This window comes from Cheilinus undulatus, linkage group 16 (genome assembly GCF_018320785.1).
Source record: "Cheilinus undulatus linkage group 16, ASM1832078v1, whole genome shotgun sequence".
Classification (NCBI taxonomy): Eukaryota; Metazoa; Chordata; class Actinopteri; order Labriformes; family Labridae; genus Cheilinus; species Cheilinus undulatus.
Window position 1 is genome coordinate 7,648,864 of NC_054880.1, and position 72,089 is coordinate 7,720,952.

General features: G+C 39.0%; 4 protein-coding genes and 1 pseudogene across 5 annotated transcripts in view; 4 read left to right on the forward strand and 1 right to left on the reverse strand.

Annotated features, from left to right (window-relative positions):
- Positions 1–3,757, forward strand: part of LOC121523274 (guanine nucleotide-binding protein G(I)/G(S)/G(T) subunit beta-3-like) — a 9,740-nt gene extending 5,983 nt beyond the window's left edge. For both annotated transcript variants that reach the window (XM_041808081.1, XM_041808082.1), the window contains exons 5-7: positions 750–951; positions 1,044–1,260; positions 2,693–3,757. In XM_041808081.1, the coding sequence (XP_041664015.1) occupies positions 750–951; positions 1,044–1,260; positions 2,693–2,799 (526 nt within the window). In that variant the 3' untranslated portion in view covers positions 2,800–3,757. The remainder of the gene's footprint in view (positions 1–749; positions 952–1,043; positions 1,261–2,692) is intronic.
- A 2,480-nt stretch (positions 3,758–6,237) lies between these two features.
- On the forward strand, positions 6,238–13,261 carry tpi1a (triosephosphate isomerase 1a). The gene is made up of 7 exons (XM_041808037.1): positions 6,238–6,475; positions 7,089–7,212; positions 7,440–7,539; positions 10,244–10,361; positions 11,610–11,695; positions 11,792–11,879; positions 12,221–13,261. The coding sequence occupies exons 1-7, from the start codon at positions 6,364–6,366 to the stop codon at positions 12,337–12,339; spliced, it is 747 nt and encodes a 248-aa protein (XP_041663971.1). The 5' UTR covers positions 6,238–6,363; the 3' UTR covers positions 12,340–13,261.
- A 240-nt stretch (positions 13,262–13,501) lies between these two features.
- On the reverse strand, positions 13,502–55,566 carry eno2 (enolase 2). The gene is made up of 13 exons (XM_041809047.1): positions 55,458–55,566; positions 29,860–29,945; positions 27,885–27,980; positions 27,230–27,288; positions 25,133–25,202; positions 24,217–24,350; positions 23,390–23,481; positions 22,926–23,056; positions 22,552–22,749; positions 22,267–22,468; positions 19,683–19,791; positions 18,669–18,727; positions 13,502–14,462 (listed from the first exon to the last, which is right to left on the reverse strand). The coding sequence occupies exons 2-13, from the start codon at positions 29,942–29,944 to the stop codon at positions 14,393–14,395; spliced, it is 1,305 nt and encodes a 434-aa protein (XP_041664981.1). The 5' UTR covers position 29,945; positions 55,458–55,566; the 3' UTR covers positions 13,502–14,392.
- LOC121523426 lies at positions 17,232–17,894 on the forward strand (annotated as a pseudogene).
- An 8,832-nt stretch (positions 55,567–64,398) lies between the features above and the next one.
- The window catches only part of LOC121523732 (cell division control protein 42 homolog), a 20,688-nt gene continuing 12,997 nt past the window's right edge, over positions 64,399–72,089 (forward strand). The window contains exons 1-2 of the mRNA XM_041808744.1: positions 64,399–64,485; positions 69,827–69,931. Coding sequence (XP_041664678.1) covers positions 69,827–69,931 — 105 coding nt within the window. The 5' untranslated portion in view covers positions 64,399–64,485. The remainder of the gene's footprint in view (positions 64,486–69,826; positions 69,932–72,089) is intronic.

Sequence of the window (72,089 nt, forward strand, 5' to 3'; positions counted from 1 at the left end):
ATGTGATAGCTTGCAGAAAAACAGGATGTTTCATGGCATGAATAAGAAAGTGCAACCTAAATTAAACTTTTTATCATTTTTGATCCATAAAGATAAATTAATTCAGCCTCATAATGCATTAGGATTAAGCTAACAGGCTAAGATAACATCCTGTTCCATCAGTTAGAAATATTTATTGGTAAATGCCTGAATTTGATTTAATTTGAATGGCTTTCAAGTGATAATTCCAGGTGAAATGTACTTCAAGGGGGAGGACAAAGGAACCTCTGTGTCCTAAATCCACAATGCTCCTTTAAAATTTGGACCAGATCTGAAACAAAGATGTGGCACTTTGGATAAATCCAATTTAAATCAGACGTTTAATGGTTAACTGTATATAAAAGTCTGTAGTCGTGTTTTTGAATCAGGGTGAGAGTGGCAGTGTTTTGGTACCAAGATGACTGTAGAAAATATGCTGGAAAATATTTTCTTTTTTTTTTTTTTTCTTTTTTGTAAGGATGAGAAATTACCCATTACTGGGTGCTTAGGACTTCTATTTTTGCTGCCATGATATAAAAACATCTATCAATATCATCTGAAGGTGTCACTTTTCAGTATTTTGACAACCTTAATCTGAAATAAGGTCCTGAGAATTAATTCAGGCTTTGAGAACACAATTCCTGATCTAAGTGGCCTGATTCATACTGAATAGGACTCCAAATTGTGGTCCGTCTCTTCATGATGTATTTCACCTTTCTCTTCCTCTACAGCTGCCTGTGGGATCTGGAGACTGGAAAGCAGAAGATCGTCTTCACCAACCACATTGGAGACTGCATGTCTCTGGCTCTCTCCCCCGACATGAACACCTTCATCTCTGGAGCCTGTGATTCTCTGGCCAAGCTGTGGGACCTGAGGGAAGGGGTCTGCAAGCAGACCTTCTCTGGACACACCAGCGACATCAACGCCATCGCTGTGAGCATCACAAACTCAGACACAGTTTTATTCGCTGCCTGAAACTGTGTTTGACTTTATCTAACTTCCTCCTGGTCTTCTCCCTTCTTCAGTTCTTCCCCAGTGGAAACGCCGTCATCACAGGCTCTGACGACTGCAGCTGCAAGATGTACGACCTGCGTTCTGACCAGGAGGTGATCGGCTACCAGGACAGCAGCCTGAATGCCGGTGTCACGTCTTTGGCTCTCTCCAACTCAGGCCGACTCATCTTTGCAGGATATGACGACTTCAACTGCCACATCTGGGACTCACTGAAGGGAGAGAAAGTTGGTGAGTAAAAGACAACGAGGCAGACTGTATTGGTTTTTATTGAGAGTTAGGGCAAAAATATACTGTAAATGAAAAAATGTTAGAGTAGTAATGACAGGTAGAGGTTCCGGATAGAGGTCAGTATTGACTTTAAAAAACGGGGTGAAAAACTTCTAAAGAAGCTTCCATGCAACAGACACAAGACTGAAATAAATGTCTCTTGATTTCACTCCCAAATCTAAACAGCTTATATAGATGTAACTCTTTATGTTTTTATTGCATGATTTAAGAGAAATAATGATCTGTGTAATTATTGGCAAAAAAGGCAACACGAAAGTTAATTTTATTAATGCAATAATGATCGAGTGCTACCTCTATGATGGCAGGAAGAATAGACTGATCTCTCTGGCTGCTTTAATTTGCTTCTCTGTCTGTAGAAGGTTATTTTTTCCATGTTCCATGTAATGCCATCTCTTTTCTTCTTTATGGAACTGACACCACAAACTGACACCACAAAAATGAAATGCACCCAAAAATGCACCCAAAAAAACAGTCAAATTCAGATTCCTTGATAGTCGGCACCAGAATTGCAAGTCAGTTTAACAAATTCTTAATATTTTAACACCATTTCAGGCCCAACTTCCTGTCGAATGCTTTTTCTAAACTGAAACTCTGCCACTAGAAGCTGCTTTAGTTGCTCTTAATCAATCAGCCGATCTTTGCTTGTATAGTGCCAACTCGTAACCAAAGTTATCTCTTTACAAAGAGGGCTGGTCTAGACTGTACATTCTTTAGCCTATTATCATAAAGACCAGCGTTAACCACCATGAGCACAGCACTAACAGCATTTAGCACAGTTCCAATGGCCTTCCCTCTAACATGCAGGAATGTTGAACAGCACCAGACTCATGTTGACAGCCCTCTGCTGGAGCAGTGCTGGGGTTTGAAAGGGCTAATGACTCCTGCTGTAATCTGATACACATAGTGAACAGATAGCATCGATAGCAACTTGTAGGAACAGCATGATTTTGCACTGTTATGATCAAGAAAATAGGGATGAAGTTGTCAAGATGCTTTGTCAGGTTATACTCACAAATAACGAAAGCATTGGTTGACAATATTCAGCGCAGAAATGTGGACATTTACTGGCAAAGAGGATTGAAGGTCAGTGGTGCTAGCACTGCTAACATTAGCCACATCCTGCAACCCAACTGTGCACAATTGTGAAACAGAAAACAGAAAATGTTTACTTGTCTTTGGACTAGTCAGCTAAACCAATCATAATTTACAGTAACCTGATGTGAAATTATTCACCCTGAACCTCCCTATGTTTTGAGCTTTTGGCCACACGACTCACCACTGCCCCCATGATTCCTGGTGGTCTTGCAACATCCGTCCTCTTCTCTTCTTGCCTCCTTTTCCTCACCCTGTCTCCTCTTCCTCTCATCCTCAGGTGTGCTGTCCGGCCACGACAACAGGGTGAGCTGCACCGGCGTCCCCGAGGACGGCATGGGCGTCTGCACAGGATCGTGGGACAGCTTCCTGAAACTGTGGAACTGAGGCGTCCCTGCGGAGAAAAACACCCGGAGGAGAGAGAGGAGGAGGAGAAGGAGGAGAGGATGATGAAAAGGGTGAAGATAGGAAGGAGAGGTTGACTGGGAAATAAACTAGGAGACGAGCAAGGATGAAGGATAACTGGTGTGTAAATTTGAGCTTCCTCTTTTCCTCTCCCTCTTCTCTTCTTCCTCATTCATGTATGCAAATAACGAGAGGCTGTGAGTGAGTCACGTTGTATAAATGGCATCAGGTAAACAGTGCACGATGCATCCCGCTGTATGTGCAAGGAGAGTTTTATTGTTGTTGAGACGATTTTAACCGCTGAAAAAATAAAAAATAGCGCATTACTCAAAATGATTACAGAGCAGAAAAGAAGCTCTTATTGAGAATGTCACTTCTAGATTTTCAACAATAAAAAAGAGAAAGAGCACGTGAATATTGAAAATAAGACTTTAGGTTTACAGATTTATTTTTATTGTCTTTAAGATCTTTGACCTGTAAAAGAGCCCGGCACTTATTTAGATAAAGGTTGATATGTAAATTTATTTGTATTTTATAGTTTAACACGTTAGCATGGACAGTTCATGTACAGTGTCTTTATTTTTTCTTTTTTTTTCTTTTTTTTTTTTTGGGCTGCACATATCCAGAGTGTATGTGTATTTATGTCAGCGCTTCCATTTTGGTTCCCCTGCTAACAACCAGCAGACTTTGATCCAAGATGGCTGCCGCTTTTTCCCCTGGCTGACCATGAAAATCCAATGATGTACCAAGACTAGAGAAGGTTACGAGGTAAAGTCGGGCCGACTGCCAGTTACAAACTCTCTGTAAAGACCTGTCAACTGTATTTTACTCCCCTGGGCTCAGCTGCATTTTGTAGGACTTTTACACTTGTGCAGTTCCTCTGTAAAAAGACCAAATGTTTGTTGAAAATCTTTCTAATAAACATAGAATTATGCATTAACACCATGTCAGAGCCTGTGTGTTTTTTGTGCATTCATACAAAGTCGTACTATATAACAACACATACAAGGCTTTTCTAGTCATACATTCTCTTTCATTTACATGGGGACAAACAACCAGGCACACTCACACCTATGAGCAGTTTAGCATCTCCAACCAACCCGGCAAGCATGTTTTTGGTCTACAGGAGGAAGCTGGAGTACCTTTTTGCTGTGAGGACACAGCTCTAGAATGAGGTTTTGACAAACCAAATTCCATTTTTCAACCCATATTAAATTGGATACAGTTATAAGGCAGTGTAATTAATATTTAAACTGATAAAACTCTCCATCTTTTAAAAATATATACACATTCAGATTTTTATAGTGCAACATGTCCCTTTAAAGTTGGGACAGGATCAAGACAAGACTGGGAAAGTTGTAGAATGCTCAAAAACACATTGTACAGGGTGAAGATGGCCCAATGGTTGTACCCAGTGTATGTTGGTGGCCCGGATTCAAAACCAGCCTGCTGCTACTTTCCTGCTCTCTCATCCCCATTTATGAGTCTATCCACTTTCCTCTAAATGAAAGCATTAGAAGCCCAAAAGTATATCCTTAATAAATAAAGATACATTAAAAAAATGGAACATGCCTCTTGTAATTAAGTTAAGTTGGTAACAGGTGATACCATCATGACTGGGTGAAACCCTGAAAGACTCACTCATTGGTGTGATTCTCCTCTTTATTAAAGACTGCATGGGCAAATAGTCTAACATTTTGTGAACAATATTCCTCACAGTGCAAATGGAAGGGATTTAGATATTTCACCATCTATAATTCATAATATCAAACAATTCCAAGAATCTGGAAAAATCTCTGTAAGTAAGGGGCAAGGCTGAAAATCAACACTGAATGACCTTCAACCCCTCAGGCAACACCGCATTACAAACTGTCATGATTCTGTGATGATATTACAAGAAAACTGTAGTCAGTTAACACAGTTCGTCACTGCATCTACAGTTTTAAGTTAAGGCTACCATGCAGAGTGAAACAACGTCCAGAAGTGCTGCTGTTCTGGGCCTGAGTTCACCTGAGATGGACTGACTAAAAGTGGAAAAGTGTGCTGTGGACTGACAAGTCCATGCGTCTTACTGTTTTTGGAAGTTATGGTTGTGGGGTCTGGGCTAAAATGGAAAAAGAACCATCCATTTTTATCAACCAAAATTTCAAAAGCCAGCATCTGTGATGGTGTGGGGGTGTGTTAGTGTCCATGGCATGGGTAACTTGCACATCTGTAAAGACACCATTAATTCTGAGAGGTACATGTATTTTTCAAGTGTGTCCTTGCTTATCTCTGCAAGACAGTGCCAACCCACATTCTGCATAAGTTACGACAGCATGGCTTCACAGTAAACCAGACTGACCTGTATGCAGTCCAGACCATCATATTGCAAATGTAAAGAGCATTGCAAAGCGTAGAACACAACAATGAAAATCCTGCAATGTTGAGCATCTTCAGATGAACATTAAGCAAGAATTGTAAAGAATTCCACTTTTGTAACCTCAGCAGTTGTTGCCTTCAGTCTTTGGACGCTAAAAGAGTATTATTAGAAGAAAAGGTGACGTAACACAGTGGTACTTCTGTCCCAACTTTTTTGGAACATGTAAAAAAAAAATCACATTCAAAATAAAAAAAATTATAGATTTGATCAGTCTTTTACTGTATTCAATAGAATATAGGTTGAGAAGGATTTGCAAGTCCTTGTCCTGTGTTTTTGTTCACCTTTTTTACAATGTCACAACTTTTTGAAATAGGGTTTGTTATAAACAAGCACAAACAACAGAAAACTCAAATATAGGCAAGTGCATCAGTCCAGTTTATAGTCTAAAATTTTTCACAACACTTATAGCCAGATTCACTCAACAAGTGCAGGTAAAAAGAATAAAAAAATACGGCCTGAATTGGGTAAAACCATTCCCTGTATATCAAGATAAAGAGAGAAACTTCTGCTTTGAAGAAAACCTGGTCCAGGTAGAGCTTGCCCTGCAGACTGGTCGGTAGCATTGCTACTACTTACCATAAAAGTTGCACCTGCACCTTGTGGGAGGTAAAGATGCTTCTAATAATTGTTGGAGCTTTCCACATATTGAGAAAAATATATTCTTAGAGGTTCTTTTTTTAATTTCACCCAAGTGCAGTTTAAGAGAAGAGGACAGCAAGGAAGAAGTTACTCTAACAGGAAAAAGTGAGTGCAATCAGAGAGAGGTGGAAAGAATGATGCAATAATTTGACATAACTACCAGAGTGCATTACACAACAATTCTTTCTTAATTTAAAGTTTTTCTATGTACAACATACCAAAGACACCACTGTTAATTCAGCAAGGTCAGTAGTTCTGAAAATGCAGGGTTCTCTTTAATATTTTTTCACCAGTAGGTGGCGGTAATGCTCCATTAAAGCTGTTGTAACTTTCCATAAACACAAAGACGAAGAAGAGCGTTTGCCGGTGTTGAGTTGTGATATTTCCCACTGCACCTGACGTACACACCTTCAGCCGGATCCCTCGACCATCCTCCGGACCTCTATCCGCCTCTCCTCCCCGAGTCTCTGCTCCTTCAGTCGGTCATGGCGCTCCGGAGGTTCTTCGTGGGAGGAAACTGGAAGATGAATGGGAACAAGGAGAGTCTGGGAGAGCTTATAAACACCCTGAACACCGCCAGTCTGGACGAAAACACCGGTAACTTGTTTCATTTATTACCTTTATGTTCAAACTACACAATAAAAGTCACTTCGTGTACGATAAAAATCAATAAAAGTGATCGATAAGGCGGAAATAGTTCAGAGATGCTGCAGCTCAGATGACACGGTGACATTGGAGATGACGTCATCAGGATGAGTTGCGTAAATGTCTCTGACGCAGCAGGTTTATTCTCAGGTAGCCTACATAATATTTAAGTCCATTTGCATAAACTCTGCTCTAGTATGACAACACTGCACCTAAGATATCCAAAAAAGTATGTAAAATTACAGAACATTTTAAAATGCACGGAATTACTAAAATATTAGTTTATTTTAGTGCTGTCTGAAATTACTATTCTTATTAATTAATCAGAAAAAAAGGAAAAAGTGTGGCCTTCTGATACCCTCACACAGCTGTCTAAAGAAACTTTGTAATTTTGATTGAAACACTTGCCAAAAATTGTCTTTGCTTTTAATTTTAAATTTTTTTTCACTCCAAAGATAAACACCATATTAGACTGATACACAACCTGCCCTTAGTCTCATCTTCCAGTAGCCTTCAGTCTCCAGAGGTAAATGCTTGCAAGTGTAATCAAATGTAAATATTGCAGAGGTGGTGTGCGGGGCTCCCTACATCTACCTGGACTTTGCTCGGTCCAGCCTGGATCCACGGATCGGGGTCTCTGCTCAGAACTGTTACAAGGTCGCCAAGGGAGCATTCACAGGAGAGATCAGGTATCTCATCACTGCTGGAACACACTAATGAATTATTTCTAATGAATTGTAATTTATTTATAAGGCTGATGAAGGATTAAATAACATTCTCCCATCAGTCATAATGGAAATAATTTAATGTTAGGGGCTTTAAACCAGTGCACCAAAAAAATGAAAAAGGCTAAGGGTAAACATGTCATATAAACAGGTTATTTCTAGTGCCATTTATATGTTTCTTCTCTTTCCAGTCCCGCCATGATAAAGGACTGTGGGGTCGACTGGGTGATCCTAGGACACTCTGAGCGCCGTCATGTGTTTGGAGAAAGCGACGAGCTGATTGGTCAGAAGGTTGGACGCTCCTGCTAATGATTTTTATCCACTCTGACAGACTCGTGTGCTGTCTCCATAGTCTGTATAACAAGTTAACAACATAACAGCACCCTTAAAGTGAAGCTGAAGCTCCCCCTGCTGGCTGGCTGCAGTGTGGAGGTTATAAGTTCCACCTCCTCCATGTTTACAGATGGGACATGAGTCGCACTTTAGGACTAAAATAGATGTTAAATACATTTTACTTAAACATGGTTTCTTTCACTTTAGGCAGTGATTTCCATTCTTTTTTTGTCAAATTGTTCATTTTTTGAGAGAAGTTGAGGTTTATTGGGTTATTTAGATTACATTAGACAGATACTTTACTGATCCTAAAGGAAATTTGCTGTTAGCAACAACAGCAAAAAACAAGTTATATCTAAGAAACATAAAACAACAAGCAAAAAGTATAAAAGTTAGAAAATACAAAGGATATAAACGTATGTGTAATGTGTAAAGGGCATATGAATATTAACAGGGTAGGTAGGATAACTTGTGCAGAAAGAGGTGAAGAGAGTGAAATGGCAGAAACTATTTAATGTCATTTATAAGGAGAGTGACAGCTCTGATGACAAATAAGGCTCCTTGCAGGAGGCCCAACGACATTATCAGAAGAAGCTGAAGGAAAACATAAGTCACTGAACTTTCCATAACCACCAGCGTCTGCTTCAGACAGACACAAGAATCAGTCCTGCTGTGGACTGTACCCACCTGTGACCTTTTATCAGAAAGTTTAATGTGCATTCTGGTGAGAGGGAGAGGCGGGATGACTACAGTATACTGGGGTTTCTACGCTGCAGACTAGCTTCAAATTACATCACTAGATCAAGATGGCAGCAATATTGTGGATACACATTTCTGTAGCAAAAAGGAGGTGGAGGTGCGTTTTCCATGCATTCTTATACAGCCAGAAGTTGGCTCATTGATTGTTCAGGTTTCATGACTGTAATCAGGCAGCTCCATCTTGCAAAGGTTCAAGCTTTTGCACTTGTCCCTGGTCAGAGAATGACTAGACTAATCTTTATCACAGGAAGTGAAAGGGGTGGCAGCTACAGACGGAGTTTAGTTGAACTGCAAGCCAGTAAACAATGGTAGCTGATGAAGAATGGATGCACTTATAGTGTCAGTATAGTCAGAACTGGACAACATTTCTTTCTTAAAGCAAAGGACCACACTGAAAGCTCTTCCTAGAACAAAAGATGCTGCAGTTCTCTCGACCAGCTTCAGCAAGAGTTTAATTTATCTACTGGCTCCTCTGATAGTGAAGAATCATGTATCTCTCTGATTGGCCTGAAACCTCCTAAGACCGTGTGTGCACATATGAGGACTTTACAGTCTGGCTTTCTCACAACATAGCATAATAATACTTTTTACAATTAGAATTTTAGAGAAAATTGTCTGGACTGTCCATTGAAGTATTAGTAATTCACTTGAAATACTGGGAGAATTTGCAATGAAAATTTCAGGGATTTTCATGGATAATTTTGGAATTATTTTTTTAGAAATTTCCATGAAACTCTGTGTATTTTTTGACGGTCTCATTGTAAGTTTTATTGCAGTGAAATTTTTGAGTGATTTCTTTGAATTTTTTATGTTGGGGAGGGGCATTTTTGTTTTGATTTGGGGAAATGTATTTGTATTTTGGGGGAATTTTATCTGAATTTTTTGGGAATGAATTGCTTTGAAATCTTAAGATGCGGAAACTTGGGAAACTTATTTTCTAGTCTTGGTAATTGGGAGGCAAGGTATCCTTTGATATTTCTAGAATGCAGTGGGATCTTCAGAAGAATTTTTTGGCACGTTTGGGGGAATTTTCCGTTTCTCACAGAACTTTGGGTGTAGATTTGTTTTGGAGAATTTGCTTTGGAATTTTGGGATCCTTTAGAAAATTTTTCAGAAATTTAAATTGAATTTTTATTTAAAATTTAGTCTTTATAATAAATTTTAGTTGAAACATTTGACAAATACTTGAAAAAAATTGAGGTACTTTTTATGGGACATTTTAAAAATATGATTAAGAGTTTTTCACAGAAATTATGGTAGCTTCTTTGAAATTTTGGGAATTTATGTTGACATTAGACATCAATTTTTGTCAAAATTAATTCCTGTTAAAGTCATGGTGGGACACAAATGGTCGAGTGGTTTAAGGTGTGCACCATGTACGCGGGTGGCTCAGGTTCGAATGCGGCCTGTGGCCCTTTACGGCATGTCTCTCCCCACTCTCTTCTCTGTTTCTGAGTCTATCCACTGTCCTCCTCTATCTAATAAAGGCAAGAAAAGGCCTAAAATAAATTTTAAAAAAAGACAAGGCTGAGATTTTCAAACTTATTAGGTCCTAATTATACCAGGTAAGTGGAAGAAAATATAAATGCAGTTCAAACAAAAGCTCAGATCTCAGGAGGTTAAATAATGTGGCATACAGAGCAAATTTGGTTTTGAAAGTTTCTGCTTTTTCCAAACGTCTTCCATGGGATGTTGACTAAATGCATGTAAAATACAATATATCCAATTCACTGAAGATGAGAAACAGTCTATGTGGCATGTTGGGTCAGAAAACATGCATTCAAGAGAGTTTAGAATTATTTCCCATCAATGTAACATAAATATTATATTTGAAAAAAAAGGTTTTTTTATCTGACCAGGTTTTTTTTGTTGTTGTTGTTTTTTTTTTTGTTTTTTTTTTAAGGTGGCTCATGCTCTGGAGAGTGACCTGGGTGTGATCGCCTGCATCGGTGAGAAGCTGGAGGAGCGGGAGGCTGGGACCACAGAAGAAATTGTCTACAATCAGACACAGGTCATCGCAGGTAAACAAAAACAAAATCTACATTTATCTTTGATCCTGCTTCTCTACTTCTTCTCTTTAATACTGTCTTGATACTACTTTTCTGATGTATGAATCCATCTTGAAGTCTTTTGTTGGGTTTGAGCGTTCTTCAAGAAGTCAGCTTGTTTTATTCACACATTAATGAAGGTTTCATATCTCAGTTCATCGGCTTTAGGCTTTTCTATTGTTGGAATGGAAAAGTTTGTTTATTTATTTCCAAAAATACTTGGAGAAACACACACAGAAATAAAGACTTAATCAGCGCTCTAGTTTTTAAGCCAAATCTTTCTTATTCTGTTTATATAATGGGTTCATTTTCTCTGATTTAAAAGATGTCTTCCCTCTCCACTCAGTCTGATATGAAAGGGCATTATTGATCATCCTCTCCTGCATACGTCTCTGCTTCTTCCAGCCTACTTCTGCACTCAAAGTAGGCCTCACTCTGATTTAAAATGCAAGTAGGTCAGCAGACTGTGCTGATGGAGACATTTATTCACACACAGTCATCTTATTTCTCTCTTCATGCAGGGTTTTCTCCTCTGAGGAGCTCTCAAATCAAGTCCCAGCATTCACTCTGCTTTAACCTGTTAAAATCTGACAATTGAATTAGCTTTGCTTCCCTTTGAAACTGTTATGGTTCTTTCAGATTTAACATGAAGTGCATTTTTATCTCACATTATTGCAGTTAGGGCTGTTACCATAACTGATTTCTTAACTTTGATATTCTATTGAAATCAAACCATATCTATACCCGTGTGGATAACATGGCAATAAAAAAGAAGTCTTAGACTCCCAGTGTTGGGTAATGCCAAGTTAACCTGCTATGTTATAAGAGAAAAAGAATCCTGAGTTCGATGTTAGCTTTGAGCCCCACAATTTGTATCTAATACAATCTGAGCCCCACCAGAACTAAGAGAGACACTGCAGTCAAAACCAACATTAATTTTAAATCCTTTTTTTTTCTTAATCCAAGAAAAATAACCCTAAACATAAATGTTCTTACCCAAAGACCTCTGTATGAACCATTTATTGTTATAGCTTGATTTTAGTTAGTATGTGCAAATACAATGTTCACAACTGCAGAGTAGACAGAGCTCCAAGCCCGCTCCTGGAAATCCCTTGTATCCCTCTAGGGGGGTCCTGGACCCCAGTTTTGGAACCAAGGTTCTAGGGTAATCATCTGTCTTGTTGTTTTTCATGTGACAGAGGGATGTTGTTTGTGTTTCAGAGAATGTAAAAGACTGGGGGAAGGTGGTGCTGGCATATGAACCTGTTTGGGCCATCGGGACTGGAAAGACAGCCACACCTGAACAGGTAATACTGACTGCTTCCTCTGTTCTCTGCAGGGAGTTCAGTCAGAAGCTGCTCTTTGCGTATATGGACTTAGACAGTGTTTATATTCATTTCCAGGCTCAGGAGGTCCATGAGAAGTTAAGGGCGTGGCTCCGGGCCAACGTGTCGGATGAGGTAGCTGACTCTGTTCGTATCATCTACGGAGGTCAGTATTTTTTTTTGTTTCCACGTACAAAAAATATTTCTGTCCCATGCTTGAGGAGATTTTAAAACTTGGTAACATAGAGGAGTTGTATCATTTTTTTCTTCAGCTTTATGCTCAGGGCCACCTATAAGGGGAGGCAAAGGGGGGAACTTTCTGAGGCCCAGCTGCATAGAGAGGCCCAAAGATGTTAGCAAAGAAAAACTCCATCCTATATTTAATTTTACATCTAAATATTCACATGAAGCATTTTTTTCTAATTTCACAAATTAACATTAAAAACAAAAACGTATAACCAAATTCAGTAAAAACTAATAGAAGTTCTCCTCTTTTCTGACTTCTAGGTTCGGTGACAGCAGCAAACTGCAGAGAGCTGGCGGAACAGGAAGACGTGGATGGCTTCCTGGTGGGCGGAGCTTCTCTTAAACCAGAGTTTGTCGACATCATCAATGCGCGAGCATAAAAGACGCTGGAAACGGCTCCATGGGGACCAATTTACAAACAGCCTGTCCTTTAGATTGTCACTGTGTTTCTGCAGAGCGGGCTGACTGATCTCAGACAGATGATCGTCGGAGTAGGGAGAGTTTTATTTGGAATATTGTACAGTTTGTCTAAGAGGTGAACACAGGGTGGGAGAATTAAGACAAAGAGAGTATTCATACTTATTTTGTGCGTTCTGTGGTGAAAATTCACCACTTTTATTGTGTTTATATCAGGATATGTTAAACTATCAGACGTGTTTCATGTTTTTTGTCTGTCAAAGGACTAAAAAGGCAAAAAAAAATCCAGTTTATCTTCAAAATGGAAAATTATACAATCTGCTAATCTGATTTTCTTATCTGATTAAACATAAAATAATACAGATTGAATTATTCTAAGTCCAGATGAGAATGGATTGTGAGTGCAGTCTATAATTCAGGTACTTTTCTTGTCATATTTTCTGTGTTTTAGAAGGGAAATGTGAACAAACAGGGCCATTTAGAGTAGATACTGAAGTCATAAGAAGCGCATAAACTCACTGCTGATGATCAGAAGTATAAATTATATATAGATTTTGTTGTAATCAGCTGACTGTAAGCATGTTGTTTCTCTTAGCAGACGAAGGTTAAATGAGGATCAGTCAGCCCCAGATGTCCTGTATGTTTGTCACGCTGTGTTAAATTTGCACAACCAGCTGCACTAACCGCTGCTTCAGGGCCCTTCACAATAAAAGCTCCGGTGAGAATGTACCTAAGATAAATTACAGATGAAATATCTTTGAGGAGTCAGGGGCTTTTATTGTGGCATAAACACTCATAGAATAAACATATATCTTAGGTAACACTGCACTTTGATGTTGTTTGTGTAACTCTGGATGGAGAAGGACAATAATGAATAAAAAATTAATGGATAAAGAAATAAAATGTGTTTTATTTTCAGACTATATCTCAATGTGGTCAATATGAGGCCTTTGCCCCACTTTTCTGTTAGGTAGGTTTTGCAGTGACAGCTCTATAATCCAAAGAAGTCTTGGAAGCTTTCCCAACATATTCCACAAATTCAGGAAATCACTGATGTAGAACAATTTTTAAAAAATGTGAAGACACAAGAACCAAGCATAAAAAAAGACCATGACACACGAGCTGTGATTGAAATTGTAAATTAACATGTTTTATTTCACATATTTTCACATTATTTTCAATGACAAGCGTTCTGTTTTTTATTCTCTTTCTTCTTTTTTTCGACAGCTAATCTATGGACATTCAGCAGGAACAGAAGGAACGAAGGGAATTCAGTATTTTTTTTCTTTCTTTCTTCTTACAGACAGTTGTCAAGCATAAATGACAAATAATCAGAATCACATCAGGGTGGGGGGAAAAGAGCATTAGAAACTGAGAAATGGACACGACAAGAAGAAGAAAAAGGAGACAAAAGAGGAGAGAAGGGGGGAGGACGGGAGTGAGAGTGCAGGTTTGTCAGTGTGACACAGCCGAGTGTGGTTCAGGTGTGTGTGTTGTTATTTTTTACTCAGTCCCTGAAACAGCTGTTTGTGTTTCTACAAATACATCGTCTTCTTTTGGTGTGAAAAGTTAAATTTTTTTTTTATCTCTTTCAGTTGCGTGCGTCAGTCTACATTAATCTATTATATCTCTACGTATTAATCTCTGTTTTTTACAACAATAATCTTTATTTTTGTCCTCTGGCTGTACATGAACTATTCCTTTAAAACTACAGTAACAGTGCATGTCTGGCTTGTTAATTTGACATTTTTAGAGTTCTCCCCTGCATGTGCGTGAGCGAGTGTTGCATCTAATGTGTCTGTGTGCATACAGCATCACCTCCCTACCTACAAGTCCAGTGCATAATTTATTTTTATTTAATCTTCTTTTATTTTTTGCTTGGCTCTTCAGCTCCTGTGTTTCTTCATGAATCTGTGGCATCATTCACTGTACATGGCTCTTACATGTGTGTCGTGTCTGTCAGTTAACATGTTTGTGTTTGTGTGTTCGTGTGAGTCATTCATGTGTCTGAAAGCTTCACAGAGCGCTCGGGTTCCTGAAGTTGTGGCCTGCAAAGCGTGCCTGGTCGCCTAGCTCCTCCTCGATCCTGCAGAGAAGAGACAAAGGAAAAAAGAGAGAGAGTAGAGTTTGATATCTTGGCTTCACAGAGACATGGTAAATTGTGGTGTGTTTTTCAAACCAAGCTGCAATATCCAGCTCTGAAATATTCAGTCAAAGCAGAAGTTAGAAAAGCTGCAGTTCTTCAACTGACCACTCGAGACTTGTTCCAAAGATGAGTCATCCCCATAAGGCCATATGTTAGAGTACCAGCTCTAACACAGATGTTAAACATGTCTACAGCCTAGTGAAAAAAAAGCATTTTTGGTTTCTATTCATTTTTCTTCCATGAAAACAATACTCTCCACATTATGGCAGAAGTAGCACAAATGGTTTCTGATACAGGCTCTACAGCTAAAGAGAGAGGGAAAGTCTGCTGTTTCATGCCTCCTGTGATACATTCTTTGAAGTCAGACATCTCACGTTAGATTTATAATAAAGATTAAAATTGTCTGACCTCGACAAGATTCAAGCAGGACAGGGTTCAAGCTTCCCCTCCTTGTTATGAGGCCACTCATTATTAAGAGAACTTGTCTTTAGAAATAGACTAAATTTTTGTCCTAACCCAATCATTGATCCATATCAAGATAGCAGAGATGAAAAAAATTATGTAAATTCTCCTCTGGGGTTATTGGGCAATATAGTTTAAACTACATACTTACTAGAAACAGAAACCAGAGCACTTCCTGGCAAGAAATCCAGACCCCGGTGAACAGGTTTTACATTTTTGTGTAAAATCTAAATAAAGATTTCAACAAAGCTCAAATCAGACATGTGAGTGACAGATGGGGGATAAGGCTTACTGCAAGGCCTCACCTCAGTTAAACTATTCACTTAACTTTTTGTCTGGAAACATTTTGGTGATATTTTAATGCACAAATTGGATGAATTATTTTAGTTATTGTGAGCTCTCTTGTACTAACAGACTGTCAAAAGCTACTAAATTCAAGTTTTCCTCAGCTCTAGTATCATTTTAATGATGACTCAGTGGTGGTTTGCAGGTTCCCTGTGTACTTAGCTTGTCAGCTTACTCAGTATTAGTCATACTCCAGTTTATTTGCAGCACTAAAGACAGGCTCTACTTGTCAACAGGCAATGAAGGCAATTGCCTTGGACCTAGTAGGGGGGCCCTGAGGGCCAGTGAACTTTAAACCACAGCAGTGGCTCAAAATGTGCAAATTTTGCAATGACAGTAGGAAACCCCATAAAGGGGCCCCATCTGACAGCACTCACTCTGTGTGCTGCCAAGTTTTTGCTGTTCCCATTTTTATCGTACCATATATTTTGAAATTAAACTACTGCCATATTTGGAAGTATAAATAATATTTGCATTTCACTCTATTTTATTTGTGCGTATCATATTATTGAAACATAATGGTGATGAATGTTGGTAAGGGTCCGTCTCAGAACTTTTGCCTAGGCATAGACTCCAGGATCCACAGCTGCAGAGGAGTCAGAATTGTTTTAGAAAGTTTTTACAGACATTTTGAAAATAAAACAATATAATCAAATGAGCATTAGTCAGCAGCAGTATATTCAAACTATTAAAGTAATAAGGCACAGAAGCAGGCACACATGTATTTTCTCTTGCTGGTCCCTGATATGTATTGAAATTAAACTTTTAATCTTTAAAAAAAGCCTAAAATAAAAATGTCTTCTCAGCTGCCAGTGTATGACAACCTGCTACAGTTTAACCTTCTCTGTGTGTTTATGCTTTTGCTTGACTGCACTAATTAGTGCTGATCGCTGGTTAAAGCTCCTGTTAAGTCTCTTCCCCCTCCACTCCTCCTCCTGCGTCTCCTCAGCAGTGCAATGGGATTACAATGCTGAGCTGATCCCTCCTCCTTCCTCCTTCTTCTCCTCCCCCTCCTGCTGCTGACTGGCCTCGGACTCATGGGGTGACACTGGCTTTGCTGTCGCCCATCATGTAAATTAGCCCTGTGATACCTGAGCGCTAAGACTGAGCAGGTACTTGACGAGGCAGTGCTGCTGCTGAATATGAGGAACCAATGATGCAAAAACTGGCAGAACAAAAAGTAAATGAACAGAAAATTAAACTGTGCATGCTGAGGTTTGAACAACTTTTAGCAATTTCTACAAGGGATGAAAAATTAGACCGCATCGACAGTGCAAAGGCATGCAGTCTCTTTAGTGTCCACTGGGGGCTGGCTTCAAAAGTGAGGACAATCCTAATGAGGCCCCATATTGCAATATCCTTGTTTACAGCAGAATTAAACACATTTACAGTTTTGTTTGGAAAAGTAATTGGTTTCTACAGCTTTCTAAAATCATGTCAACCTTGGTGAATCTTTATGCAACTCACTATATTTTTTAACAAGGCTAAATGTTACTGATAATTACAGGCGTGGAGGGCAGCTGTGGGACAAAAAGCTCAAAAAAGAGGTTTATGGAAGTTTATGTTGGATCTGACCCACACTCAGGAAGAAAAGATCCTCAACTCTTCAGACTTCTTTAAAAAGAAGATTAAGGTAAATGAAAAGTTGGAAAACATGGGTGACACCAACCAGGTCTGCCACATAAAGTACAAGATCAACTTAGCTATTTTTAGTACTAATATGAGGCTCTACAAAATGTGCAAATTTTGCAATGACAATATGAACCCCACTCCCAAAGGGACCCCATCTAGCACCGCTTACTCTGTGTGCTGCTAAGTTTTTGTTGTCTACATAACCATACTAGGCTTTTTTTTACTTCTCTCAACGTGGTGCTGACATGGTGCTGAGGTTTATGGAAGTTTATGTCAGATCTGACCCACATTTGGGAAGACAGGATCCTGGACTCTTCAAACTTCCTCAAACAGAAGATAAAGGTCAATGGAAAGAACACCAGGCAGCTCAGCCGCATAAAGAGCGAGATCAACCCCAGGCCAGCCAGTAAGGGGGCCTGAGAGCTGGCAAACGTTAAACCACAACAGTGACTCAAAATGTGAAAATTTTGCAATGACAATAGGAAACCTCCCAAAGGGGCCCCATCTCACAGCACTCGCTCTGTGTGCTGCTAAGCTTTTGTTGTCTACATCACCATACCAGGCTTTCTAACCTCTCTAAAAACAGTAGAGACCAAATGGAGGAAGGCAGCTGCAAGAAAAAGCGAAAAGCAGGGTTTGTGGAAGTTTATGTTGGATCTGACCCACACTGAGGAAGATGAGATCCTGGACACTTCAAACTTCCTCAAAGAGAAGAGAAAGGTCAATGGAAATACCTGGGTAACACCAGTCAAGATCAACTCACAGTCTGAGATGTAGATCTCTCAGAAGTATCTGAAGTACCTGACAAAGAAGTACCCGAGGAAGATAAACCAATGAGAGTGTCTCTCAGCAGTGGCAACCGATAAAGAGACGTATAAGCTGAGATACTTCCAGATCAGTCAGAATGACAAGGAGTCAGAGGTGAACGACTGAACAGCAGCTGTAGACTGACGGCTCTGTGTGTGTTTGTGTCTGGAGAATAAATGTGGAGAAAGATTTTTTGTCTTTTAGTGGGAGGCGACATCAGAATTGATGCCATCACTTTGCATGCCTCTTCAGGGTCTTCTGAACATCTCATGGGACATATAAGTTGAAAAATAAGAATGCCTGCACTGTGACTCAGTGGTAGAGTCAGTTGTCTCTCATCCAGAAGGTCATAGGTTTAATCCCCGGCTCCTGCAGTTGCACATTGATGTGTTCTTCGGCAAGACACTTAGCCTAGATTTCCTCCCACTGCTTTGTCAGTGGGTTGTGAATGTGTATGAGTGAATTCATCTGCTTTGCGTAGCAGTCTTCACCATCAGAATTTAAATGTTGAGTTAGTGGGTCTGAATGGTTCACCTACAGTGTTAAAATGTGCTTTGCGCGATTAGACGACTAGAGAAGAGCGACACAAATTACAGTCTATTTAAGTGTTATTTTGTTAATTGATTTATTTCTGTCAGTTACTGCATGGAAACTGGATTTTTTAGCGTGAGAGTTTTTGTCACTGCAAGATGAGAATTTATTAAAATTTGGTTCCAGAGGTAGTGATGAATGTTCGAGTACAAGGGTCAAATTTCACATGTAATGTGTTGTGAGCCCACAGTGTACATGCATACTGTATGCAATGCATGTAATCTGCAAGTGCAGCAGCAGTATGTATAACAGTGAAATGAAGATAAACTATACAGTTTATATTGCAGTCTTGTTGTGCAGCACACTCACCTCATGAGTTGGTTGTACTTGGCGAGTCTCTCAGATCTGCAGGGGGCGCCAGTCTTAATCTACACACAAAGACAAGGAATATTAGACTGCAAATGAGGGAGACAACAGCAACAACTCTCTGTGCTGTTTCCTTTTCTGCTTCCTATGCCTGTCTTATAGCTGCATGTAACTTTGTATACGGAATGAAAAAACAACAGTGACAGTAAGTGACTTGAAATTGCTTTGATGCTCAGGTCAGAAAAGCTTAAAAATACATAAACGAGAGGATCCAGCCTCTGTTGTCACCCATGGGTGTTTAAATGGAAGACCAGGAGAACTTAGGCCTATATATGCCACGAGCTTGAGACTAAAGATATCCCAGGTTTTGTCAGCCTCTCTACCATTAGAGTTGTTATTCCATGTATAGGAATTGTTGTTTAGAGGCTGATTGTTTGTTGAAACACATATTATGCTTTATGCTCTAGACTACTTGTTGGTAACTTAAACTAGGTAGCAGTCAAAACTACTTGCTAGCCTGATAGGCTGCAACTACTCAGTTTGCACAGCTGAACTAGAGAAATTTAAAATATGTTTACATGCAAGATAAAACTGATCAAGCTGATAAAGCTAAAACTGATACTTTCTTGTATTCTCCATAGAGATGCATGATGTTAACGGCATATCAGTATCAGCAGATATGACCATTTCTGAAGATATATACAATGGATATTTTGGCTATAATAATCAATATCTATATATCTATATAATCTATTTAAGCTGTAGATATTGGTTGAACAACAAAAAACTTTGTCGTAGAGTTGTAGGCTGGACTAGCAGACCTCCCTCAGCTCAAGTCATTTTCTGTTTTATTTATTATCATTCCTCAAACTTTAAAGTGTGTTTTTTTAGGGACTGAAGTTTTAGGTCCGAACTGTATTTTAACATTACTATTGGCTAAAATTACCTCATAAATACCAGCAAATCAGATATCAGCAAAAATCCAACATTGTGCATCCCTAATTTTCTGTGTTCTACCTGTCCAGTGCACAGTCCAACCACCAGGTCAGCGATGAAGGTGTCCTCTGTCTCTCCTGAACGATGGCTGACCATCACACCCCAACCATTCGCCTGAGCCAGTTTACACCTGAAACACAAAATGAACAGAAACAGACTGTTTAAAGAATGCAGCATCTTCATATTTTTATGTTGTTCACTAAACAAACAGAAGCAGCTGAACAACATGAAGTAACAACAAAAATCTGTTTTGTGTTCCTGGATGAATTTCACATAAAGAGGGAGAAAAGCTGTTAAAAGTGACCTTCGTGGTTAAGAGCCTGTGTCCAGAGCTGGCTTTTTAGCACTGGCAGCATTTATTTTCAGTGTTAAACCAGTGTAGTCTAGCGTTCTGAGAACTCAGCGCCCTGGGCAGAAACAAACACCCTCAGCGCCAGCTGCTTTTGAAAGCGCACTCAGTTAAAAACAATTCAACTTTTTTTCATTTATTACGTTGCCATTTTTTTAGTTAGTAATTGTAAAGTAAGATATTCCCAGAAGTTTTGTGCACCAGTATAACAGTAAAACATACACCACATCACATCTTTTTTTTTGTATCCTGTAACCCTGACATTCTTATGTTGACAATAAACTTGCTCTGGTCAGAGAGGTTGTTGTTGTGAACATCTTCCTCCACTAAACAAAGAACAGACCTTAAAAAGTGTTTTTATCCCTTCTTCAGCAGCCAGTGAGCTTTAAGCTGAACAGACAGGCAGCTATGTCAGGCACCGGTTGCATAACTCGCTGTTTTAGATCAGAAAAATAATAAAGAGATGCTTTTGTTTTATCCGAATGATCCTGATCTCTTAAGAAGGTCAATACGTTTTACTAATTGTACATTGTTCTATATTTGAAAGAATAAGCAGCATGCGTAGAGATTTTTAGGCTATAAATAGAAGAGAACAAGGTGTCTTTAGCTCCATTAAATGAGACCAAGGATAATATTTGTGCTGCTGGGAATTAAGGTCAAGGAAAGAGAAATAAGGACATCGAAGAACATTTTGGTTTCTTTATATAATCACTGTCAGACTTCATCTGATCGTGGTTTATTTCTAACTGCAGCTCTTCTGACGCATTAACCTGCTAAATGATGGAAAATTAAAGCCGCGTAGACGCCTGGGGGAATGAAGAATTGAACAATTACTCGCTCCGTTTTCCTCATCATCACTCAGCTGAACTTTTAGGAGAATATTTCAGATTAACGACAAAGCTTTTAATGTGACAGGCGCGATACATCACCTTTACTGTCGTCAGCTCAGTGTGTATCGTTCAATCCACTCTGACACTCTCCTGCTATAATCCGGCCACAGTGTCACGACTGATCGCTTCATAACTGAGTGACGTTTTTGTGAAGGCTGAGATCGATGGCACAAACATTTAAGACTCAGGACGCTAAAATGAGATAAATGCTGCGGCATATCTCTGTCAGCTGCACCGCTATGTTTGATTGACAGCTAATCTTCATGCTAAAAACCTGCCGTCACTCCATGTCCTTTATTTATCATCTGTTAACTCAGAAACAAGGTCAGCGAGGCTGACAGGTAACGAGGGATGTGACTGACACCATGCTGCCTCTCTCTGTGGTTGTGGGCATGTGTGACTGATGTCACAGCTGCTGGCTCTCTCTCTGCTTCCCCGCAGGCTTCCACATCTTCTCAGCCAAGATGGACGACCTTCATCTCCTTCTACCGAGGTCAGATTAAGTTCATCGGCCTGCTGGAGGCAGCCATGTTTTCTTTTTCTGAGTAAGTGTGTTAGATGTACTCACTGGACTGACAGAGATTACTCATAGTGATGAAATTATTCTTTTTACCTCTTAGGTCTGTCGTAGACTCTGCAAATTCAGGTTGTTTTTGGCACAGTTTTTGAGTTGAACAATAAAATTTGAAGCTGAGATTTTCCGCTTAATATTTGTTCTGATTTAGCTTGTGTTTGTCAGATGATACTGAGTGTATATGTGAGAGAAAGAGAACTTTTCTCATGAATGCAATCAATGCAAATGAGAAAACAAAAATACACATCCAAGTGTACATAAAACAATAGTATTTTTAAAAAAGTTCCTTTTCCCCAAAATTTAATTAAAAAAAGTTAAACGTTTAGGTTTTAATCTTGATGATTACACCTCAAGAAAAGAAGTGGAAGTTTTCAAAGGAAACTTTGATTGCTTTTGTTAACACCCCATTAAGTTTTTAATTATCCAGTTTGAGTGCATGATTCATGAGCTTTGGTTTGTTGAGCTTGAGTTGTAAACAACCAAGCTAATCCAAGCTGTCAAGAGGGCAAGAGGCAGGTCACACCAATCATATGGCTGATATGTATATATATATTGAGAAACAAGCCTTCACACCCACACTAACACCTACAGGCAGCTCGGATTTTAAAATTAACTCAATAAGAATGTCCTTGGATTGTGAGAGGACGCTGATGAAGCCAGGGGGAGAACATGCTACATGAACGGCACACAGAAGGGCCAAACCAGGAACGTTTTAAAATCAAATAGAAATGAAAATCACTGCTGTGCTTCCATGTTCAGATCATGTGATTGGTTAAATAAAAGCCTACGTACGCCTGTATGGCCTCAGTGACAGAGCCGATCTGGTTGACTTTGAGCAGCAGACAGTTGCAGGCTCGCTCCTCTGCAGCCTTCTCTATCCTCTTTGGGTTGGTCACCGTCAGGTCATCGCCAACAACCTGGATCCCGACCTGAGCTGTAAGACGGGACCAGGCCTCCCAGTCGTCCTGGTCGAATGGGTCCTCAATGGACACCACTGGGAGAGAAATACATGGCAATTTATTAATAAAAGATTTTCTCTGAGGCTTTAAAGCAACAAGAAGAAAAAATCAATCCCACCTGGGTAGTTGTTGACAAAGCCCTGGTAGATGTCGGCCAGCTCCTCTCCAGAGATGTGTCTCGATGGATCAGGTGGAGATTTGAAGTCCAGGTCGTATTTACCGTCACGGTAAAACTCTGAGGCGGCTACATCCATCCCGACCACCACCTTCTCTGTGAAGCCGGCCTTCTCGATGGCCGTCTGGAGCAGGTCCAGAGCTGGGGATGGAGGGAGGACAGGTTCACAATTTGACTGAGGAGAACAGTGAGTCTGTAGTTTGAATTTTACAGTGATTTGCAAATATGCACTTTATACTTTCTTTTCTGAACATGGGTGGTATCCTACAGTGTCTAGAGAACCTGAGTTCAAAGATTCATTATAAAAACACACTCACCTTCACTGTTCTCCAGGATGTTGGGAGCGAATCCTCCCTCGTCTCCCACGTTGATGGCGTCCTGCCCATATTTCTCCTGGATCACGCCCTTCAGTGTGTGATAAAGCTCCGATCCTATCCTCAGTGCCTCCCTAAACCCCAAGCAGAGGAGGAGACAAAGGATGAAGGCAAAGTAGTTTAACATTAGAGAGGGTTTTGGAAACTTAGCAACCTTTTTCAGCAGGAGAGACGGAATTGAACAGAAATAAATAATAGACAACAAAACAGAAAAAGTGGGGAGGGGGAAAGGTCATAGACTGCCCCAACAGCACCAATAAGACTCATTACAGTGAAATTTAGAGTGCAAGTATGACAGCTCCATGAATTTAAAGTGTTATTGTTGTCATTTTAGAAACTGACTGAGAAGAACTCAAAGGGTAAAATATTATTCCGTCATGTTAAAGTTTGTAAAAGTGAATTCTTACTTAAAAGATTCAGCTCCAACAGGGAGAACCATGAACTCCTGCATGGCCAGTTTATTACCAGCGTGGGAACCTCCATTAATCACATTAAACGCCTGGAGACAGAGGAGAGCAGAGGAGAGGAGTTATTTATCTTCTAATACACCCCTTCAGTGGAAAAGCATTAGTAAAACTTGCTCTCCTGTAAGCTGGAAAGTGAGGTAGATAAAATGAGCCTAAAACAAACAGGGGTGCTGCTTTGGAAGCAGCCCCAGAATGTAAATATGTGCTGGAAGTGGCGTTAGAGCACACGTGCATCTAGGAACCTTTTTCAGAGCGAACGCTGAAGTGTGTTTTTTCAGTGCATTAGTCCCACATTAAGGGAAATTTATGAATAAAAACAAAACATTGTTTTTCTCTTTAGTAAACACGAATTATGATGTGCTATTTTTATTGAACAGAGTCCTCAATTCAAAACAAGTAGTAGTCGGGTGGATTGAGCTGAGCAGTGCTGGTCTTTACTTGTTGGAACTGCAGAGTGTGGGGGGTTTCTGTGTTACAGAGGTGAATTTTGAGGATGGCAGCATCCAGAAAAAAAGACAAGTCCCTTTTCGGTTATATGAATTAAAAATTTCTCTGTCTTTTAAAACTTTAGGAAATGTTTAGGATCCTGTAAGACCTCGATTTAGAAAAAAATATATAACATATTATATTACAATATAAGATATAAATTACGACTTCCAAGTCATGAAATGTAATCAAAGCTATGTCTGGTGTTGTGATATTTTTCATTCACTATTTCTCCATCTATTGTTGTGACTGATGTAAGGTGCAGTGAGTTTGTGTCTTACAGGAACAGGCAACACCAGCTCTGTGTTTCCAGCCAGGTCAGCTATGTGACGGTACAGGGGGGTGTCTTTCTCTGCTGCACCGGCCTTACAGATGGCCAGAGACACTCCAAGGATTGCATTTGCCCCAAACTGAGCTGTTTGATAAAAAAAAGAGATGCAAGAAAACAAGAAAATTAATCTTTATACTTTTGCTTATTGCCAAACGTATCATCACTCCTGTTGGCACTAGAGGCCCTCTCCTTCCTAAAACTATAAATCTTGCAATGAAAATGCTCCCTCAATATAGCAAAATACACTTATTTTTGAGAGGAAGATCTGTTTTAATGGGACAGAAAAGTTCAGGCTACATGGCCTTTGTAATGCTGGGAAACAATGAAACAAAACATATAATCTAACCAAATTGTAAGCATAACATGACTCAAACCATGCCTCCAAATATTATATATATATATATATATATATATATATCCCAACAGAACTGGATCCCTTCAATATCACAACTTTGTTTCACAATGAAGTGTCCCTTATATTTCATCATGCTTGAAGCTGTGGGAATAAACCCTCTTTGATTTGGGTATTAGATGTTAGTGCTGTAGATTAAACATTCTTACAGTACCAACAGTTTTTCCTTGCCAGCTGACACTAATTTCTCTCAGCACCATTACTCTTGCTGCTGTTTACTGCTTGGCTTGATTATAGATCAAATAAATGAACAGTGCATTTATTTATTAAGGATATGAGACTGTGTTTATGTGCCAAAGTCAGCCCTCTATTCACTCTGTCTTGTTCTTGTCTTTATTTATGCCTCTCCCTGCCACTCCACGAGAAACATGCCGCTGGTAAAATCATTTGTTGTGACTGGCTGTTAGGCTGATGACGCGTTCGCTGTCTGTCTGTCGACCTCTTTTTGACTCACACTTGTTTTCTGTGCCATCCATCTCGATCATCATGTTGTCCAACTGCTCCTGCTCCACCACGCTGATGCCCTGCAGCAACACAGAAACATAAAGACACCCAAAAATAAGCAAATATTCAACATACCATAAAGAGATAGTCGTCTGCATATTGACTGACTGGCACCAGCCTTGGTGTTGCCTGGTGTATAAGGTTCATTTGATCTAAAATTAATTTTTTTTTCAGCTTTTTCTAAAAAAACTGATTGTATCTAATCATAACCCTTAGGGACATACTATAAAGCACCTTTGACATCAGAAAGTCTTAATGTAATCAAAGCAGATTGGAGCTGAAAACAACCAACATCATAAACTACCCGAAACACTTCAAGGATAATTTGGTAAATCTGAATCCATTTTTCCTCATGAAGTTCAGTTTCTGTTGAACTGTCCCGAGCACTGACCTAGGCTCGGGGAGGACCCTATTGTATCCGTGGGCATGTTTTTTCCACCAGAAGAGTTGCTCATTCGAAGGTCTTAACACCTAAAAAACTTACCAAACTTTACAGAAAATTGTCCCCCAGTGGAAATGTTTGTATTTTGGTGAAATTGTGTAAGTCCATTAAGAAAGGGACCCCAGCATGAGATAGTGGACTGCGAACTGCAATTATAAAAAAATCAGTACACATACAGTATGTATCATGATTAGATGGGAAAAAAAAGTCTCTAGGGACCATCCTCTAAAATGTTCTGCAAGTGCACTACAAACAGCTAAAGGTGAAATTTAGTGATTTGGGCAATTCACAAGTTTCATATTCTAAAAGTAAAGTAGTCTGTGGGATATCATCTGATAAACTACAGAATTTTTTTGTGCATACTAGAAAACCTGGAGATCTAAAGTTGTGCAAACTGCAGGTTTTCACCATAGGGCGGAGCTATGACTGGAGCCAACCAAAACAAATTTTTTGTACATTTTTTAGCAGCAAAAATACACAATAACGCCTTATAACTTTTTAGTGCTTATGCCAATCACCGCCAAACTTCCCAGGTATGATCACACACTGATTCTAAATACACTCCTAAATCAAAATCATTACGTTAACAGCGCCTCCCTCTGGCAATTGAACACCCCCCCCCCACCCTGATTTTTTAAATTTTCTGTAAGATATTCAGCCTCTGCACACCATTCAGCCTAGGCTTATGATTTTTGGTCTGCATACGGGTCATTATAAGATCTACAAAAAAGCTTCATGGAGCTATCCACACATTCAAACAGGAAGTCCACCAGCTTTATTTCGATAAGGTATTTTTTAGCATTCCAAACTTAACCTATTTTAACTTAAGTAACTCTTTCTTGCAAGACAACATTATCACACTAAATACGCTCACATGCATACATCTCATCATAGCGCCCCCTTCTGGCAACAGGTAGTGGCACATATGGGTCATAACTTCACTCCTCTTATTGTGCTTAACCTATTAAGCTCTGATCTTGATGGAAAGGCAACACAGATATGTCTCATTGAAGCATGTCTCAGTGGCGATGGTGAGCTTTTCAGTATCTCGCCAATTTGACAGGAGTATGTGCAACTCTCATACCAAACATCGGCTTGCCCTCAAATTTCACATGTAGGATCAAGGTCTGCAAATCTCACATGATTAGGGTCTGCTTCTCTACATATTTAAATGTGTATTACATTTTTGCTAATGTGCCAGCAACTGCAAGAATAACATATGTTAGAGATGCTTCTTCTGTTTTTTTTTTCTCATGTTATATGATAAATAACAGTCCTAGGAGGATCAACATGCCTTCAGCACACTGCATGGGTTGTTTACACCTATTTATTTCCACACTCCTGAGGTTGCAACACACCTCGACATGCACCAGGGGTGCCCTGTCATACTTTATTCACTCAAAAGAAACTTTAACAATCCCATCAAGATGACCTAAATGACAAGCGATAATACAATAAATTCAAATACACAACATCCTGAAATTTGTGGCAAATTTCCTAGTTTTAAACTTTATTGGTATTGAAATATCTCCAAAGAAGACAACAGACATACTCTATAGAAATGATCCTGGGGAAATATAATTTATGAAAGTTGAGGTGACTTACAGAGGCTATGAGTGCAGGACCCAGAGTGTCATTGATATGACCAACTGCCTTCAAAACACCTGAAAAAGATGAGAACGTAGGGTAAGACAGAAAATTGCAGAGACGCTGTTTGATCCGTCACACAGCAAGTGAATCATTTCATCTTTTGCATGGACATTGAGCACAAGATGATGGCTTACCTCTGGACAAAAGCTGTGCCAGCCACTAAAGATCAGTTTTACTTGTGGGTTTTAGAGCTCATGAGAGTTACGTTTAGGCTTGTTTACACAACATTATATCAGTATGCCTCTATTGTATGCATTCAATTAAAGATTTTTTGAACCTCCAAACTTTAAGTTCGAATGATGCCTATGTACTTCTACTCTTATCTTAAATAAGGTGACAACATTTTTGTTTTATTTAATTTCTATGATCAGATATCGTCCTGCAAATACAGCTCAAAATCCACTATTAGATCCTGTCTCTCAAGTCCAGCTCTGTTCTTACAGCTCAGGTTGCAAAATTAACAGTAAACAAAGGCAGTGCATGCAGAGGAAGTACTCTATGGCTCACTGGAAGACTGAAAAGTTGGAAATCACACACAGAAGCTGTCTCCCCATCAGACAATAGACTAGAAAGTAAAGGTGCTTGCATCACCATCCTATCATCTTCATACCTTTTCCCTTGTAGCGGCTCTTGTCTCCATCTCGGAGCTCTAGAGCTTCATAGATTCCTGTGGATGCTCCGCTAGGCACTGCAGCCCTGAATAGACCTGCAGTCAGATCAACAGAGAGAGGAAGAAATAAAAAATGTTTTAATATAAGAAGTTCATAAACAACCTAGGAAAACTTATATGTAGTTCACATGGGAAATTTAAAGTCCCTACAAAGTAATAAAAAAAATCTTCATTTTAGGTTTGTTGTATGACAGGCCATTGTGTTATGAAACACAACGCTAAATTTTAGTAATGAAAAACATCGTTTAATTTATAAAATTAAGCTTCAAAATCCTGAAAAATGAGGCAGTAAAATCTGCTCTAGCAAGGTGTGGACGTGTCGGTTGAATGAGCTGAAGCCACGCCCACTCACAAGAAATACGATCCTTTCAGATTTATCAAAATGCTTCTAATCAGAGTGCAGCTGCCTGGCTTTGTGCCAGAGCAGAGAGACAGAAATTGGGGTTCATATTTACTGTTTTCTGGCACAAATCTCTGTGATTCTTTTTTATGACCTGTAGACCACTGTAGCTGATAGATTTGGGAATTATACCTCACACTGAACAAAAAACAGCATATAACTGGCTGTTAACTTTCAATGAAGACAGCGACATCAGCTAACAACAGACTGTACTGAGATGAACTACTAAGTGATTTTATATCATTGTAGCGTTGGGGGGGCGGGGTAATTTTCCATCAAGACGGGTGGTGTCATAGGCTCAGATATTTGCTCAAATAAAAACCAAGCCAGAAAAGAGATGAACATCTTTCTCATGCTCTAAATCCAAAATTCAGTCACACATAAATCTCAGTGTTTTCACGTTTACAGCAACCTTTTTCTAACATTCTTCTTTGATGATCTTTGCAAACAGCTACAGTTTGTCCCCTTGTAAGTCGAATCTGTCATTTTTTATTTTTAATGCTCATTTACAGCAGTGGTTCTCAACTGGTGGGTCTGGACCCAAAAGAGGGTCGTGGGGCTGTTTTCAGTGGGTCGCAAACAGGTTCCTGGAATTACCAAAAGGTCAAAGTATACTAGTAAGTCAAAATATATAAGTCTTAGGTTGGCGTGTGTCCCTATTTTATTTTACTCTGCTTTTCTGGACAAGAGGTTAATTTTGGTTGATTTGTTGGGATCTTGACTTCAGTATCCTGTTCACTTGGATGTAAATATCTCCAATTTTTTTTCTATAACAATTTATTATTTTTCAGAAGATTCAAAGAAAGTACCAACATTTACATTATAAAAGTTCAACAGACCAAAATGAAATGTTTGAATGCATGTCACCATAAAGTTTAGGCCCGTCTCTTTGTTCAGTCATGTGTTTTTCTTTCCATCTAAGGTCGATACTGCAACATTTTTCATTATAGCAATAAAAGAACAAAAATTTGGGTTGTGGCATAAGATAAGATACAGAAAAGGAGCCACAAGCTGATTCTGACTCTGGGCTGAGGACAGCAGCATCTGTTTATGGGATGAATGGCACTGTATAGGCCCCCTAATTGTGCTAATTTATGCATAGCTATTATCCTTAATTAAATCAGAACAGATGATTTAAGAACATGTGTCCCTCTGTGCTGTACTAGTGTTGTATATTCATTGTGACAGACACCTGTGCAGCTGTACTGTGTTGACACTGTTTTGACTCATGTTCTGAATGCCAAATGATATTTTTTATCTCAGCAGAATTAAGAAAACATCTGTACATATTTCTAGGCTACCTGACAACTATACGCCCTGAAAACTGACGATCTGGAGAGAGGTCAAATGAAGGTCATTTAATGTCAGGAACTGCTAATATTCAGAGCACAGACTCTGACGTGCTGAAAAGCTCTCCTCACAGTTTCAGACACATTTCTAACATGAAAAATCCAAACAGAGAGCATTTTTTGATTCTTTTACTGCTCTGTTTCGGACAGGCTTGTCGTCGGTCACCTTTCTCTGTGTGGAGGTCCACTTCCACAGTGGGGTTTCCTCGGGAGTCCAAGATCTCCCTGGCAACGATGCTGACGATCGACATCCTGAGAGACAGACGAGAGGAGAAGCTGTGAGTTAGTATGTGCTGCTGGGAGAGGGCTGATTTTTTTCTGACAGTTTTATTTATAATGCTGGAGAATTCAATGATTTGAGGGAAGAAAAGGAGAGAAAGATTTAGATGCAAAGATCGAAAAAAAATCAAAAACAGAGAGAGAGAGAGAGAGAGAAAGAGAGAGAGAGAGAATAAGAGATAGTCTGTCAGGGGAGACGAATAACATCAAAACAGATTTACGCTGAAAATCAGAGCTCACCACAGAGAGGTGGGTGTGGCGTACGAACAACCATAGCTAACACAAACACACAAGCACAGTTTCTCTGGAGTTTCTTGAAGCAGTCTCTGAGTAAATAAAACATCAGTGTGCTTCCTGCTTTCAACCGTTTTTGCTGAAATTTTCATTCATTCATTCATTCAACCTTTATTTAATCTCGAAGAAATCATTGAGGGTGTTCCCTCATTTTCAATGATGTCGAGAGTACAACCAATAAAATGCATCAAAAAGTGATACAAAGAATATCAACAAAACAATTAAAAACAGTTACATTCAAAAGCAGAGTAGTTCACAATCATAGTTTTAAACTGACCAATAGGGACAAGCGCTTGCAGTTTAAATGTTTGTTGTAAAGCATTCCAAGTGAACGCAGCAGAGAAGCTGAAAGCGGTTCTTCCAAATACAGTGTTTGCTCGAGGAACATCAAGCATCAGGAAGTTACTGGATCTGGTTGAGTACTGATTGTGAGACTGATTTAACAGAGATGTGATATATGATGGCATATTACCAAGTAGGGCTTTGTAAATGAATAAGTACCAATGCCTGTCACGTCTTACAGACAGGGGTGCCCAGCCCACCTTTTCATATAGAGTGCAATGATGAGTGGAGTAGCCTTGACCAGAGATGAATCTGAGGGCTGAGTGATAAATGGAGTCCAGGGGTTTAAGAGTAGAGGCAGAGGCGTTCCTATAAACAACATCCCCATAATCTAAAACAGATAAAAAGACAGCTTCAATGATACGTTTCCTACTTAACAATGGGAAGTTAGTTTTATTCCTGTAAAAAAATCCAATTTTTTGTCTTAACTTGCTGGCCAGGGAGTCGATATGAAATTTGAAGGTGAGTTTTTGATCTAACCAAATACCAAGATATTTATACTCAGATACTCTTTCAATGCTGTGTCCTGTTAAAGTGGTAATGTGAACATTATTGTCGTTGATGTCTGTGGCTTTGGAGAAAAGCATGAATTTGGTCTTACTAGGATTGAGAACCAGTCTTAAATCAAACAGAGCGTGTTGTAATTGATTGAAGTTTTGCTGGAGGGTTTGAATGGCTGAATGTGCAGTATTGGCAAAACAATATAAAATTGTATCATCAGCGTAAAGGTGGGTGTTACAATCTATTATAGAGGATGTGATATTGTTGATATATATTGTAAATAATAAAGGACCCAGTATTGAACCTTGCGGTACGCCTTTTGAAAGAGGCAAGTACACAGAGCGACAATTATCAACAACAACACATTGATCTCTCTGTGAAAGGTAGTCCTGGAACCATTTACAGGCTAGAGAGTCAAAACCAGTTTCTCTTAACCTTTCAAGGAGCAAGGAATGGTCAACAGTATCAAAAGCTTTAGTTAAGTCTACAAATAAAGCAGCACAGTATTTCCTCTGGTCTAACTGAGAAATTATATCATTTGTGACAGAAGTGACTGCAGTGATGGTACTGTGATTTGTTCTAAAACCTGATTGGTGTGGATTTAATACATGATTACTGGAAAGGAAGGATTTGATTTGCTTGTTGACTAATGCTTCTAAGATTTTTGCTAGGCAGGACAGTTTGGAGATGGGCCGATAGTTATTGAGGTCAGTTTTATCCCCTCCCTTGTGTAGTGGGAGAACATGTGCAGTCTTCCAGACCTTGGGGAAAACCCCAGTGGAAATAGACAGATTAAACAAATGTGCAACTTGCTCTGCAATAATTGGTGCACAGAGTTTTATGAAAAAAGGATCAATTTTATCTTGGCCAGTTGTTTTCCTGCCGTCTATATGTTGAAGTGCGTCTCTGACAGCAGAGGAAGTAAAGGGCTGCAAGCTAAATAGAGAGGTAGGGTTTGTGGAGGGAGCCTGAGACAGTGGCTGACTGTTTAAAGCAGAACCGGAGTAAGTGGTGTCAAACTGGTTTCCAGCAGCAGCAAAGTGTGTGTTAAAAACTTGGCAGATCTGTTCTGGTTTGTCTATGATACAGTGATTATATATAATACTTGAAGGAGCAGTTGACATTGGGTTGTTTTTAATTACATTAACAGCTTTCCAGAACTTTGATGGGTCATTATAAGCATTAGAAACAATATCTATATAATAATTAGCTTTGGCTTTCCTCAGTGAAGAAGTGCATTTGTTTCTCAACTGTTTAAAAGTAAGCCAGTGCTCTGTACTCCCTGTTCACTTTGCCAAAGCCCAGGCTTTATCCCTTTCCTTAAACATTAAGGATAGGTCTGTGGTGAACCATGGGCTACGTCTATCTTTGATCCTGAACTTTTTAAAAGGAGCATGTTCATCAATGATAGTAAGCAAGGTGTTTGAGAAATACTTAAAAGCCTCTTCCATATTCAGTATTTCTGTTGTCTGATTTATGTTGCTGTCTATAATGTCTTGTAGAAAAGCCTGCTCATTGAAATTTTTAAAATTTCTTTTAAAAACAATCTTTGTGCTTGACTTGTTGATTTTAGCACCCCTAACACAGACTATAGGACAATGATCACTTAACCCAAGACCAAAAACGCCAGAGGCAGAAATTTTGTCAGGTCTGTTACACAAAATTAAATCAATTAGCTTTGACCTGGAGGAGTCCTTTAAATTAGGTCTGGTTGGTTCATTGACAATCTGTATCAGCTGTAGATCATCACATTTTTCTTTCAGGTGATCTGAGTCATTTGATAACCAGTTGAGGTTAAAATCACCTAAAACTATTAACTCAGACTTGTTGAGCTCTGAAAGTAATTCAGCTATATCAGAGACTGACATAGAAGTGGCTGAGGGTGGTCTGTAGACACCAACAACATTGACTGGGCTATTGTTTGAAATGATAATTTTCAGAGCAATAAATTCAAAGGAATTGGGTACAGAAACAGCTTTTAAAGGAGTAACAGACAGGCATGACTTCACATACACAGCCACACCACCTCCTCTTCCAACTCTGTCTATTCTGTACAGGTTATAATTTTGTAGATTGAACTCAGAGTCGGGTATACTCTGCTTAAGCCAGGTCTCAGTTAAAACCAGGATGTCAGGATCTGTCTGTGAAAGGAGAATTTTTAACTGGTCTAATTTAAGCTCACTGCGCAAACTTCTGATATTTAAGTGCATCAGACCGAGTCCCTTCCTAGATTTAAAAGCAGACTGATTAAAGGGTGGTGGTCCTGAGTTGTGTATAGTTGTGGAAGTAGAGCTTGCTTGAGGAATGGGTTTTATAGTGATTAGATTTTCTGAATTATAACCTGTACAGTAATTAGACTTATGGTGTTTATAAAGGCTATTAGTGATTATGACTGGAATGTTATAAACAGGAGGAGTGACATTAAACAGAGGATGAGGTGTGTGTTGGCTGTCATACCTTCATACATTGAGAGATTTACAGGAGTGCAGCGTCAGCTCAATGTTCATGGATAGAAGGCGAGATCCTGAGAGGTTTGGGTGAAGACCATCATGTTTGAAGAGGTCTGGTCTGTTATAGAAGGTCATGAAATTGTCCACATAGGGGATGTTCTTAGAGCTGCAGTAGCCCTTAAGCCAGATGTGCAGCTGCCTTAAACGGCTGAACTTGACATCTCCAAAGCGGGGGGAGGGTAGTGGACCTGAGATGATGCATTTTTTATTTGTTTGCTTAATGTTGTTGATGAGGGTGAGGAAATCCTCCTTGAGTTTCTCAGACTGTTGCAGCCTGAGGTCGTTGGTGCCAGCGTGAATTACAACAGTGGAGAGAGATGGGTGATGACGTAGCAGCCGGTGGGCGGAGTTGTTTATGTCACTGACGAGAGCACCTGGATAGCACGATGTGGTGCACCTGCTGATGCGCACGTGCCTGACCATGGAGGATCCAACAACAAGTACAGATGAAGGGCAGGAATTGTTGTCCACCAAAGCTGCCCGGTGGGATGTTTTCCGGTTTGTAGAAGCAGGAAGAGATGGTCCATAGTGAGGCTCGGGCCGCGTACGGGGGTTAGCCGCAGCGGAGATGTCGGCGCCGGATCGTCTCCTAGAGCGGTTGGCAGCCTGGCCGTGCGCGAGCTGCGGAGGGGAGGCTGGTGCCGGGAACTGGATACGCTGACCCAGCGGTGGAAACTCCTGCTCATCTTGGATGTTTATCTTGGGCTCCAGGGCTTGAAACCTGTTCTCCAGGTGTAGAGGCTCCAGTGCCGGGCAGGGAGGTGTGCGTTTGCTCCGCGGCTTACCTCCTTTTACCAGCGACCATGGCTCAGGTGTTGAGCAGGTCTGGGATTTGGGCTTTGCACCGAGGCTCAGCCAGATGTCTTCCCTTGCCGCACACGGGTCGTTAGATGGAGCCGATTCACCCGCAGTGAGGATAGACCCGTTCCAGGGTAGCGTGGTGTCGCAGTCTGGTGGTGCTATGGAGGACAGCCTGGAGAGCGAGATGTGTTTAGCCTGGGCAGAAGCGATAGTGGTGAGACGGAGGAATTGGTCGTCTTTCATTCTCAATTCCTGACGAAGGCGGCAGATGTCTTCGGTGATCTTTGAATATGCAGGTAGGCAATCTTTACACACACCCATAGTTCAAGTCACAGCCCGACACACCTTTAGCGAGTGTATATATCCAACCAGTCCCTTTAGTGGAAATCCACGACTGGATGGAAATAAAGAACGAGGCTGTCGGATGTGTCCAAAGTTTCTGTGCACAGAATCAAGTTCCGGAGTAGAATTATAGTTGAAAGCTGGCGAATTTGGCGAAGACTCAGTGCAATATTCTGTATTTTTCATACTGAAGAAACAACATACAAGTCCTTCTAACATGGTCATTTATTTAAACTTAATCATACTAAATGGGATCATATGTTCTGTGTTCAGAAAGCATACAAACACCAACTTTTATGGCATTCATGATATGACCTCAGTTTTTAGCTACAAACAGGCCCAAAAAAACAGACGACAAGGGTTAAACTCTTGTGCCCTTCTTTTCATATTGTCTCTTATTCCTCTGTGTGACATTCAAACTCAAACAAATAATATAATGTTTGCATTTGAATATAGAAAACCAGGAGAACAAGCAGTCCTTTGGTGGTGAACATGCAGGGCTGGTCTCGCTTCGTTACATGAGCATTTTTTCACAATCAGATTCAAACTTCTTTGTTCACATGGATGATCTGATTCAGATGTGCATGCATCATATATTTAATCTGAATTAAACAGCTCTGACATGCACAGCAACATCTCACCAGTCAAATCTACTGAAAATATGCCGTAGAAGAAGATCTTCTTCGCCTTTGTTGTAAATAAACCCCCGGCTCTTTTTTTTTTCAAAATGACTATCGGCGCAAACCACCCCTCTTGATCGGAATGAAATTTCTTTCCAAATAAGCCAGATCAGAGGATTTTATTCTGTATTAAGTGTTTTTATGAAGCATTTTTGTTTAGCTCAGTCATTTATTCCGATTACAAATGGTTCATGTAAACACAGCTACTGATTAAGGCTGTCAAATGATTAAAATTTCAATTGCTATCAACTGTTGTTTCATTTTAAAACTCCAGTGATTTGCTAACTGTTTTTTTTGTGCTGTCTTTAACTAAAGGTAATTAACTTCCTGTTTGAATATAGCCCTTATTTGGCTTGAAAGAAAATAAGGAACTCTGAGTAGATTTAAGATTATGGCATAAACATAACCACAAAAAAAGGAACTTGTTATGGACTGAAGAGGAAACGCACGAACAGTAAAAAGTTAATGTTAAGTATCACAAAATGCAGATGACTTTGGACCTCTCCACTGAGCTGTCTGAGTTTTTAAAGTGAAATAAGACATTAGGGATAGTGATGGGAATCACAGCTCTTTTCAGAGATCCATGCCAGCTGTTCTGGCTCCAAAAGGGCTCTTAATTTGGGCACCAGTTTGGCTTCATTTGGCCTGTGTAATTTAGCAATTTCATGACATGATATGATTAATATTTGTGCTGGTATTTTGCTCCAACTATGCTTAATTATTTTCAAATAGTATGTCGTTATGTATACTGTCTCTCCAAAACACCTTGTGGGTCAGATGAATCTGCTCTCTGGCTGGACTATATTTGACAACCTGATGTCAGGTTTTGATGCCTTTCCATGCTCTATGGGCCCCTTGTCAAAATTATGTCTTCGTATATTGCATGTTTGTGCACATTTGAAAACTACACATTTTTATACCATTGCTTCATCACTTAAAAAAAGTTTCCCTGCAAATCCACAGATTTTCAGACTATTAAATCAACATTTTTTGCACTTTGTTCTTCCAGTCAACATGGGATCTTTCTCATTTTTCTTTCTTTATCATCTGCTGTGCCCTGTATTCTGTTTGTTCATGTAATGAGGCACTCATTAAACATATAGGTACCTACTTCCATGATGAAATGTAGGTCTATATAGTGTTGTTAGTCAATATTCCCCAAGTTACTTCAGGGTCTAACTTCTTACCCTGTTTTGGTACTATCAGAAGACATTAAGTTGTGCTTTTCCACCAAGGTCTGAATACGCCGACTTCTTCTCTTATAGGAAGTTGATAGACATGTCATATTAAATGTGCGGCTTCATTCATTATGTGTGGACCCCACGTTGACACTCCCTAGCAGTGATCATCAAGCCCACATCAGGCCCCCCCAAAGCTTTCCATCTGGCCCCCAAAAGATTAATGTACAGAGGAAAAACATGAGCTTTATATTTGTTTATAAATCAGTACAGCTTTCAAACTGGCCTCAAAAATGACTTAAAATGACAACAAAACACTTAACATTAGATCAGTTTGACAGAAATCCAACCATCAGCCATTATTAGTAAATATGATGCATCATAAACACATACTTAACAGTCCTGTCCTGACTAAATTTGCCATTTTCTGTGCCAACTTCCCACTTGAAGCTCTTGGAGAGAGCAGTTTTCCCTCTCGGTGAATCAAAACAAAAGACCTGTTTCCTGCATGTGTTTTCCACCAATAATGTCGCAGCATATTAGCATCAATACCAGTGATGGACAACATGGAACCCCAGAAATATGTAGCCAGATATCTCAGTCACCCCTTGTGGATCGCTGCAGAATAGACAAACTTGGCAGCCACATGCCAGTATGGCACAGCTTAGATAAGTGTAACTGTTTTCTCAGGGTGGTTTTTGCTGTGATACTCCCAATAGGTCTGCAAGATCCAAAACAACCCACCTCTGATTCTCCTTTGAGGTAAAATCTTTGAGTAGCACAAATAACATCAAAACACTTGATTCTATAACCTTTTCTCATTTAAAAACTGTTACCGGAGTAATATTTTCATAAAAGATACACAGTGAGAGTCCCTTCATATTTCCTACAGTCCTCTCCATTCATTATTTGCCCCTTGTGTAACGTATCAGCCAGAGCAGCATGTTTGAACAACAGATTTACTGGATTATAGCTGTATGTCAGTATTCAGCTTAAGAGGACAGAGACCCACTGCTACACATTCAAACCAACGTGACTGTCTAAAACCATCAAACAGCTCGTCTTTCCTCAGAATTTGGTGCTAGAAAAACTGTGATATTAAAAAATTATTTCTAAAATAATCCCTTGCAGTGTGGCAAACTTTAATAGAAGCCGACTCTCTCTAAAAATAGACTTACTCAGCCAATTAAAGGGAAAAACAACAAAAAGAAAGTAGATTTTTGATCCAAACAGAATTCCTCACAATCATCAGAGGCTCTTCTCTTTTCCTGTGTTGTTTACTGATGTTACTTCCTCTCTCTCCCAGGAGATTCAGCCTGGAAAATCCTGCGGCGCTAATGCAGGAAAGATGCATCTCTGGGTGCCATTCGACACTTTGAAAACAGCTCAACCACAAGAGCATTCGTCTAAGTAGGTTAGAGAGCAGCATCGAGTCTGCAGGAGCTTTGATAAACCAACTGATGCTTTCACTTCTGTTCAAACAAAAGAATACTTATTTTCAGTCAGTTTGTATGTTTTAAAAGATACAATAAATTTATAGGATAAAAGCATCGTAACTGTATGTCTGGGCGAAAGTCAGAGTTACCAAAGTGAGGCTGGTGAAAATCTCCCCTTGTTCATTTAGAATTTGTCCAACAGCTCATTCACACTATGACGTAGCAAATCGATGACCAACTTTCAGCCTTCAGGGACGCCTTTTAGCAACCAAGGCTGTCCACTTGAGACTTCTTCACAGTTTTTTGTTGTTGTTAAGCTTGGCCCTCACAAAAAGATTGTTAAAATCTTAGCAGATGTTTTAAATCAGGTTGTTTACATGCAGCTTCATCAAACTACAGTTACAGCTCAGTAAGGCCCTGTGATTAGACTTCTGTCCAGGATACAAACATCAGGGATGTCTGTAAACTCTGTTACATTAGATGGTAATATTCCCCCATCAGCCTCTTACTATAGGACTTTCTTCATGTAGACCTTGCTCTGTAATTTCCCCCTGGTGTTGGTGTGACTCACTTGAATTGGGTGTGTGTAGCTAGAGGTCTCACCCAGACTGTAGAAAGAATTGGATAAACCCCGTGTGACGTCAGCCGTATGCTTACAGTAGGCAGACTCAAACGGCTCTTGAAGCCAATCTGCGGAGACTTCCTTTGAAATCGTGGTCTAAATCAAACTTTGGATCAAACTTACATCCCGCCCACTAAGTGCAACTTCCTGTCAGCTAGCTAGCTAGCATTCTGGTTGACAGAAACGTAGCCTCTGTCTGTCAAGCTATCTGTCAATCAAATGAGACGCGCCAATCAGCGTAAAGTGAGGTTTATCCCAAATATAATCCAAACGATCGTGGTACAAAAAAATTCACCCCCCGTATAGTGAGAGCACAATAAGACACTAGCTAATGAGACATGTTTGGTTTTTTGAACCAGGCTGTAAACCAGTTTATTTCTAGTGTAAAAACGGCTGTTTAACAGGTGTCCAGACGGGACTTCCGGTGTTCCTGCAGCCAGCCTCAAGTAGACACTCGTGGTATTGCAATTTTTTGTACTTCCACATTGGCTTCATTTTTCAGGATCAGAGGTTACCGCTTGGTCTCACCTTGCAGTTACAAGAAGTAACAGGTTATTAAGTCAACGGGACTTTTTTCCATTATATATTGATTTTGTCAACTCCATCAGACACACTAATATGTATGTTATTAAATTTTATTAATTCAAGACTGACTGAGTTCTGACTGAGTTTATGAGCAACTGACAGAGTTTACAAACATCTGACTGAGTTTATGAGCAACTGACAGAGTTTACAAACATCTGACTGAGTTCATGAGCAACTGACAGAGTTTACGAATATCTGACTGAGTTTATGAGCAACTGACAGGGTTTACGAATATCTGACTGAGTTTATGAGCAACTCACGAAGTTTAAGAACATCTGGTGGAGGTTTACAAGGAAGTAACAGAATTTATGAGCAGCTGACTGAGTTAACAAACTGCTAATGGAGATAAAAAGTAAAGGAATTAAGTAGTGTGTTTCTTTCTTTTTTTTTTTACCCCAATTAACTATCTCTGATGCACAGCATCTAAAGCTTAACAGCCTCAACCTGCAAAAAATTCCATGTATTGTACCTTTAAGTCAGCTCAGTTCCCCCTGTGGTCCCTTTTAGCCCTGACGGACGTCAGCCCTATCCGAGGATTGGATGCAAGTTAAAAAGACTGTGCGTATAATTCAATCCAGCAATATTTGGGGATGCAAATTTTTTCCCTGTCCACCCCCTAAAAAAATTCCTGGAAGAAGAATAAGTTATTATGCTACAGTGTGGTTCACATGATTCCCTCACACTAACGAGGATCTGGTCATTATTGTTCTTTTTTATTGTTGGAAATTAGGCCCTGGGAAGATAAGATCATGAGAACACCCTCAGTTTTATAGAGGTGGTAGACACAGTCAGACCTATAACAGTCTAGGTGGTTGAAGGAAAAAAAAATTGAAGTGGAGAAACCAGATTAAAAAGCATTTGAACAGCAAATTAATTTTCCTGTACAGTCCAGTCTCTTTTTCCTGCAATATATAAAAAAAAAGTCTAGTTCATCTCCATGTTTCGCTGTGAGAGAGTAAAAAATGCTCCTAATGCTGAGATTAAAAATGCATTTATTCTGTTTGGTCATACATTTTTAATGTCTGTATCAACATTACATTGTAAACATAATGCCAACACACGACGAACCCTTCTGTCCTCATCTTCATCTTACTACCTTCAGTGCTGATCTCCTCTCTGGGTATTTTCATTGATATTCCAAACATGAAGCGCTGCAACGTTACGTCAGAAACGGCCTCGTCTCCTTACTGTATGAATACTTTATCGATCTGTGAGAAGGAGCTGAATATGGAACTGGGCTTAGCCTGGCCTTTCATACACAGACAGATGGAGAGTTTCAGTTGATGGCTGGCCAACACTTTATAGCTCCTCTGTAGCGAGCATCCATCAGTGTTACAGTTTTACCTGATACAAAACCAAAGTCAAATCGGTGAGGAAATAACTGCTCCGATGATTTAAAGTGTCCTCACAGCAGACACTTTAAGTTATCAGCAAGAAATAAGGCTATAAGTAATTATGTTAATTAAGCTCAGCTCCATTAGGATGTGCCAGTAAGCCAGCGAGCACATTACTGAATTTTTATTGGCAGTCGTGTCGTTTCTTCTTGGAATAGTGCCTTCGACTTCGCCAACAGTGGAAGGAAACCAGACGATGAAAGTTAGGAGTGATGGGCCAAGAAGAGCTGGTGTTGATTCATAGAAATTTTATGAGCAAGAAAACAAGAAGAAGAGGCACAATGACCTTCACATTTGACCTCCAAAATTGAATTACATCATCGCTGAATCAGAGTGGATATTTGTGCAAAATTTGAAGACAATCTCTCTGAGGGGAGGGTTCTTGAGATATTGCATTCACAAATATGGCCTGGGTGGATGTCTGCAACCTGTAATATCACCTCTTCTATCACCAGTGGAGACAAAAAGAAAGGGCGGAAGACAGAACAGGGAGTTGATTGGGAGTTGAGCATAAAAGAAGAAATCAGCAAAAAAAAAAAAAAAAAAAAAAAAAAAAAAAAATTTATATATATATATATATATATATATATATATATATATATATAAGAATACTACTTGCAATGTAAAGGCTAGCCTATTTTTAAAATTCATGTTAGTGCTAATGCAAGATTAATGATATTTTTTTTTTCGAGAATTTTTATTACTTTCGCCAAAGTCAAAAGTTTACATGTGTTTTCTCAGTATTTGGTAGCATTGCCTTTAAACTGTGTGATCGAGGTCAAACCATTTCAGTATCCTTCCAGAAGCTTCTCACAAGAGTTAGCATGAATTTGGGCCCATTCCTCCTGATAGAACTGGTGTAACTGAGGCCTTGTCCACATGGAGACAAAAACTATATATTTCTGTAACTATAGGATAGTTTCAGGAAATGTCCGCATAAGCACGGAACCACTGAAGACAATGTAGTATATATGCCAGACCTGTAAGTGGTGCTGTAAAGCTGCCACGAAATGCACCAAAAGAGAGAAGATCACAGAAAGTCACCACAAACTTTCTCCTAGTTGCCCATCTGGTTGTTCTCCGCAGTGGATTAAAGAACATCTGGTGTATGCTGTGGAGCATCAAATTTTCCTGTAAAAGCCATATGCTCAATAACTTCTGCAGCACGAACACAACCCTGTAATTTGACGTTGTTTTGGTTCAACGTGCGCATGCGGCGTAAGTGGGCTAAGATATGTGTGACGCAATCGTTTCAAGAAAGATGCAGCTGGCTGTCCACACGGAGACGCAACGGCAAACGTTTACAGATTTGTTCACTCCGGGACCCGGTCTTAAAAAGTAGTGTTTACGGCCTCCTAAAACGCCATTTCCGTGTGGATGAAATGCCGATACGGCAAAAAACTTTTTGCGTATACTCCTAAATTCGTCTCCGTGTGGACGGGGCCTGAGTCTGGTTAGTAGGATGCCTTGCTTGCACACACCTCTTCAGCTCTGCCCACAGATTTTCTACAGGATTAAGATTGAGGGCTTTATGATAACCACTCCAAAACATTGACCTTGTTGTCTTTAAGACACTTAGTAACTAATTTGGCGGTATGTTTAGGATCATAGTACATTTGGAAGACCTATTTGTGCACAACCTTTAACTTACTGGCTGAAGTCTTGAGATGTTGCTTCAATATTTCCACATAATATTGTTTCCTTATGATTTCATCTTTTTGGTGGAGTGCACCAGTCCCTCCTGCAGCAAAACATCCCCACAACATGATGCTGCCACCCCTGCACTTCACAGTTGGGATGGTGTTCTCAGACTTTCTCAGACCACAGGAGAAAAATAAGGTCTTTGTCCCTGTGTGCATTTGTAAACTGAAAACTGGCTTTTTAATGTTGCTTTTGGAGTAATGGCTTTGTCCTCGCTGAGTTTCCCTTCAGCACATGTGGGTACAGGATTGGTTTCACTGTGGATAATGACGGTCTCTGACCAGTTTCAGCAGCATCTTCACAAGGTCTTTAGCTTTCGTTCTACGGTTGATATGCACATTTCCCACCAAAGCATATTCACCTCTGGGACATAGACCCCGTCTTCTCCCTGAGCTGGCTGGACATTCCCATGGTGTTGATACTTGTGTACAATAGTTAGAATAGATGAACGTGGCACCTTCAGGCATCTGGAAATTGTACCCTAGGATGAACCAGACTTGTGGAGGTCCATGGTTCTCTTCCTGATGTCCATGTGGATTTCTTCCAGTTTTCCCAAGATGTCACACAAGGAGGCAGTGTGTTTGAGGTGTGCCTATAATTAACTCAGATGTTGTCAATTAACCTATCAGCAGCTTCCAAAGCAGGGACATCATCATCTGGGCTTTCCCAAACTGTTCAAAGGCATAGGAATCTAAGTATATGAAATCTATTGTTATTCTAACATTTAGCAAATAGAAATAATTTTGCTAACTGACATAAAACAGGGAAAGGTTATTCTGATTTTATGTCAGGCAGTAAAAAAAAAAAAGAGTTGTGTCTTTACGGCGTATCTTATTCTCTGGTTTCAACTGTAAATTGCACGATCTACATCTTGTTCTATTTACATTTTTCCTTTTCTTTTTGATTTGCATTTTTTTCACAGTTTTTATCTGATTATAAACTGACATAGAACAGATGTTTATGTCAACCAAAACTATGTTCAGATCATCTCAAACTGATTTGATCTTTTTTTTTTTAGTATTTTTTTTTCTATGTTACTTCCTCTGTTATTTCCTCTGCTGTCTTATTTCTTCTATAATTTCCCTCTGGTGTTGGTGTGACTCACAGCCTTCAGTTCTAACTCTCTCTGTTTACGTAAAAACTTCCCTGCAGGCTCTGAACACTCCTCATTTCTTCTCTTTGCTCTTCTCTCTGTCACCTTTCCTCTCTTCCTCTGGGACTTTTATTCCCACCTTTGCTGCGTTTAACCTCCTGCTAAATCTCATTATTCCTCCTGTCTTTTTCTCTCCCGTCCTCTGACTCCTTTGCTCAGCACTCCTCTGACGTACGCTAGGAAGATTTCTCTACGTTTTTACAGCAGTTCTGTTCCTTGTTCCCCTCGCTGGTGGCCGATTACAGTGTGGACAACCTGTGAATTTATGCTTACTCAGTTCTCATTGTAAGTCAAAAAGGATAAAAGCGTCAGCAGAATGAGTAAACCGTGTAAACGGTGCTCAGAATAAGAGAGAGGATTTAGGGTGCCAGAGTCGCCGCCTGCATACAGAAATTCCCACACTCAGTAAAAAAGATTGATGCTTTGCCACTTCCTCCTCTGGCGTATATTAATTTAAAACGTGTTTTTTCTCTGTCTCATTTTGGATGTTGTTTTGAAGCCCCACCCTGAAATACTGCAGTTTTTCACTGTTCCTCCTGAGGACGGAGCAGCAGAACGCCTGCAGACACTTTTAGATCAGAAACTCTGCAGTTTCTGCTTTTTTTCTTCCTGATCTCAACTAAAAAGCTTCTCAGCAGGAAAAGATGAAAATTTTACACATTTATGGGTTTATTTCTACCAGTGAAAGTTTCATCATGTGCTAGTAACTACTGATGCAAACTTAACGTGTATACTTTAGCTGGAAAACAGTCGATCGAAGGCAGGCAATGGCAACAAGGCTCTGATAGTTAGCGATCTGCAGAAGAGTGCTGCTAACAACCTATCAGAGGTTAAACATTCACACTGGAGTGACTTTTATGCTTGATGCTGTGTTGCAGTGTTTACATTACCTGAAGCACATAATCAATACGACTTTAACAAAGAAACTGTAAGATTTGTTTCTCCTCCTCTTGAGGCCAGACTTGACTTTTTACTTGACATAAATTGGCATCATGATGTTTTTATTTAAGCAAACATTAGACTCACATACTGTAAGACAATCTGTTTCTTTTTCAGGCTCCTATAGGGGAAGTTTGCCTGGGAAGTGTGTACGTGTATTATTATACTCCTGCTCTTGGTCCAAGTCTGCTTGGTGAGTTTCGTGTGCTGCCGGGCGTGGTATGTGTGAGATGTGAACGCAACCATCCCCAAGCCCAGGGTACATTTAAGCAAGTAAAATTGTACAGGTAGTAGCAAATGTCTCATGCCTGTTCAAGAACCATCACATCCATGCCATAAAGACCCAATTCAACTGCCAAACTGCACAGTAGATGTGGAAGAAGGAAGGGGGTCTTTGACGGCATCTTAAAGCACTTGGTTATAGTAGTGGCATTGACCTCCAGAGATTTAAGTGTGCGTTTTTATCATTTAAGCAGATCATCCTTTGAGCACTGTTCATGAAGCTAGGCTATGCAGATGGGTACAGTTCCTACACATAATTTAGCAAGTTTAAGGTAGAAATGGACCAGAAAGCAATGCTGGTTCAGTTGTATGCTGTATCAAAATTTTTAAAGGGTTTTATTCTTCACCCAGAAAGCCTCTATGTTTGGCTCCAGCTATGTGCTTTTCCACCTCAGAGTGTCAGCTGTCTGGCTCTGCAGGCTTCAGCAAGAAGCAGCTTAGCAAAAACAAAACTAAAATGAGATTTTAACTGATGACATGCAGTTTACTGTGAATACAAGAGGACACATCTACGTATGAGCCAGAGTACACGGAGGAACTATAGGTGGAGACACAGCAGGAAGACTTTAGTGGTCAGCAGGAAAGATCCTGAGTTATGCGGCGAGCAAAACCTGAGTCCATGTCAGCGAACACAGAGTGCAACTGTTGACTTCATGTTTTGATCTTTTAGGGTTACAATTTTAAAATTTCACGTCATAGTTGGACCTTTTAGGTTCACAATCTTAAACTTCGAGTCATATTTTGACCTGTTCAGTTTAAAATTTGGAAATTTCAAGTTATATTTTGACCATATAGACTCGTAATTTTCAATGTACAATTTGAGCTTTTAAAATCATTATTTCAAATTTTATCTCATGTTTTGGCTTTATCTACTTCTAACTTTGACTTTTAATTTGATACTTAGCCTTTTTGGTTCACACTTTTAAATTTCCAGGCATATTTGGACCTTTTAGGTTTACAATTTTAAATTTTAATGCATAATTTGACCTTTTAAAATCACTATTTTAAATGTTATCTTGTGTTTTGACCTTTTTTAACTCATAACTCTGACTTTTGATCATACATTTTGACCATTTAGACACGCAATTTTAAAGTTTAACTCGTATTTTAATTTTTTAAACTCATGATTGCAAATTTTATATCATATCATTTAATATATTTTGACCTGAAAAACATGACTGTGACTTTCTTTTTCATTTATTTGCCTCTTTAAAAACCTTATTTTGACACTTAATTTGTGTTTTGACCTTTTTAACTAATATGTTTGACTTTTATCTAAAATTTCAGCCTCTAAACTTAAAATTTTGACTCTTTCATAACTCAAAATCATTTATCATCAGTGTTGAAATGCTCCATGGATTAAATGTTTGGTGGCAAAACCAAAGCAAAAAATGTTTTAAAACGGTGAAAAACTAGAGGATAAGGGAGGCAAGGTTGATGGAAACATGATGCAGCGCTGCAGTTTAAGCTAGTCAACAACCAATGGCAAAGACACCGACATTCAAAGCAACCAAAAAACATAAAACCCTTGGCTCTTCTTCACTCCTCTGTTTATAAAGGGTAATAAACATTCTAAAGTGTTCATTATTAACTGCACAGACTCATCTCATATCAATAAGCACATTCCTCCATCCACATCGGTCTCTACCTCGATGACTTTATCTTCTCACTCCTATCTCCATCCCTCTCTCTCTCTTCTCTGAGTCTGTGTCTCGCCCCGCTGCTGTCTGTGCGGGTTGCTGTGAGTTACGTAAGCTCTACAGCAGCAGAGAGAGGGAGAGGGAGAGGGAGGACACCATGAACGCAGCACACCACACCTAGCAGAGACTGCAGTGCTCAGCAGAAAATAAACCAGCACAGGAGAAAGAAAAAAATGAAACACGCAAATCAGGGAGAGGGACGAAGGCACGCAAGGAGAGAGCAGAGAGGACAATGCTAATGTTATAATTATATGTGAATGAAGATGGATATCAGGAGGATGAGGGGAAGAGAGAACATTTTAACAAGAGATGGGATGGAAAGAAAAAACACACCCCAACAACTCTGATCGGTTTTAGTGTCTGAATTAAACTTAATAAGAAAACAATTTGCACTTATGTTAAATATTCAAAGCCTTGCTAACTGCAGCATGAGTTTGGACCATTTACCCGGCAACAAGAGCCAGTTACATTTGCTCCTAGTTCACTTACAGGTTTTGCTCTGGCAGCACCCATGACCTCAATTTCAGAGTCAGCAGTGCTTACTGTTGCTAGGGTTTGAAAGTTGTCCTGCAGCCCTTCTGCATCCTTCAGTGACACTCAAAGCCTGGTTAATACGTCTGGGTCCAAGCACCACAGTTTAATTTCTTTAACTTCTCCGACCTGCAGCCTGACACCGTAACAAGAGGAGCTGTCTTTTACACTGTATTACGTCTCTCCATGTCTTAAACTCTGAGGACAAGGCTGTTTGAACTGTGCACACTAAAAATGCTGAGTCAAGGCTGGTGGGTCACAGGTTGGGTTTGACCTGATGTTGGATTAGAAATTGGGACCCAGCAAACAGGTTGCTTAATGGGCCGGGGAATGGGATGGGGACAATGCTATTTTAAATTTAGAGATGGAGCTTTCCCATCATGCTTTTGGGGGTTATTTAGATGTGTTTAAGATGCATCTATACGTGTTTAGATGTCGTGTGGTACACCGTGATCATTGTTGAGATTCCTTTGCTCATGTTTTTGGTAAATTATTGTTGTTTCAGTGTTGAACACCTTTGCACCATGAGGGAAGTCATCCACTGAGTTGGTCAGTTCCTGACTGTGGGAGAGGTTGGCCTACTATAGAGAAAAAAATGCAGACTTTAAATTCAGGGTGCATCCTAGCTCTGAATCTGATAATCTGGTAAAGCAAGCTGGTCATTTTTACTAAGATTTTGGAGTCAAAAACATAACCCAAATTGCTGGGTCAAGCCCATGGTTCTGGTGCTAACGACAAATCGATCTGGCTGCTCACATACACCCCCTACACTAGAGTGGGATAAGTTTCTGCACAAGTTGATATGAGTCAAATCTACTTGCTGGCATCTGAAAATACTCAATGGACATGTCCTCATCTATATCTCTCAGAGGCCCACTGAATGCAAAAAGTTCTCTTGTCTTCTCCCAGTTGGACCTCTGCAGGGAAAAGGCCAGGAGGCATCCTGATCCATTGTTAGAACCACCCTAGCTGCCTCCTTCTGAAGTGAAGACTTTGCTCTGAGCTCTTCCTCCCACCTTTAAAGCTAAGACCAGCCACCTTCATGAGGAATCTCATTTTAACCCCTTACATCCACAGTCTCAACATTTCAGTCATTATCACTCCCTTTTCACCACAAAGTACCGGCAAAACACCCGCAGTTCTGCTGATGCTGCTCTGGTGTAATAGCAAATCTAAACCCTGGTGTCTGCCGTCATGGTTGATATGAAAATGTCTTAATGGCGTGCAGTCATCACATTAAACTGACTGATCATTAAACAGTTCTGAAGGACTCAACCTTAATATTGGTCTGACACTAAAGCAGCAGACTCCTCTGTAGGGGTAAATAAAATATTCACTTTATTTTCCTACCATGCTGAATGAAAATCCTGCAGCCTCAGGATGCAATATTTCCTTACAGGGGAACCACTTTACATCAGATACACACAAACTGCACAAATAAAAACATACTCTGAATTATAGCTTATATTAACTTTTTCTATCATTGAGTAAGCACTGGCTTGTTTTCTTTGAATTAAAGAACAGCTAGAGGAGCATTTCATGAACAGAATTGCAGACACATACTATTCCCTATGGAATAACTTCTTAACATATGAAACAAGGAAGCTAAGCAAAGGCAGCAATGTTTTTATGATCTTATGTATATTTTCATCTCACATGTTTTTTGTTTAAGGCATCAGAGCTCATTAAACAGGTTTTAAGCTTCTCATAGTTTATAGTTAACTTTTATGTTATGGCCATTGTTTGAGATTATTTCAGCTTTGTCAGAGAACTTTACAAGCTCTACATCCAGGCATAATCTCTAAATGAAGCATATTATCGAGGGATAATATTGTCTCAACATTTAAGTCAGTGTCTTTAAACCAACAAGTCCAGGGTTACTCCTGTGCTACTCCACTTACCCAGTGACAGCTGAGGCATTTCTCCATTTTCTAAGTGGTGTTAACTTTTTCCATGAAAAAGACCAGACCAAAAGAAAGCCAAAAACAGATCTTTGATGACTAAAACTGACTAAAAGCAAGTTTATTTTCGTCAAGATGACTTAAACTGGCCTTAAAATGTTGCTAAGTTTTTTTCAGGCATTCAAAATCCTTGATTTTTCTCCACTCTGGGGAACTCCTTTAAAATACAATTCATCCGTAGCAATTCCGCCTCTCAGCTGTTGAAATGGGGGTTCCCAGGTCTGGCAAAGCTTAAACATGCTACCATGATTTGGTATAGTAGCAGTATAGTATTTATAAGACTTTGGGACTCCAGCAAACCACTGTGAGAACCATTATCCACAAATGGAGAAAATTTGGACCAGTTGTAAATCTTCCCTTTTACCACTTTTTCTGTCTGCTTTTTACCCATTTTTGCCAGTTTTCAAAAACAGATTTCACCACTTTTTTGCACGTTTTTGCAACTTTTGACCCATTGTTGCCATTCTTTAGTCATTTTGCCATTTATGCAACCCTTTTCACCACTTTATTTGCCCATTTTTGTCAACGTTAACCCATGTTTGCCACTTTCCAACTATTGTTGCCTTCATTTAGTCGTTAACGCCACTGGTAACCACATTTTCACCACTTTTATGCCCATTCTTGCCTATTTTACTGGCATTTCATGGTTTGGTTCACCAAATCTGCCACTCGTAATTCCTTTTTACTACTTTTTTTCCTCCTTCTTAACAAATTTTTGGCACTTTCTCCCTTTTTTCCCTCTCTTTACATTGTTGCCACTTTTTACTCATTTTAATTCTGTTTTAAGAAAAGGGGTTTAAATTTTGAAGAAGGCTATATACTCTGGCATAAACAGGTTTTAAAAACATCTCTTGCTTTGATAAGAATGGTTATTATTCAGGTTGAAAAACAATATAAAGTTATCACCATTTACCTTTACAATGGATGAAGATTTTTTTAGACCTCAATGGGCCCCAAAATGACTCCAGGAGCACATCGGTGACTCATCTAGGAGGTCACAGAAGAACCCAGGAGAACATCTAAAGGACTCACTTGACTCAGTTAAGGTCAGTGTTCATGATTCAACAATAAGAAAGGGGCCGGGCAAAAATGGCATCAAGGCCAAAACCACTGCTGACCAAAAAGAACACAAAGGTTCATCTCACATTTGCCAAAAACATCCTCATAATCCCAGAGACTTTGGGGAAATATTTTGCAGACTGATGGGACAGAAGTTGAACTTTTGGAAGGTGTGTGTCCCGTTATATCTGTAGCAAAACTAACATCAAACCAACAGCCAAACATGTTGGTGGTAGTTGGATGGTCTAAGGCTGCCTCAGGACCAGGACCAGTTGCTGTAATTGATGAAACCATGAATTCTGCTCTCTACCAGAAAATCCTGAAGGAGAATATCCAGCCATCAGTTTGTGACCTCAAGCTGAAGAACACTTGGGTTAAGCAGCAGGACAATGGTGAGAAACACACCAGCAAGTCCACCTCTGAATGGCTTAAAAAACAAAATGAAGGTTTTGGAGTGGCCTAGTCAAAGTCTGGACTTCAATCTTATTTAGATGCTGTGGCATGACCTTAAACAGGCCATTCATACTGGAAAAACCTTCAGTGTGGCTAAAGTAAAACAATTCTGCAAAGAAGAGTGGGACAAAATTCCTCCACGAACGCTTGCTTGCAGTTGTTGCCACCAAGGATTGCACAAGATATTAGGTTTAAGGACGATGACTTTTTCACACGTGTACCATGCAAGCCATAAAAAGCAAACATGTAGGAATCATTCTTAAGGTAGGCTTGTGTCATCCTGACCCAGTACTCATAAGGGTCTCAGGTACTGAGTCATTTAGCGCAAAATTTGAAGCTGCATGGAAAATATTTTACCTGATACCCCAGGAAATAAAAAAGGAAGATGAAAATAAGAAATAAAAAGAAGAGTCAGAGAGAGTGATGAAATGCGGCTTCAAAGATAAATTTATGCAAAAAGAAAAGAAGGCATAGAGGATAGCCATGAGGAGAGAGAGAGAAAGCAATGGAGGATAGAGTGAGTGGGAACGTGGCAGGGCAAGAGATATGGAGAGAGAGCAGAGAGAGAGAGAGCGCATGATAAATAATTAAATGACCCTGTTTGGCTGCAGAAAAGAGAAGAGATGAAGCGAGGAGGAAGAGGAGGAACAGAGGGCTCATCATCGCACGTATGGCAGAGAGAGAGAGAGAGAAAACACAAGCAGGAAGTGGAGCCATGTCATACATGCATAGAGCCAATAATGTGACTGCTTTTACACACAAACAGCTTCCTCATGGCTGTCCTCTATTATAAGTACTCTTAAACACAGACACTTCACTTCCTCCCACATACGACCAGAGACGGACACACATTTCTGATCCGTCACACACTCGCTGTAACAAGGACTCGACAATCCATGACTCAATCTTCCTGTTACCAAAACACTCACACATTCCTGTGCTAGCCATTATAAGATATCAAACACTCACACGTTCATTTCCTTATAAAAGCCTATCAACCATCTCACACTGTTGATACTCCCGGTAATGCATGCATGATCTAATCAGATACAAACATGCAAACTGATTACACACACATCTCTGAAAGCAGATGACCAGGGCTCCTGTGGAAATGTGATAGATACCATTCTCCACTCTACATGAAAGTCACTGTACTGTTAGAATTTTAAATGACCATTAAAAGGTGGAAAAAATAACATATTGTTGCATTCAAATTAACTGGATCTACACAAGCTCTAGAGTGCATACACACAAAACTTCCAGCTACCAGATCATACACATCAAAACGCAATTTAGTGCCTACCATTTTCTGAGAAATACAGGAAAAAATGCATGCAAGAGAACTGCACTAATACGTGTCACTGTGTAAGCTCTAACACACATGCACACCCACATATACACAACTTCTGCAGCTACACAAATAAATGCATATAAGCACACATATACATAAATTAAAAAATATACATAAGTGCATGTTCACAAAAAAAAAAACAGAAACCCTAAGAAAGAAATCTTACAAGGTAGGGTGTATCAAATCACTGCATGAGTTCATATATGCACACAATTCTGCAGCCAAAACACACACATTAACACACAATCACTTGCAAAAATGTGCTGTCAGCGTTGGGGAATAGGGATGCAGTTAAGGTCCCAAATTAATGTTTGATTTTTTTTTTTAATTGCAATTATTACATGCTATTTTGTCCTTTTAGGCACACTGTAGTTCAGCTATAGCAGGGCTGCTGCTGGATTCTGCTCTCTCTATCATCTATCTGCTCTCACAGGGCTGTAAAATAAGGACACCACTGCTCCTTGATGTCTCAGTTCACTTTGAAAAAACTCAAACAGCTCAGTGGACAGCCACAAGTCCTTGTACAATCAGACATTTGGCTTTTGGACTGTTCCCTTGAGCAGTTTTTCTTTTTCTTTTTCTTTTTTTTTTTTTTTTTTTCAGCTGCTTTCATTTTTTTTTTTTTGGGGGGGATTTTAGGTTTGTAATTGTGGCAACTGTGTTTGAGTCCAAGACAAATTTCCCAAAGTGGACAGTAAGGTTTATTGTAACTTTGTGTATCATCATTTCCTATTCATCATATTGTATCGTATTTCATTGCATTGTATCCTAAATTGAATCCAATCTAATCTTATTGTTTTGTATCGCAGCTTATCGTATTGTATCATATGGTACGATATGGTTCGATAGATATTGTATCATATTTTATTGTATAGGATAGCATTGTATCTTATCCTATCATGTTGTATTATATCATAGCCACTTTAATTATATTGTATCTTATTGTACTGTACCATACTGTATTGTATATTATTGTATAGTATTGGATTTATTCATATTGTATCGTCATATCATATCAAATTGAATAACATCATATCTTATTGTGTCATATATTGAATCAAACCTAATTGTATCACATTGTTTTGTGTTGAATCATATGGTACAATGTGACGCAATACAATACTGTATGATATTGTATCATCTTGTATCTTATGTTAACTGATCATCTCGTGTAGTATCAAACTATTAAGTATTGAATCAAATTAAATTTAATGACATGTTTTTGTTTTCATCATATCAGTATGGTAAAATATGATATTGTATCATCATATTGTATGAAACACTTTGTATCATATCATATTGAGTTGTATAATATATTGAATCCTTTATCATATCATAGCGAATTGCATTGTTTTGTATCATACCACATCATATCGTGTTATATGATGCTGCACTGCATTTCATGACATCGCATATCACATTGTACCACTTGTATTGTGTTGTGCTGTTTTGCATTTCATCAACTGTATCTTATTGTACCATACCATACTGTACTGCAGTACAGTACCTTCCCAACCTTTTTTCCCTTTAGGCCCCACTTCACATATTTAACCCACATGGAAAAAAGTGACATATATCTGTCAAAAACACACATAAATTTGAATTGTTGTCATCGTTTAAAGCCAAACACAATAGCCCAAACCACAAGTGTTATTGCCAAAAGGCCTTGGTATGAACCATTCGTATGGATTTTATCATGATTTTAGGTAGTCTGACTGGACCTGATTTTAACGACCTGAGAGCAGACGGGCCATCGAGCCTCTCTGAAATCTCTTGCCCCACCCCAAAAGTAGGTCCTGGACCCCAGGTTGGGAACCAAGGCTGTATTGTATCGTATGGAATTACATACTGCATCATATTGTATCATCATGTATCATATTCTATCACATTTTATCTTATCCTGTTGTATCATATGGAATGATATAATTCTATGCGATATTGTATCATATGTCTTCTTAAATTACATGGTAACTAATCATATTGTGTTGTATCATATCCCATGGTATTCAATCAAATAGAATAAAATGCTGTCTTAGCGTTTTGCATCCTATCATATCGTACTGCACTGTATGGTGCGATACAGTATGATATTGTATTTTATCTTATTGAATCGTATTGCATCTATCACATTACGTCATATTCAATCCCAAGGAATCTTATTGTTTTGCATTGTATCATATAATATAGTACTGAAATTGTATCATATCATACCACATCCTTTTGTAATACTGTACACTGTATTGCATTACATTGCATATCACATTACACTGCTTGTATTGTGCTGTGTTGTTTCGTACCTTATTGTACTGTGCCATACTGCATTGTATCAAATTGTATGGTATGGTATTGTTTCATTTTCTATCATACAGTTTTGTATCATATTGTACTGTGTTGCATCACATCACATACCATATTGCACCACTGGTTTTGGCCGTGTTGTATTGTTTCTTATTGTACCGTACCATGCTGTATGCTATGGTACTGTATTTCAGGGGTTCTCAAACTTTTTAGCCCTCGAACCACAGTATCAAGGTCCCAGAGAGCAGGGACCCCCACTGTACCTGAAGGTGGTTGAAGAATAGTTGAACAAAGCCATGCAGATTCAAGAATAGCCATGTGCAGACTTACATTTCTAGGAATTTTTTAAAACAGTTTGATTTCAGCATAGATCTCTCTCCTTTTATTTGATATTTAACAAATTCTATGCATATATTTTATTGAGAATGGATCCAATATACTATTTGGAATCTTTTTTTTTTTAAATCTTTGGTTCTGGAAGGCATCTCTTGAACCTCTCTCAGCGTCTTGAGACACCTGTATGGTAAAGTATCATATTATTTCATTACATTGCATCATATATCACCACTTTCACCACTTTGATTGTGTTGTGTCGTTTCATATTGTATTTTATTAAGTAAAAAACTATATCTTATTTGCTTCATTTACACTTATATCAAGACAGTGAGACGAATTGCTTTACATGGTCAACAGGGAATTCAAATTTGTGTTTTGAAATGCAAAATAACTGATCTTTAAACATGCTATTTTTGCACACACTTTTTAAAAACTACTGCTTGACTGCATCAAAAACACACTCAAAAAAACCACAGTCTACAGCTACAGTCCAAGTCAGTGTATAAGCTCTAACATACACACCTACACACACATTATTTACAGCCAAAACATACCAACATTTTTATAATAATTACAGAAAATAAAGAACAGGCTACACACACCAACAGACTCGATTGTGTGCTTGCCATATTAGATGACATGACCATCCAACACACTCGACTGCAGGAGCCTCCATACACACTCTTCCTGCTGCCAACACACACACACACACATTTGACAGCCATCACACACCCACAGTAACACCTCAGACGGCACATACACACATCTACTGAGCATGCACACACACATATGCTTTACTGCATTATTTCACAAACACACTGTCATGACGGCCATTTGAGAAAAACCACACACAGGAAAATACACAAGTATGTATAAATCCACTGTTACACCTAGATATGAAGCATTTCTATCACACAGACACAGCATCCTCTCTGCACAACCCAGCAGCCAATCAGATCACAGGAAAATAAAACAAAAGATGTAAAATAACAAAACATCTGGAGTGGATAAAAAGAGAGAGAGAGGGAGTCTTTACCTGCCGCCTGCCTGTGTCCTGCCTTTCTGGGGGAGCGAGAAAATACTGGAGAGGCAGAGCAAGAGGAGGAGGAGAGAGAGATGGAGAGGAAAACAGGAGGGGAGGAGGGAGGTGAGATGTGACAGAGAGAGGGGGGGAGGGGAGATGACTCAGAGGGAGATAGAGAGAGAGGAAGAGGAGGAGAAGAGGAGGGTTAATTAAAAAGGAGGAGATGGAGCGAGGGGCGGGATGAAGGGATAGGGACAGGGTGCAGAGGCTCGTCGCCCAACAGAGGAGGTAAAAATAGATGAAGGGAGGACCACTTCTCTCTCTCTTCTCTGTGTCTCCCTGTTTCTCCGTGCTGCTGCAGTGGGGTTCAGCCAGTGTGGATCTAGTTACATAATCCAGCCTTCTCCTGCTCACAGTCATGATGATGCTCCGTCTGAGTGTGTGAGCGTTTAAACACAAGCACAGAAACAATGCAGAGGATATCTCAGTGAGCACAGGGGAGCTGTGCTGCAAAAAGAATATTCTGTTCAGCTCCTCAGATCCTCACTGAGGTGTTTCATCTGTAATGAACCCTTCAGTATCCAGGTAACCTGAGGTCACCACGTTTTCAAACGAGGACAATCATTTTACCAAGCACCAACATCTACCAGCTTATGCTGGATTTTTTCATCAGTGCACCTTTAAACACTACTGGGAGAGTCTCAGCAGATGAACAGTTTTGCCTCCAGAAATTTGATTGCAATCCCAATTCCAAAAAAGTTGGGGCATTGTGTTAAATGTAGATAAAAACAGAATGCTATGATCTACAAATCTCATAACCCATACTGTACTAACAATAGAACATAAGCAACATATCAGAGACATTTTACCATTTCATGAAAATATGATGGCAGCAACACATCTCAAAAAAGTAGGGACAGAGCAACAAAAGGCTGGAAAAGTATGTGGTACACCTGGGTATAAAAGGAGCATTTTAGAGAGGCAAAATCTCCCAGAAGTAATGATGGACAGAGGTTCACCAATCTGTAGCAACCTGCATCTAAAAGGTGGAACAATTTCTAAAAGATATTTCTCAATGTAAAACTGCTAGGACGTTAAATATCCTACCATCTACAGTCCATAAGATCATCAAAACATTCAGAGAATCTGGAGAAATCTGTGCACAAGGGGCACGGCTGAAGGTCAGTACTCAATGCTTATAATCTCCAGGCCTTCAGGCAGCACCCCATTACAACCAGGCATGATTTTGTTCTGGAAATCACTGCATGGGCTCAGGAACATTTCCAGAAATCACTGTCAACACAGCTGGCCGTGCCATCCACAAATGAAGGATAAAGCTGTGTAAAGCAAAGAAAAAGCCATGTATGAACACAATCCAGAAATGCCACCATCTTCTCTGGGCCAAAGCTCATTTAAAATGGACTGAGTGAAAATGGAAAACTGTTCTGTGGTCAGATGAATGACTAAAGAGGAAAAGGACAGTCCACCTTGTTATCAGCGCACAATTCAAAAGCCTGCATCTCTGATGGTATGGGGTTGCATTAGTACATATGGCGTGGGCAGCTTAAACATCTGGAGAGACACTATCAGTGCTGAAGAGTAGATAGAGAGGTTTTAGAGCAACATATGCCTCTCTTTCCAGAATGGCCATTCATATGTCAGCAAGCCAATGCTAAATCACATACCGCATCCGTCACAACATCATGGCTTCACATTAGAAGAGTCCAGGTGCTGAACTGGCCTGTCTGCAGTCAAGACCTTTCATCAATAGTAAGCAAAGAAGACCTAGGACTGTTGAGGGGATAGAAACCCACATCAGACAAGAATGGGACAACATTCCTCTCCAAGAACTCCAGTAACTTGTCTTCTCACTTCCCATATGTTTGCAGACTGTAGTTAAAAGAAGAGGGGCTGCTACACAATAATAAACATGACCCTGTCCCTACTTTTTTAAGATTTCTTGTTATCATCAAATTCAAAATGAGCTAAAATTTTTCATAAAATGGTAAAATGCATCTGTTTCAACATCTACTATGTTGTTTATGTTCTATTGTGAATAAAACACCGATTTATGAGATTTACGAGGTTAATAAGAACACTCCAGAGAACTCTTCAAAATGTTTGAGTGCTGATATCAGAGGATAAAATGTTTAATTTTGCAGTCACCAGCGCTCAAATGCACTGATTTTAATTCTAATTTTGCTTCATTTTAATCAATTGAATGTTCTTCTAAAATTAAATAGTCTGAAAAAATACATGACTTTTATATGGTCATGTATTAGTAAAAATATGCAGTGTTTGACCTTAGCAACAAAATCTTAAATGTGAAAATAAATTTAGCACATGAATCAGATTTTTGTTGTTTACACTTATTTAAAACAAGATACGCCTACCTGCACATACAGGTATGTGTGCATCAGTAGGTAAAAATGTTTGAAAAAAATCAAAGCAGAAAGGTTATAAAGAAAAACATGCATTTTAACCAGCTTGCTTTTGAAAATATTCACTATTTGTGCTGGGGTCAGGCCACAGAGATGGCCTGGCCCCCTGAACAGGGCAGTAGACAGGCCCTCTTCAGACATGCAGAGGGCCTATTAAACAATATTAACCCATGTTAGATCAGTAGTATTGATGGCTTGCATTGACCAGTGCTGAAAAATGTCCTCAGTAATTTTGAGGGTCAAACGTTCCCTGCAAAGTTGCCTCAGTTTTGTCTTCTCTGCAGATCATGACATGCCGATGAAGTCTGACAAATATAAGGCTAATACCAGTCTGAAACAGGTTCAATTTTGCCTATCGAACAAAAATAAAATGTGTCAGTTTTTCTATTTTTGCATTTATTGGTATATGTGACTGTTAAGGCTGTAGTAAGACATGGTGTCTCACAGCCTAACTTTACCATGGATAGTGTTTTTGCTGGCCTCTGTGCAGCTGGGTCCCAGAAAGCTCTGTGTGACTTTGCTGGTGCTAAAAATACAATAAATCATCTTTTGGTGTCACTATGAACTATTGCAGTATTTCAAAGTTTTGTGTTTGATTTGCAGTTTATTTTAGTTTTAATGTAACTGATATCTCACTTCTTCTTCTCTCACTCCTTTGTTTGCACACTGCCCTGCAGTCTTATGCCCTTATGGGCATAAAAGATGCATTTCTCTGTTTTCTTAAGGAGAAATGTGCACATGCTTCCAGCTTACAAGCACATGGCATTCATCAGTTTAAGAACACAGAAGTGAACAATAAGCATGCACCCCCTATGAATCCCATGTAGGTTTCTCTTGGAAACTTTAAGAACAAATTTGAATAATCTTAGGGAGATATTGGTGAATGAGGCCTGCCAGGGATTGTACCTGGTACTTTTTTGGCATCACCTCTGATGAGGTTCCAAGTGAGCTGGACTGGTATTAAAATGAGACATCAACACACTGCTGACTACTGATTGGTCAGAGCGTGTCATTACTTTGAGCATCATGTGTACCTGACATGGGAGTCACTCCTCACATCGTTGAGTTTGTAACGGAGAAGGAGTTAACCCAAGTTACATATGGGAGAGATGATATCTGCTGATGTGGTACAGTCTGCATTTGCTGTTACTTGAAATTGAAGTTCTTTCCTTTAATATCTGCATAATAGGTGATCACTATATCTCCATATGCCAATAACTCTGGTGTAATGTTGAATTAAAGGCCTTAAAAATGAATGTAAGCAAGGCCTCAACTTGCCTGGCTTTCTGGCCACAGCTGCTTGGGTCTGAACTAAGATTTCACAGTCTAATCCATCTTTTAGACTGATCTACATGTGTCTAGTTTTAAAATAAGCCCCAGAATTACAATCACAAATCCATCATATTGATTTATTAATGGTAAACAGCTGCGATCATCCCCTGCCTGTCTTATTCAAAGAAATACTAAACCTAACATTCATGCACATTGAAGTAGGTCACCTGAATGTTTGGGTTGTGTTCTTGTTTTCAATCTTGTTTAAATGCTTAGTTGTTGCTCTAAAAACAGACCGGTGAAGTTGTTAAAGCTGACTGCAGGGTGACACTGATATGCACTGACAGGCCAACAGGGTGAGGCCAGTGTGGGTTTAATGTGTGCATGTGTTACCTCTGTGTCTTATAAAACATCTCTGCATGGACAGATGATTTACTGATACTCCTCTTCATGTAATTATAAGTCTTTATGTGTCTTTACAACATGCAGGTCTGCTGTTTATGGGTGTTCAGCTGCATGTGTAACTGTGTGAGTGTGTGAGATAATCTTTAATTAAATTCCTGAGTTTAATGGGATTATCTTTGGGAGACAAGCAGCACAACGTCCTTGACATCCATCCCCCCAGTTAGTCACGGGTGAGCGACTGATAGAGAGAGAGAGAGAGGAAGATGAAGAGGAGCAGGGAGAGAGAAGAAAAACCTGAAGGCAGAAACTAAAAGAAGAAGAAGAAAGACGAGCCGTGGGAGAGATCAAAGTGCGATGTAATGCTTGTGAAGTCGGAGAAAGAGAGAAGACATGAAGAGAGAGAGAGGGGGACAGAGAAGTGCCTTGCATTGTAATGATCTCATTTTCTGCAGAGTTAACACTGAAGGTCGGTCAGCCTTTACCTCCACCTGCAGTAAACACGCCTCTATCCCCGTTAAATATGCGTACAGGATGGTTTAATGACTTTTTCTCTGCCTTTCGTTTCATTTTCAGCTGATTTCATGGTGATGAACTCGCTGCTGATTCTAAATATTCACCTCTATTTTTAGTTTAGCCAAAATAAACCATCCTGAAAATCACACAATGATCTTTTACTGGCTTTCAAAGCATCTAAAAATACCAAATGCTGTATTTAGAAGATCCTGACATCAAATTTAGCCAATGAACTGGTGTTAAAGTTGTTAAAAAGAGATTTTCTTTTCCATATTTGAATGTCCTCATTAAATCTATTTTAAGTTATGCTTGTCTAACCCACCATCATGTTGATATTTGGTTTCTTTATGTTTGTATACTTAATTTTGAAAAAAACATGCAGACAGTTTAGGGTTAACACTTACATACGTTTATGATATAACTTAACAAATAATGGCCTTAGAGATGCAAGCATTGTAATGAGTTATTTAATAAGTAATTAAGCAAACAAGATATTTTAAATATGTGACTGAAGAAAATGAGTGAGAAATGTAATAGGAGTAGCATAAATAAGTCAGCAGTTAAATAGGTAAATAAAAAAACAAACATGTAGCTAAATACAACAAACTTAAAAGAACTGGCATACTGAATAATGCTGCATCTATAAATCTAGGTTAACTCTTCTACATGTAGCAAAAGCCACATACTAACATCCTCCAGAAGCACTGCTCATTTCTCTGAGCTTGAGCTCAGCTGTCTTGGACTGACATGCCACATGTGAGAAGTCCTTAGGTGCAGAAGCGCTAACATCAAAAACAACAATAATCCACCAGAAATGTGAGCAAAGAAATCCCAGCAGTGATCACAGTACAACAGGCAACATCTAAACACATCTAAAACACATCCAGACACACAAGGCATGATGGGAAAACACCACCCCCCAGATTTGAATTGGCAGTGTGCAGTGCTTGGATCAACTGACTCTCTACAGAGTTGAATTTACATTGAAAGCACCAATACTGGGGCTGCACAGTGGCACAGGGGTTGCCTCACAGCAAGAAGGTTACTGGTTCGATTCCCAGTCAGGGCCTTTCTGTGCAGAGTTTGCGTGTTCTCCCAGTGCATGCTTGGGTTATCTCCGGTACTCCAGCTTTCTCCCACCACCAAAAACATGCTCGTTAGATTAACCGGTGACTCTAAATTGTCCATCGGTGTGAGTGTGCCTGGTTGTTTGTCTCTGAATGTCAGCCCTGTGATTGAGTGGCAACCAGTCCAGGGTGTACTCTCCTCCTCGCCCAATGAAAGCCAGGATAGGCTCCAGCCCCTCCAAAATTACTCTTTGGGGCTTAAAATCAACTCTGAAATGTCAAACACTGAGAACTGAACACTTCAGGTTTGCTGTGCACACACAGATTTTGAGCAACACCTGTGTCCATCCAGACTAATCTTTCTTCAGGGTCACCCCTGCTTATTTTGGTAAAACAATGCCAAACCACATTCTACATGAGTTACAACAGCATGGCTTCACAATAAAAAAGTGAGGATAATAGACTGGCCTAAATTAGTCCAAACCTCTCAGTGAAAGGGCATGGCACATTATAAAACACAAAATAAAACACAAAATAAAACAATTGAAAACCCACACTCTTGAGAAACCTAAGCTGTACATCAAGTAAGAACTGGAAAGAACTCCACTTTCAGTACTTCAACAGTTACTGTCTTCAGTCCCTAGACAGTGGTTTTCAACCTTTTTTTGCCCAAGCCACACCTAAGATTAAACCAAAATATAAAGGCACATCATAGCCATAGATATGCAAAATAGCCTCTCTAAAGCATGTTACAGTAATTTAGCTGTTGTGCAAATAATTAGCCTTATACTTGACATTTTGTCTAATACTAAGAGGGACTGGTCTCCCGATGATTCAGGCCATGTTTCAAATCTTTAGTTTTGCCACAACACTGACAACACTGTGGGTCTCAACCCACAAATCTTAAAGTCATCCTCTGTTCTGCAGCATCATTTTAGTGAAGTGGAGGTACTCCACTCTGACATTTCTCTGTTGGTCATGTCTATTGGATTGTCTTTTTCGATGTTTGTACTCCTAGCCTACGTATGTATGTTACATCTTCAATAACAGAGTGAAAAAAAACTGTTTTCCCTCAGAGACCAATAAAGTATGTCTTCTTTTCCCTCTCTTTAAAGTGAATTTAAATAACCATTTTTGCCATTACACAGTAGAAGATAAACTTGTTTTTTAAAAAGAAGTAAGACCCAGTTCATTCTTGTGTGGTCATCTAGTTTATCCTCAATCATCACCACATGGGAATATAAGTCAAGTATCTGCCTCTTTAGACTGTCAAAGAGAACATACTGCACACTTCATATATTTTTGAAAATAAAATGTTCTGCAAAGTTGAAGCATTCAGAGCAGATATCTATCAGTGTATGAATATCCCTAAATTATCAAAAATGAGATAAAGATGCCTGAAGCTGAGTATGATGGAGGGAAAATACTGTAGACTCAAATAAACACTACTGTAATGCATGTCATTTAATCCCTTTTAGTTTCTGATAAATCACCCAAACAAGTATTATGCCGCATGTGCAGTAAAATCACTCAGTGTGTGCAACATCTCCCCCTAGTGGTCTGTGGTAGACTTACAGTCTGTAGTCCTCAATAACTGTTATGGAGTTTTTCTTTTAAGTGGATATTAGTAATGTATAAGTACATTAAAGGTTATTATTATTATTAATATCATTATTATTACTTTTAAATAATTTAATATACTAGGTTTAAACTTATACTAGACTACATCAGACCTTTTAAATGTGAGTGATGAGTGAACAAAGTCTGGTCAGGATAAGAGTGTAAATGTTTTCTTCATCTATTTTTATGTTTTTTTCTGTTATCATAGGTCATTCATTATATAATTAAACTGAACATACTGTTAAATTTTGATTACATATAAGCCTATACATTTGACCTTTTAAATATAGAATAGAAAAGACCGATATACGGGTGGAAATGATTTCAGTAACAGTTTTTATATTGCTTTTGTTGGTAGGTATAATTGATGTTTAAATAGTTTGAGTAGATAAAGGTGTTTTGAGTGGTTATACTAAAAACATTATTTGAATTAATCAAAATATATCTTTTAGATGCCAAGTTGTGGTCCAACCTTATGTACTATTTATGCTCTTATGTGTGGTACAACAATGTTTTGAGCTATTCCTTTATTTTTAACAAACAAGGAATTTAAACTCACTCTCACAGCACCCTTCTTTACTCACAAGGAATCACAGCAACTTGAAATCATAAAATCCTTTAAAAACTACTTATGTAAAATAATTAGTTTGACAACATGCTTTGTGGGACCGCACTGTACTGAATGACCGAACAGTTGAACGTTATTAGAAAAAAAATAGGAGTTGTATTAACTTAAAATTCACAATAGCTATTTTATCTTCATTTTTCTGAGCTAACAGAACACATTTTTAGTGTTAAGTAGACAGTACTTAATGATTTCAAGTATTTTTTGTTATTGAACTCAAATGATTTGAAAATCATCCCTTAATCAGCCCTTTAAAGAGCTTTCCCAGAATGTATTTGGGGTTTAGTCACTTTTGCACCATGCTTAAAGTTACTGACTCAGTTAGAGAAGGCCCGTATGTGGGGAGCAAACATGACTTCCTATGAATGGTAAACTGATCGTGACAGCAGAGGACCTCCTGGTTCAGTGTTCGACTTTTGAAGCCTCTTTAATGGGCCTAACTTTAGTATAAATGTACAAGAATAACAAATGTGATAAAAGTGAGGGAATATTGAAGTGGATAAAGACCAAAAACGCTTTATAAAAAGTGCTTAAATATGTTATTATGAGTTGGATTTAAGCAGAATTTTTAAGTGTAGAAAAGTTCCCACAGTGTAGGTTAACTTAATAGGTCAACCCCACATAAATGTTAGAATAATGATCACTCAAAAAAAGTCCTCTACTTAAACTCTTTGACAAAAAAAAATTCAAGAAAAATATTGATCATTTTCAGCTTGTTCAGTTTCACATTATGTGATATGGTAAAATTAAAAAGTTATTATCTGCCCTGATTCCTGGATAAAGATTATTTTTGACGCATTTTTTTTAAATTTCCCTTTTTATTTTGATGTATTACCTTCTATAAAGTCACTAAATTAACCGCCGCACACGGTAAGTTTGGGTTGTTGAAAGATATTTTCCCAATACAAAAATTATATTTTAGAGTAATTTCCAATCCGGTAATTGAATTCAGTAAATCTTCGCAAATATAAGAGAAAACGGAGGAACTTGAACATACCACACAAGCTGTACTTCCGCATAGAGCGAACGGGGTGTTTACGGGAAGCACCTGAACGTCTCATAGCATTGCCAACACTCCAACGGCTGAAACGGAGAAGGTAAGAGCTGTCACCGCCTTTAACTTTAAAATACTGTGGAAAAACACTAAATACGAGCAGATAGAGAGATGGAAATACAAGTTTATAATATTCTTCGTAAAATTTTTGACTGTTAGTATCTTTACAGCCAAATCTGCTAATCAGCGTTATGGATTGAAGAGTGACCGTGTTAACTAGTGACTTCTAGCCGAATGCGTCAGTGGTTGTCGTAGTTACAACTGATGTTGAAGACGGGAACCGTCAAATGAACGCTTCTTTGTTCTAATTTTCGTAAATTTTATTTATAATTATTATTATTACATTGTTATATAACGAAACGAGTCAGTCGTTGGGTCAATTTCCGTCCTCAGCATGGTGTTGTCGAACGACAACCACGAACGCTTTCGGCTGAAAGTCGCTAGTTGACACGGTCACTTTCTAAACCACCGCACCGGGCAGCTGTCAAAACAGTTCCTTTTAGTGAACTCTGCTAGCCTGTTAAACTTTTCCCTGAAACTTGCCGGTGAGATTTTATGGGAAATCACTTTATCTGCTAGTCATTTTCTGAGTTTTACATTATCAACAATATTTAATTTAATTCATTTTCAACATTGGTGGGTGGGGGACTAGCGGATGTAACTAACCCACACCGCCCGACCGAACTCGGTTAGCTTCGCGGGAGTAAACTTTTCATCATAAAGTCAGCATATTGTTGTTTATAAAGGTTGTCAACTAGTAGAAAAGCTTCCTTTTCGTGACTTCAAATCTATGGGAAGTCTGGTCTGCCTAAGATAAAGTCTATTCTTAAGTTGTCTTAAGTTCTTTCCATAGTTTTGTATGCGGAAGTGACTGAAACTAATAAAACTTGAGATGACACATCCCATAGAAACAGCAGTAAAGCAGAGCTGTTAGCTTTCATAAGTCTGCCCTGACTGACAACTACACTGAAGGAGTGACAGTAGTTATTAAGTTTAAAAGAACAATAATAAAAGTAAAAATAATTCATAAGAGTTGTTTTTAGACTAGTTTAACTTATTTCGTGTCTGGTTGATCAACTTGTACACAAATAAGCCATAAAGCTGCTTTCCTTTCACATCAGGAAAATGCTCTTTTGGTTGATATAACCAGTTTTAACCAAAGGTTTATTATAACTCTGGTTCAAACTTATTCAAGGAGAAGTAAAAGTACTGATTTCAAAATGTATTCACAAAGGTACAAGTAGCCTACTCAAAAACTACTCATTTCCAGTAATTTCAGTTTATGTAATTGGTCACTCTCCAGCCCCAAATACAATCAATAGCAATAATGCTAAGGCTAATGAAAGAAAAGCTTGAGGATAGGACCAGAAAAAGAATTTACTTGCATCCAAGCAAAATTAAAAGCCAAATATCTAAATGATTTTAAAACTTTATATATAAGGGATTTTGCAAGCAGTAATGTGAAACATTTGTGGATTCCTGCTTGAATACGAAGGTCACTTTAAGATACTGGAAATTGCAATGAGATGCACCAGTTTAACATCTACATCAGCCAGGATCAGCCTTTTTTAATAAACACTTGCAAATAATGTCAGCATGAACCAATGTTAGATGCTGATTTTTATCTGTAGTGTCATATCATTTTAATGCTGGCATTTAGCACACCTAACAGATAAAGAGAAGAGATGTATTACTGTGAGGAAGAGGTTGCCTGTTGGCCAAACTCTGATCTGCTTTTGCGGTCAAACTAGATGGGCGATACGGAAAACAATAGCCTATATCACATCTCTGTTTTTTTAATGACAGCAGCACCATCTTGATTTTATCACTATTCCTTTTCATACCCTGATTTTTAAGAGTAGTTTGTGAAGGCAAGCCTGTGAAAAGTTTTTTGTTTATCTCTTCAAATCTGTAAATCAGTGTCTGAAATAAAAATATTTGCCTTTTCATAGTTGGGAGAGTAAGGGAGGTTTACCCTAGGATATTTTAAGCACCAAACATTAATTTCCCTGCATAAGGATTGATTTATGGAACAAATTTGTGCCTTTTCTACATCACTTTGAAATCATAATTTACTGTGTATCCTACTAGGTGTTTTTAAATCTCTTTTAGTGCTCATCAGGTACATTTTTACATTGTGGTATTTATTTTGAATACATGGACTAGGGATGCATGGTACTGGATTTCTGGCAATAGCTGATGCCAGTATTTCAAAAATTATTTAAGCCGATACCGACATTGGTACTGATAGGCTATACAGTGCCTATAAAAAGTATTCACCCCCTTTGATGTTTTACCCATTTGTTGATTTCATAAATCAATCACGGTCAGTATGATCTGGCATTTATTTTACCCTCTACCTTTAAAAGTCTTCCAGGTCCAGCTGCAGTGAAGCATCCCCTCAGCATGATGCTGCCACCACCCTGTTTCACAGTGGGGATGGTGTGTTACAGTGTGAATTGTGAAGTGTTTGTTGTCTACCAAACATAGAGTGTTATTTGGTGGCTAAAAAGCAGCGTTTTGGTCTCATCAGACTAATGAACTTTCTTCCACCTGACCATGGAGTCCCCCACATGTCTTTTTGTGAACTCTAGTCCAGATTTAATCTGAGTTTCTTCAACAGTGGCTTTCTCTTTGCCACTCTCCCATAAAGCTTTGACTGGTGAAGAACCTGGCCAACAGTTGTTGTCTGCAGAGTCTCTCCAATCTCAGCTGCTGGAGCTTGGAACTCCTTCAGAGTAGTCACAGGTGTCTTGGTGGCCTCTTTCACTAGTCTCCTTCTTGCACGGTCACTCAGTTTGTGAGGACGGCCTGAGCTAGGCAAATTTACACATATGCCATTTCCCCTCCATTTCTTGATGATGGATTTAACTGAACTCTGGGGGATATTAGGTACGTTGGATATTTTTGGTATCCATCCCCTGACTTGTATTTTTCAGTAACCTTTTCTCTGAGTTTCTTCGAGTGTTCTTTTGTCTTCATGGTGTAAATGTAACCAGGAATGCTGATTATTAATCAGTGACTGGACCTTCCAGCCACAGGTACTACAATCACTCGAGACACATTCACTGCACTTAGGTGATCCCCATTTCACTAATTGTGAGACTACCACCCCCATTCACTGACCCTCTGTAGAATTAGGTTTGGTAAAAATAGCCAAAACATATTGACCCTGATTGATTTATAGATTTATAAAAGGGTGAAACATCCAAGGGGGTGAATACTTTTAATGGGCACCATATAGACTAGGTTTGACCTAAAACTTAAAGAATTACGATAAATGAAGAAAAAAAAACATCAGCTGATTTAGGTCGGCCAATACAGATAATTTTTAATTTTAAGTTAATGTTCGTCAATACTGATGTCATGCCACGAATATCATGCATCTATAATGTGGACTTAACAAAATTCTTACTGCTGCAGTTTTATACAAGTACCATTTTTCATATGTGATTTTTTTTTATGACTGAGTTACGTAAGATTTATGTACAGACAAAATGTGCAAATTGGAACATGACCTAGAATGCGATTAATTTCTGGGACATGTGGTCACACAGTTGAGTAGTGACCTCTTTCATTTTCAATGTAATCTTGATTTTTTTTCACTTTGTAAAGCGGTTGGGTAAAAGTTTATTAATTGGCTCAGTGTGATGATGTTAGTACTGCACTCACACCTGCCTGCTGCACACTGAAGAAGAGGAGAAAGATGCAGACTGAGAACACCTCAGCAGAATGCATGTAAATAAAAAAGGGCTATCAAAAGATACATTTTTTAATCATGATAATCTCTGAATTTCTGTCGTCAATCTCAAGTAATCGCATCCTTTTTAATCACGTTTTAAAATTCCACCATTTTGCATTCAAAAAGTTTTTGTATCATTTTGGATATTTCTACTGACTTAAAGTAAGGGTAGTTGACTTCCTGTTTGGATATGGACATGCTGTCATTGGTAGATTGATGATATTATGAGCTTAACCACAGAAAATGGAACTTGTAATGGATTGTAAAGGAAATGAGGGAATAGCAAAAAGGTGAGAGCACAGCAGGTAGATGACTTCTGACTTGTCCACTGAGCTGTCAGTGAGTTTTGTTAATTTGAAATGTAAAATTAAGGAGCAGTGTTGGACTTATTTTACATCACTGTGGCTGCAGGAAGATGCTGAGCTGGACTAACCAAAATGTGTTGAAAGAAACAATAAACCATGAGAAAAATCATGATTTACAAAAATAGTGCACTAATTATTGACCTTGATTAACCATGGTTAATGTGATTAATCCTTACAGCCCCAAAATATTCAACATAAATCAACGATTATGGAGTTGAATACATTTTTAATAACAGTCGATGTATGGATCTTGCTGACATCACCACGTCAATTTTGACGACAATTTTGAACCAAATATTTACAAGAAACATCTGAAAGTTGAACATCAAAATCAAAGACATATGCAAAATCATGCAGCATTGCCATACAATTTAAAAATAAACCTTTTTTCCAATTAAAGGTACCATTTTTATTAAAACATGTAATCAGGTGCTGCATTGCCAGTCAGTGGACAGCAAAACAAAAACAACTGAATGCAGAAGCAGTATCTACAGGAAACAATAGTGCTCTGAAAAACTACATTTGCAGGTTAATTTCCTTATTTTCTATAATTGTGTGCATATGAAGTAAATTAACTGGTGTCACCATCCCCGCAGATGACCAGTAAACTCATCCCTGACTCATCAGCTGAGAGCTAAAAGGCTCAAACAAAGAACCAGTGACGGAGAGGCAGCCTAAACTTTTTTTACCATTGTCCCCTTAATGAAGCAGCAGCCGGGGTATGTGGGCCGCTCAGTGTCCGGATGGTCACAGGATCTCCAGACAGTGTGTAGTAAACACTGCGGGACACAGATACTTCTGTTTCTGTGAATGTTAAACCTGCTTCATGGCCTCCTGGTCAACCTGCCATCTGATCCAGGCTGGAGGCTGCAGGTTGTTTACACGCAGCTGAAACATGCAAGACAGGCAGAAAACAGGAATTTGTCTTTTTGTCTGCAGGCCGTGGTCGCAGAGTGACGGTTTACTTACCTGTTCTATGTTGAAGCAGGATAAGCAGGGGCAGTAGAAATAAGAGTTGTAGTTATTATGATCTTTACTTTTATCTATACAATTGTAGATATTGTTACTAAAAAACACAAGTTATACAAGTGAAATTAAAAAAACACATTGAAGGACCAAATTTAAAAAATGGTGAAAGTACACACATATGTGTGCCACTGACATAGCAAGCACCACCTCCTGTCTTTCTGCTGTTCCAGTGTTGATCCGTCATATACATTTCTGCCTTTGCCTGCAAAAGTAGACATTTCTTTATATTCTATCCTGTTCCTCCTCAGATGCAGACTATAAAGTGTGTCGTTGTGGGTGACGGTGCAGTGGGAAAAACATGCCTGCTCATCTCATACACCACCAACAAGTTTCCCTCAGAGTACGTCCCCACGGTGAGTTACTTCAACACTAACTAACTGATGGAAACTTTTATTTACTGCAGGAGGATGTGCACAGCTGATATGAATGTAGACAACTGTAAACCTACAGTAGCTAAGGGTGGTTTCACATGAGAGATCTGGGCCTGGATCTGAGTACACTGGGACCCAAAGGGTACAAAACTGCTGGAAAAGGTGGTCTTTTGTAAAATTCATGCATACTTAAACATGGTAAACAAAAGTACTGGCAATTGGTCAGTAAATGGAGTAGTTAAGATGATTCTAAACTTCTCTTTTCTCTTTAAAACTTTTTGTAACGACACAGTATAAACTAATTTCATCCTCTGGGCTGCTCGATGTGGAAGTAGGAAGAGGGTCATTGTTGGTGTCTTAATAGTAAAAAAGCATCCACAGAAGCAGAATGGATGCCACTGTCTGCACAGTTCATCATCAAATGTGATTGTGAAGGGTTGCCACTGCTCCTGACACCTGCTCTATCAGACCATGTATATACACCAAAAGTTATCGTAATTACCTTTACCTGACAAATAACTAAAGCTAAAATATAGAAAGTTAACTGAAACTAGAATCCAAACAAGAATTTACAATAGAAAAACAGAGGAAAGAAAAAAATGAACTGAAATTTTTATTGTGTGCCTACATCAATAACTAAAAAAAAAAAAAAAAAAATTAGAGACAAAATATCCTTACTAATATAAAAAATAAGAAACCAGGCACTCAAAATATGTAAAAATTAGGGCTTTTAAATTATGTGGTCATAAAGATAAAGTCTTTTTTAGTACTTCCTCATTTTTTTTCTATTTGTCATGTTTGGGGTGCCCGGTTTCCTCTTTTTATATTGGACAGAGAACTAAACTAACAAACCAGCACAAAAAAGAAAAAGAAAGAAACTAAATAAGAATTTATACTAATGGTTAAAAAAAACTAAACTATTATAACTTTAAAAAAGGAGAGATGTTATTGTATATTAAACTCCAGGTAGAAGCCAGGTGCTCTTGAAGAGTGATGCCTTAAAGACCCTGTAAAGTGAAATCCAAAGTTTATGTCTTAGCACACTAGTTATGTTGGAATATGGTTGCTGTAAATCGTGTGAAAACACTGAGATCTACATGTGACTGAATTCTGGGTTTAGAACGTTAGAATATTTTTCACCTCTTTCCTGGCTGGGTTTGATGTGGGCGGGGCCAATATGTGGGCTTGTGATGTCACGAGCCCACAGTAGGGAATGGCCCCGCCCCTCTAACACTACAATATAAAATCACAGAGTAGTTCATCTCAGTACAGTCTGTTGTTAGCTGATGTCACTGCTTTTATTTAAAGTTAACAGTCAGTTAAATGCTGTTTTTCTGTTCAATGTGAGGTTAATTTACCAAATCTATCAGCCACCGTGGTCTATGGCCAGAAAACGGACTTTGTCTCTTCTCTGCCAGGCAGCTGCACTCTGATCATAAGGTCAACATTCAGATTTTTCAAATCTGTGAGGATTGTATTTCTCTTGAGTGGGTGTGGCTTCATCTCATTCAACAGACACGCCTACATCATCCTGGAGCAGATTTTACAACCTCATTTGTCATGATTTTGAAGATTAATTGTCTAAACTTAGAGACGTTTTATTAGACTGAAATTTGATTTAGGCGTTCATAACGCTGACCTGTCATACAGCAAACCTAAATACTGATCCGTTTTCACTTTACAGGGTCTTTAATGGTCAAAAAAACAGGAAAAGCCACCAGCCTGTATTAAGGCACACTCGCTTGATTCAAGGATTAAGTTAAAAAGCCTTATTTAATAAAAATCTATAAAAATCGAAGAAAATGCGGACCAGTTTCGACCTATGCAGGATCTTTTTCAGGTGAGGTTCATTTTAAAGAATCACATGACCCAGGGGCTGAAACAACAAAGGCACATAGATAAAAATGCAAAAGAGGTTTACAGATTTTATATGTAGCCCCTAATGGGTCATGTAAACAATTTTTAAAAGCAATCCCAACATCATAAGGAATTATAAGAGGGAGAAAATAATGATATATACATTAATATGTGTAATGTAGAAACAGAACAAGTCCACTAATTACTGCTGATTTGTACAATAGCGCAGTCCAGTGCTCTGTGTCTTTCTCAACCTTGGTGCACTTTTCTTTGCCCTGCCATG

Coding starts and splice junctions, on each gene's coding strand:
- tpi1a (XM_041808037.1), top strand. CDS start 6,364: ATGGCGCTCCGGAGGTTCTTCGTGGGAGGAAACTGGAAGATGAATGGG. Junction 7,213..7,439: donor GCATTCACAGGAGAGATCAG/GTATCTCATCAC, acceptor TTCTCTTTCCAG/TCCCGCCATGATAAAGGACT. Junction 11,696..11,791: donor AGACAGCCACACCTGAACAG/GTAATACTGACT, acceptor ATTCATTTCCAG/GCTCAGGAGGTCCATGAGAA.
- eno2 (XM_041809047.1), bottom strand. CDS start 29,944: ATGTCGATCGTCAGCATCGTTGCCAGGGAGATCTTGGACTCCCGAGGA. Junction 27,289..27,884: donor GAGCCGCTACAAGGGAAAAG/GTATGAAGATGA, acceptor CATCTTTTTCAG/GTGTTTTGAAGGCAGTTGGT. Junction 24,351..25,132: donor GGATGGCACAGAAAACAAGT/GTGAGTCAAAAA, acceptor TTTATCAAACAG/CTCAGTTTGGGGCAAATGCA.